At 49.1% G+C, this 70,160-nt stretch overlaps 3 protein-coding genes and 1 pseudogene across 3 annotated transcripts; all 4 read right to left on the bottom strand.

Annotated features, from left to right (window-relative positions):
- Positions 1-27,142: 27,142 nt before the first annotated feature.
- Positions 27,143-28,151, bottom strand: LOC124510111 (glyceraldehyde-3-phosphate dehydrogenase-like; annotated as a pseudogene).
- A 13,946-nt stretch (positions 28,152-42,097) lies between these two features.
- Positions 42,098-43,888, bottom strand: GARIN4 (golgi associated RAB2 interactor family member 4). Its single transcript, XM_047076816.1, has one exon. The coding sequence runs from the start codon at positions 43,886-43,888 to the stop codon at positions 42,098-42,100; it is 1,791 nt and encodes a 596-aa protein (XP_046932772.1).
- Positions 43,889-47,653: 3,765 nt separating this feature from the next.
- On the bottom strand, positions 47,654-61,079 carry ATF3 (activating transcription factor 3). The gene is made up of 4 exons (XM_047076817.1): positions 60,902-61,079; positions 54,670-54,913; positions 51,236-51,343; positions 47,654-50,033 (listed from the first exon to the last, which is right to left on the bottom strand). Exons 2-4 carry the CDS (start codon positions 54,907-54,909, stop codon positions 49,836-49,838), a joined length of 546 nt encoding a protein of 181 aa, XP_046932773.1. The 5' UTR covers positions 54,910-54,913; positions 60,902-61,079; the 3' UTR covers positions 47,654-49,835.
- Positions 60,054-61,858, bottom strand: LOC124509845 (translation initiation factor IF-2-like). The gene is made up of 4 exons (XM_047076455.1): positions 61,735-61,858; positions 60,902-61,091; positions 60,567-60,673; positions 60,054-60,508 (listed from the first exon to the last, which is right to left on the bottom strand). The coding sequence occupies exons 1-4, from the start codon at positions 61,856-61,858 to the stop codon at positions 60,054-60,056; spliced, it is 876 nt and encodes a 291-aa protein (XP_046932411.1).
- Between the last annotated feature and the right edge of the window lie 8,302 nt (positions 61,859-70,160).

Raw genomic sequence — 70,160 nt, 5'->3', positions numbered from 1 at the left:
TTCACTGAGCTTGGCTGCTAAGAATGCCCCTATCCACCACCTGGTAATGTCAGGGGCTGTCTCAGCTCCCCAGTTCCTACTCTGAAAGAAGCAAATTCTCTATAAACTTGGAAAACTGTAGTATTATTCCAGGAGGGACAAGGGAAGTAGAGAAGCTGCTGGAAACTGGATTTACTAGGCTGTATTCACACTTCTGCTGTATGCGCTGCCTGGCTGGCGCCTCACATCTGAATTCGGTCTCCAAGTGGCTGTTTGTTGGGCTGGGGGGAAGGGAGGCAGTCTGAGAAAGGCCCCTTCAGCATAGAAAGTGTCGAAGGGAGGAAACCCTTCCTTCACACCCACGCAGCCACACCACTTCCTGTCCGCAATCCCTCCCTGTATTGCACCAGCCCAGCCTTGAAGCTTGGGGTTTCCATCACTGAATCAGGCCCCAATTTTGGCCCCAAACCTTGGTTGAGAATGATGACTCTAACGGACAGGAAAGCGAGAGACCCAAAAGCCCCTCTCTTCTTTCCCATCCAAGTATACTGATGAGGGCTGTGGCCTCTGTCCCAGCAGGAACTAGAGGAAAAAGGGCGGCCCTGAATCTCACTGGCACAGCTTCCCTCCCGTGATATCCAGGAAGTTCTGGCAGGGTCATCAGTGCCACTACAAGAGGACTTGCAGATGAGAGCCAGGGAGCAGAAAGAAGGGAGAACGGAGAGAGGGAAGGAGAAAAAGAGGGAAAAAAAGGAAGGTGGATGGGAAGAGGGGGGGTGGGGATCCTTGAGCTCTGAACCTAAAGCATCCCTGCTCCTGGGGACGGTATGCTGAATCCCCAGGGGGATGGGCTGCTGGAAGCCCCCTAATAATGACAGGTAACTCGAGGGGTGAGAGTGGAACTAGCCACGGCCAGAGTGTCTGCAAACCCTGCTTGGAGTCAAGGGAACTTTCCTGGATTGCCCATTTGGAAACTGACCACCTTGATGAGATTGCCCCCACTTACCTATTTGGGAACAGAGGAGATTAACATATTCACTTCCGCCGCCTTGGGCATCACCACCGTTAGCATGACCCACACTGAAAGTCTGTGTTTAGCAGGTGCCGATGCACTTGGTGCGGCATGCTTGAAGAACTCGTGTCCTAAATCTGGAGTTGTGTGCAGGGCAGACTCTGGCCCTCGAGGCAGCTCACCTGCTCTTTTGGGTGTTCTAGCGTGACCTTTTCTAGTCCCATATTCTTAGGAAGATCAGAAATGTCATCGCAGATAAGACAAAAGGCCACTAGCCCAGAATTCCAACCACGATGCTGAGGGACATGTGAGGGAGAGTCCAGTGTTTACATTCTAAGACACCATGCTAAAAGTCCAGAGATGTACTTGGAACTTCCCTGGTTTCGCTTAATAACCCGCTATGTATCCATCCATTATCAAGACTCTTCTTGAACTGGTTTAAGTTCTCAGTCACCTCGTGCAGGGTGTAAGCTTCCATTCTGCTCTGAAACCACCCTCTGCTCTGTCCAAATCTAGGGCCACTGGCTCATGGACAGAACAGGTGCCTTTGCCCAGGGCCTGGAAAGCAGCACTGTTTCCCAAGCATCCCAGTATTCACAGAACTTCTGCAGTCCTTCCTCTAGGCCAGTAGCAAGGCAAAAAAAGTACCTTCCAAATGTCACAAACCCACAGGAGGCTCAATTTGCCAGGCAGTGGTTTCTGAAATTGACATAGTAAGAGAGTTGGAGAAATAACAGTGGGGGCCAGCGTCCTCAGGTAAAAGGGTGGAAAGAACCAGTGAACGTACCTTGCAGTACTTCTCGAACGATTGCAGTAAATTTGCTAATTATTAATGGTTATTGAACTTTATTAGTAATTCATTACTTATTCTAATAATCAATTTATTGTACTAAACCAATACATTTATTTACAATAGTAGATAATAAAATGACTTAAAAGTAAAACTATCAATGATTACTTGTTGCTAATTTATGAATTAGCTGTTGTTTAAACAATCAGTAGTTAAGTGCCCACTGTGTGTGGGGGTGGGTGGGGGTGGGGGACCAGGACCAGCAAGGGACAGACACCCCCCCCCCAACACACACACATATCTTAGTGGGCCACCTTATCATATAACTTCTGAAATCTCACCTCTAGACCTGCCTCAGTTCGAGGAGGGGAGATCTAATGATGTTCTCCATCTGGTCTGAACAGGGAACACTCTTACTTAGGTTGTAAACAACCACAGGACAGGGATCATGTTATTTAGCCACATATCCCTGGTTGCTTAACTCGGTGCCTAGCACATGGGAAACACTAAGTATATCTGCCTGAGTGATTGATGAAATGAATGGCTACTCCTTCTTTAGTCTTCATTCCATTTAAGCCCTCACCCCCATTCCACACCCCCATCACTTAATATTACTTCATTTGTAATGTGAATTTCTTGGTGTTGTTTCCCCATTTAAGGGCATGGACCTAATCTACTTCCTTTGTTCCTATAATTCCTTATCTGTGTCAATTTGCCTGGTTTAAATTAGGGATTCCTGTAAGTCAGCAGTGAAGTTGCTTCATAAACATCTCGTAAGCATAATGTCGAAAGCACAATAGGTTGATGACGATGAAGGTAGAGGTTTGGGCCAGAAAGCACACAGGAAAAAAGTCTCCAGGTTTTCTTCAATTTTGTGTAAGTGTTGTAAATAGTTAATTATATTTTTATTTGTTCTACAACATTATTATTTAAGTCTTTAATATTTGCTTAGGGGTACTTATCATGTGTACACAGAGGAGTTGGATACACAAATCCAACTGGCCTGGAGGAGAAAAGGAATGAAATGTACTAGATGGTTCTTGTAGGGAGAAAGTTCAAAGGAAAACTATGTATTGTCTAGAGGACACTCCTCAGATTATCTAATTAAGACATTTTCAGTGTCTTTGAGCTATTTTACAACTCTGTACATTATAGTTAATTGGTAGCAATGCAAAATAATTCTCACCTCTAGACGTGCAAATTATGTCTTGTCCGTAGAAGTCAATTTACTTTTCTCCCTCCCTCCTCCTTGAGAAACCAGTTTGCCTCCACTGGCACATTCACTTCAATATTCCAGACCTATAAATATGCCTGTTCTTTGGATTCTCTTTTGAACTGGTGATAACTGCTCAGCTCCCCCATTGGTTAATGACCTTTCATATTTATGATCTTATTTAAACTTTCATGAGTAAAAATTTGTACACCTGTTTTTTCATATCGGAAAAAGAGCCATGACTTTGCCTTTTTTTTGAACTTTATTTTTAATTACTTTTAATGTTTATTTTTGAAGGAGAGAGAGGCAGCGCGTGAGCAGGGGAGGGGCAGAGAGAGAGGGAGACACAGAGTCCGAAGCAGGCTCCAGGCTCTGGGCTGTCAGCACAGAGCCCGACATGGGGCTCGGACCCACAAGCTGTGAGATCATGACCTGAGCTGAAGTCGGATGCCCAACCGACTGAGCCACCCAGGTGCCCCTGAACTTTATTTTTAAACAGGGCCAAATGACCCTAGTGTTGTTGGGCGGTGTTCACCTCATGTGGACAGAGACTCCGAGAAAAGCCAGGCAGTGTGTTGGTATTGAGTGTCATCTCCAAGGACCTGAGTCTCTGGTGAGTGACCTGACTCTCTTCTGTTTTGCTGTCCGGGGCTCTATTATCCTGAGTCAGGTCCTCAGATTTCCTGTTCCTCCTCCTTATTTTTTCCTTTCACTCCAAGCATCCTTTATGTCACATGCTAAATGTCATTTTCTCCAACGGTCTTCTGTGATCCGACAAAGCGCTCCCCTTGACTCTGTCTGTAGGTCACAGCACACACCCCATTCTATTGTTATTGCTTGTTTAAATAAGTGAATACCCAAATGAATGGATCCTGGCGTGAAAGATTCCACAGCATCTTGTATCTGCCTGTTCTGTTGTCTAACTTCAGTGAGAAAACTTCTTGGTCCTAAACCGAATCTTTGTGGAAACATTTTCCTGTCTTCTCTCCCACTGGACTCATCACCTTTTCCCCTTTATTGTGTATTTTCGCATGCTTGGAAACCCTTACTAACACCTGTTCCACCATTTCTTTTTCATATTTCCCTCTTTGTCTTTCTTTTTTTCCCCCTCCTCTATCTTCTTTAATAAACCACAGAGCCCACAAAACTACCACATAACTGAACGTGTATTCTCAAATAAACGCTCAGAAGGCAGCAAGACTCCAATACATCGCACCTCGGGCTGTTCTCCAGCAGCCTGGGATATTTTGTGGTACATCAAAGGAGCGGGCATCTCCCCGAGGCCACTCTTGGAGTGAACCGGCAGCCAGGGTGCACAGATCTTCCCACCTCCAAAAGAAAACGATGAGTCATCTCCTCCCACCACCCCCCCACCCCCCCTCAGCTCCACCGCAGGAAGCTAGGAAAGTAAAAGCATTAGAAGCACACTGGGCCCCAGGTCAGCCTGAGCAAATCTGTGCACTTACCCAGACCATTTCTTTATAGTAATAAGGAGAAAGGTGATGATACATTTCACCAATATGCAGACCTCTTTTCAAAGCCTTCCAATTTCACCCCCCCCCCCCGCCCCGGGGCCCATACACATGTGGTTGGTGGTCACCGAACGTTCTTGGCCTTCCAGCATAGTGGCTGAGAAAATATGGAATCCTGTGTCTTTAAGAACTGAAACTGTGTAGAAACAGGATTTGATACCCTGTAGGAGACAGGAGACTTCCCTTTTGCTGCTCAAGTTTCAACTTCAGTTATCAGGAACTGAGCAGGGGGGAATAGGACCTGGAGCTCAGCAGCACAGGTCTGGGAGGCTGTTGCTTTCTGGAGATGAATACACTCTTCTTTCTTTTTGAATGTACCTCATCACAGTGAAAAATACGTTTAAGAAAGTCCCTGGTTGACCCTGCACGTCCCAAGGGTTCGCTGGAAGAGAGAACACCCTGTCTAGTTCCAGATGCTGGCCGGTCCCAGGATTCCCCGGCGCTTCCCTTGGTCAGGCTGGGTGCCCCGTGGGCATGAGGCGCAACCAGACCCGGGAGCAGGCACCACAGCACCCAGCTCAACGTGCTGGCCAGAGAGCACGCTGGCTGACGGCAGAGTCGAGGGGCCCTACGGTGGAAGGCTTTGAGAGTCACATAGTCCAACCTCACTTTCTTCACAGCTAAGGCTGTCACAGCCCAGGATGCCAGCAGTGTGGCTCTGAGGATAGTCTGTGCATGTCATGGTCAGGCCTGTCAGGAATCCAAGTATCTTGACTTCCTGTGGTGTGGCTTTTCGGCCCCTTCCACAGAGTTACCCAAGCCACTGCCTCACACAGGCTGTGTTGGGGAATGTGGTTGTACTGGTGTATCTCGCTTGTCCCCTAAACCCATTCCCCACTCTTCTCTTCCTCTGTGTCTGCAGGCTGATCCCTCCATCCTTCACCCCGTGCTCCCCTGATGGCTAGTTTCCAACTGGTGTTGACCCATGAGAGGCACCGGGAGGAGACCGGAGAGTGAAAGCAGGGAGAGATTGGCAGGCTATTTCTTCCTTGTCCCTCCTGGTTTGGAGCCTTCATTCTGGCAGTGGATGCTTCCTCTGTGACTATAGCTTCTCCTGCACTGGCAACCCCTCCTGCACAGCTCATTTGCCCTGGGCCTCAGTGGTACCGTCCTCTCCCTCTGCCCCTTCAGGCCTAGATGTGGTAACAGCTTCCCACTGATGAAATCCCTCAGCTGCCTCAACATCCCTTGTTGGTTTCCCCAAGTCCTGCCCACATCCCTGTAAATTATCCCTTCATTAAAGTCTCTTCAGAAGAATCATCAGAGTGGGATCCTGGAACCTGACAGACATGATGATGAAATTCTAAGCCAAGGGGCTAATGAAGTCCATGCTAAATAACGCTACCACCACAGGCAGCAAAACCATGGAGAAAATGGCTTTGTACTTGCTCAGAGCCTAAGACTCAGTGTCCGTCCAACTAATCAACGCCCAGAGAGCACGTTTCTCACCAGCAGGGTCCCCCCCACCCCCGACCCCGGAGCTTAAAGGGTGGCTGGCGTTGGCCCATCTCTGGCACTGCCTCCTGGGCTCTGACTTCCTGGGATCTCTCTGTGGGATGTGCAGAAATTATTCTCTCAACCTCTCTCACCTCCAGTCCCGTGTATACACCCAGTCTGCTCTTTATTTCCCAAAGCCTGGAAAATGAGGCCGTCATCCACACAGCTTCCTCAGCTAAAAATTGCAGTTACCCGGGCTCTGGTTCCATCAAATCCCGTGCTCCCCGAATCCATCCCTGTCTTCCCTCTGTCTTCACTCTGTCCCTATAAAAGCCGCTTTGTCTGGACTAGTAGTTCTCAACCAGGATCAACTGGGGAGGTTTTGCAAATGCAGATGCTTTAACTCTCCTTCCCTCTGCTTCCTAAGGAGATATAAAAAATTTTGACCAGAATAGGATGTATCTTACGACTACCCAGACCCCCACATTTGGAGTTCCATTGGTTTTGAGCTTCATTTTCTCTTACTTGGAATCCCTTCTTCCCTGGCCTCCTGCCTCTGAAAGCCCGTCCGCACACCAGTGGAATTATCCACCAAAAGGCCAAATCTGAGCAGTTCTTTCCCTTGTTTAAGAAGCTTCAGTGGCTATAACGATAAAAACCAACCTGCCTGGCCAAACAAAGCCTTTTGCCATCTGGTTCTAACCTATCCTTTTAACTTCATATCTGGAGGTACAGAGAGAAAAAAGCAGATGATAGAGGAGCCGAGAGGGGATGGACACAGACAGGAGATGACATTAAATATTTAGGGGCTCCAGCTGCTGAGGCCAGGACAGGAGCCTTGGATCCAGGACTGCCCTCCAAGCTGAGAACCCATGAGGTCTTTCTAAGGATTTCCATGAGACTTGATCTTCTGGATAGTTTCACATGCAACTCCTTCATTTAACTAAATGGGATGAATGTTAGTCCCTTATGATCTGGAAAACCTAAGTAAATCAATGCCTTTCATGAATGTCCCCACCTGTTAAGTATTTAGTCACCTTTCAACCCACAGTTCAAATGGTGTCTCCCTTGAGGAGCTCTCCTGAGTTGGAGTGATCCACTGATTGGAGTGATTCTTCCCTTCTCTCTGCTGCCTCCGTTAAAGCATTGGTTTTGTTTTATTCTTTTTTCTTACTTGAAAAAAAAATTTTAACGTATTTGTTTTTGAGAGACAGAGAGACAGAGCATGAGTGAGGAAGGGGCAGAGAGAGAGGGAGACAAAGAATCCAACACAGGCTCCAGGGTCTGAACTGTCAGGTGTCATGACCTGAGCTGAAGTCGGATGCTTAACTGACTGAGCCACCCAGGCACCCCTCTTCTATTTTAGATTCATTGTATTACTTTTAAAATTCCATGTAAATTTACAATCACCTTGTCAATGTCTAAAATCCATAGTTGTGAAAAAATAAATAAAAACCATAGTAGTGTGCAAATATGATTGCACTGAATCCATGGATCCATTTGGAGAGACTAACATCTTGATAATAGTGAGTCTTTCAATCCATGAATGTGGTATATCTATTCATTTATTCAAGCATTCTTTAGTTGCTCTCAGCTTATATATGTTTTTTACATATTCAGTATTTTATAATATTCAATGTAGAAGTCTTACACATCTTTCATTAAATTTACCCCTAAGTATTATATGCTTTCTGATGTTTTTATGAATGGGATTTATAAGATTATAATTTCCCAATTGTTTGTTGCTAGTGTGCTGGTTTTTGTATATTGACCCTGTATCCTTTAACCTTCTTAAGTTCACTTATTAATTCTAGTTGGATTGGGTTATTTTTAAGATTCCTTGGAGTTTTCTATGTAGCCGGTAAATAGAGAAAGTTTTACTTTTTGCTTTCCAAATTTTGTGCCTTTTCATTCTTTTTCTTGTTTTGTACATTGGCTAAGGAATCAGCACAATATTCAATAGGTGTGTTAAAAGCAGTCATGCTTTCATTGTTACGTTAGGGGAAAGCATTCAGTCTTTCACCACGAAGTATCTTGTTAGCTGTAGGTTTTTTTGTGTTTTTTTGTTTTGTTTTGTTTTGTTTTGTTTTTTCAGAATTACCCTTTATCAAGTTGAGAAGTTCACTTCCATTTTTAGTTTGCTGAGAGTTTTTAGTCATGAGGGAATATTGAATTTTTTCAAATGTTTTTGCTGCATCTATCGAGATGATTGTTTGATTTTTAAAATCTTGTATTCTATTAATATGGTCAATTGCATTGATTTATTTCTTTTTTCTAATTTAAATTCAGGTAACTTAACATACACATTGATTTATTTTTATTTTTTTTTTTAATTTTTTTTTTCAACGTTTATTTATTTTTGGGACAGAGAGAGACAGAGCATGAACGGGGGAGGGGCAGAGAGAGAGGGAGACACAGAATCGGAAACAGGCTCCAGGCTCTGAGCCATCAGCCCAGAGCCTGACGCGGGGCTCGAACTCACGGACTGCGAGATCGCGACCTGGCTGAAGTCGGACGCTCAACCGACTGCGCCACCCAGGCGCCCCACATTGATTTATTTTTGAATGCTGAATCAACCTTTCATTCCTGGGATAAACCCCATTTGGTCATGGTACATTCTTCTTTTTGTATATTGCTGGATTCGATTTGCCAACATTTTGTTAAGAATTTTTGCATCCATCTTCATGAGAAATAGTGGTCTGTGGTGTTTTTGTTGAACTTTTTTTGTCAGATTTTGTCATAACGGTTTATTTTTTAATTAAAATTAAATTTTTAATGAAACATGCATAATTTTTTCAAAAATCAACTTGTGCTAAAAGGTTTATGGAACAATTAGAATTAGTTTTAGCTACAAATATAGCAGAAAAGCCCAGGGGCGCCTGGGTGGCTCAGTCGGTTGAGTGTCCGACTTTGGCTCAGGTCATGATCTCACGGTTCATGGGTTTGAGCCCTGCATCAGGCTCTGTGTTGACAGCTCGGAGCCTGGAGCCTGGAGCCTGTTTCTGTGTCTCCCTCTCTCTGCCCCTCCTCCACTCATGCTCTGTCTCTCTCTGCCTCTCAAAAATAAAGAAACGTAATTTTAAAAAATTTTTAAAAAAGCCCCAAATACTTGTTCTTAAACAAGAAACATTTTTTTTCCCATATAAAAGCTGTTTAAGGTGAAAGGAGTCAAGCTGGTATGGCAGCACCATTGTGTCACCAAAGACCCAGGCTCATTTTCTTTTTCTACTTATCCTTAGGGTCACTTCATATTCCAAGATGGCTGCTGGAGCTCCACTCATCAGGTGCAGCTTCCAGGCCAACAGCAAGACAAAGGGGAAGAAAAGAAAAAGGGTATCTGTCTCTCACTTTTACAGAGACTTTCCAAAGACCCTTTTAATTATGTTTCTTTGATCACAATTTTATCATATGGGCACATCTCGTTGCAAGGAGGGTTGGGAGATATAATCTTTTAGCTGGGTATGTTGTTGAGGATTTGGTTACTAAGGAAGAAGGGGAGGGTGGATACAAGCAATATGCTGAGCAAAAGAAAATCCAGGACACAAAAAGACTATATACTATATGATTCCACTTAGATGCAACTGTAGAAAAGCCGAGTCTAACTTACAGTGACAGAAAACACATCACTGATTGTGGTATTGATCCCAGGATTGAATAGGATGGGTACAAGGAAACTTTTTGAGATGATGGAAATGTTCTGTGACTCGACTGTAGTGATGGTTATAAAGGTGTATAAATTGATCAAAATTCATCTAAATGTGCACTTATAAATTATATTTATTATACCGTATATAAAATATACCTCAACTTTATTGTTGATTTTTTGTAAGTACGGAAAATCCCAGCACTACAATAAAACTGCTCTTAAATTTTGTTTATCTCCTTATCTTTATGTGACTGAAATGAGAATGCACATAATGACTTTGAATCGTGCCTTTTTCACTTAACATTATGTCATAAAATTTTCCGTGTTGCTATGTTAATCTTCATAATCACCATTTTAAATGACTCTACAATTCTTTGGGAATTGAAAGTGTTATCTATATATTATATATTCGTATATACACTCAGAAAAAAATACATATACACACACACAAATATTCAGAAATACCAAATAGTGCACAGTAAAAACTAAGTCTTCCCCTCCAGCTCTGACCTTCAAGGCCCCTTACTTAGAAGCAGTGGACAATACAGTTTCTAATACGTACCTCCAGAAATATTCTATGCACATAAAGACCTATATGTGAACACTTCCCCCTCTCCTTTTAGACACAAATAAGACAATACAAGATACTTGCTGTTTCACATAATACATCTTGGATACCATCTCGTGTTCACACATTGAGACAGACCTCATGCTTTTGAACCACTGCATAATATGCCAAGGATGGATGTTCTATAATTTACTAAACTAATATTGATAAACACTTAGGGTGTTCCTAGGGGTTTTCTTTTCCTATTACACATGCCACAAGATGTAATGTTGAGGTTTCAACTCAGCTGCCAAGTTAGAGAATACATTCCAAAGGAATTGCTGGACTGTATGAAAATTTTACCACAGAAGTAACTGGAAGCTGGTGACCTGATCGTTGAAACTTCTCAGCTACCCCAAGGATATAAAAGGGTGGAGAGAGAGGAGATTGTGAAGGGCTTTGTGAAGGCTGCCTCCATGCCCTGAAGACAAGAAAAAGAAATTTAACAGGGTAACTCAAGGAGCTTGATACACGTCCCTGCAGTCTGGGGGACTCAGCAAGCCAGGGCCGCCTTCTGCCTGGAAAGTGCTGAGGGGAAGGAATGCTGCCTTATTAGCGGAGAGAGGGGGTGTGGCTGCAGCCTGGGCTCGTCTCATGGGCTCAGGGTTTGTCCCAAGAAAATTACACACGTTTTCCTGTGCAGCAGTTGGCGTGGGTTGTCTTAAGTCAGTGCCAGCTCTGGTCTGCCCTTGTCTTTCTCTGCTGTCAGCTGCAGGCTCAGAAGCCCAGTCTTAGCTCCTTGCTCACGGAACACAGCCTGTTGCCCTCATATCCTTAGTGCAAGTCAGGGGCAGACACTCCTGGAGCCAGGAAATGGACCTGGACACAGCTCTCAGCCTGGCTCCTGGCCTTTCACCCTTCCTCAGCCCTTAGCGTGGTAGCACACCCTGTGGGCTGGGCTGAAACAGAGACCTCGTGGATCACTGGCTGATCCTGAAGGGGCTTTTCTCTTCCGTTTCTACCACCCACACCAAAGACAGGCGCTTCCCTTTCACAGGGTGCATGCAGACCCCCACCCTCCTGCCACCCACTGTCCTCTGGGAGAATCTGCCTTCTGGGCTCCTTCCCCTCATCGCTCCTCCCCTGCTACAGGCCAGCAGCCAAGGTCGTGGCGCACACACCCCGTCGTGTGATCTGTCCTTCCGTGCCTGGGTTGTTCTCTCCCTGCCGCCCCCATTCTCAGCCAGGCCCAGAGCTGGCTGCCTCCAGAACAGAGTACATGGTTAGTGATGACCAGCCGCTGGTGGCATCATTGGAGCACAGCAAACTCTGCAAGGAAAGTCAGTGCCCATGAAGATAATACCCAACCCAGCACCGCTTTTGTGACTTTAACGTGCGCTGGAAGAAGCTGGGCGTCTTGCTAAACTGCAGCTCCTGACCCGGGAGATGTTGACGGCTGCAGAGTCTGTGTTTCTAACAAGCTCCCAGGTGATGCCATTGCTGCATCTGTGGGCAAAACCGAGTGGCAGGCACGTAATACATTCCAAAGCCACTGTGATTTGTAAAAACGTCATTCTTTAGGATCATGTCATTAATTCAGAATAATTGAGGTAGGGAGCACAGTCTGAGTTTTAGAAAGTAGATTCTTTAAATATTGCAGAGTACCAGGGTTTTTGCTTCTTTCAAAGAGATGTATTTTCACTGGATGGGGTGGCAGAGGGTTAAAAAAAAGAGGGTCCCATGGATCTGCTCCAATGAAGAGGGAAACAGAGTCACAGGTCTGTTTCCCTGCTGAACTACAGGGCCTTGAAACAACTTGGAAATGCCTGATTCTGTCTCATCGGCTAAGATGCTACAACTGGTTACCTTACCCATTGCTTTCTTGGCACCCAGGGCCCTTTTTAGTTTCTTTCCCCCTCGTCCTCATGGAGTGTGCTCTCATATATTCATTGAATACATGAACAATGAACTGAATTTGTTTGCTTAGAAATCAGTTTTCTCATAGATGGTAGAAAAGTAAACTTTGGGGGCACCTGGGTGGCTCAGTTGGTTGGGCAACCTCGGCTCAGGTCACGATCTCACAGTTGCTGGGTAGGAGCCCCGTGTCAGGCTCTGCGTTGACAGCTCAGCGCCTGGGGCCTGCTTAGGATTCTCTGTCTCCTTCTCTCTGCCCCTCCCCCGTTCGCACGCACTCTCTCAAAATAAATAAATAGACATTAAAAAAAAAAGAAAAGAAAAGAGAAGTAAACTTTGGTGCCATCCCTACGTTGTTGCAAGGTCTGTGCACCATCCAGATTAATGACGCTTTCCCAAGACCCTAGCCCAGGGCCTGGCACCCATTTCCTTCCTGTGCCCCTGCATGCCCGGGGATTACTCAGAGGTAGGTGAGTATGTTTTCCCAAGCAAGGCTGAGCAATCGTCTTCACTGCCCAGCAATGATGGCTTGTAACAGCCCATTTATTATCACCACTCCCTGCCTATGTCAGGTACAGGTTGGGGGGGGGCGCGGTGCAGGAGGATTGACAGGCAAGTCAAGAGGCTGCTTTCAGAGGCTGCTCAGTAAATTGTTGCAAGGTTTCTCTCTGAGTCATCAGGGCAGGAAAGAGCTTGGAGGACTGGGATTGTCCTACTAGTGGCTGAGTTCTCTCTGGATGTGAGCAGACACAGATGCCTCTGGCCACCACCCCACCAGCTGCCACCTCATTTGCCTGATGATTTACATGCCTGGGTCTTGGACACTCACCCGGAGGGATGTTTCTGGGCTGTTTGGGTAAAATACATGCTTTATGCCTATCTGTGCAAGTGAGGAATTTTGGGGAGGGATCAAGGATCAGGAAACTCGATTTCTGGCTGTTTCCTTAATTCTGCATTTCTACCAGAGATGCCTGCTGCTGATGCAGGCATAGCCATGAAGTTGGAGCATCTCACTCGAGTCTGCCTTACAAAGAAATTCATGGGGGGTCCTTGGCGTTGGAGAGGGGTGCACAAAGAGAGCTGGTGAGTATAACCCTGGCTTTTGAGGAACCGACAACCTGAGCAGGATCAGAAACAAAGCAAGATCCTAAGAATGCTCACGGAGGAACCTCTGTACAAATGGGCTCAGGGGGCATAAGGGCACAAGGGTGGTGACCACGTAGGGGTCAGAGGTACTGTGGCCTGGTAGAAGGCAGGGGTGTGTTAGCTGGGCCCTCTGGGGAGTTAATCTATCCAAGGTCTCTGTTTCCCCTGTATAGCAAGAATAATAACACCTGCCCGCACAGCTGCTTTAAGGATTAAATGAGATCATGGATGTGAAAGACCTAGACCAGCAACTAGCTCTAAATGGCCTTGGTCACAATCATTATTAGTGTTAGTAAGATAAAACTATGGATTGGCCATGGTGCTGCCTTACATATCCCGCCTGCCTGCCGCCTTTCCCACTGTGAGGAAGGGCTGCCCTGAGTTCCTGCGGTCCCCCGAACCGTGAGTGTTCTTTGGGGTCTATAGTGTCAATGCTGGACAGAGCACAAGGTGCCACCTGCGGCCACCAAACAGGATGGACCAGAATGAGGCTGAGAGGCCCGCTTGAGGGCAACACTTGGGACCTCAGCCTCAGGACCATCCCCAGCCAGCGGGCTGTCACGTGTCGGCGGACCAGGAGGCTGCATGGTGAGTGGGTAAAAGCACAGAGCCAAACGGGATGCCAATCCTGTGCTCTCACCAGTTGTAGCACTTGGCAAGTTCTTGAACCTCTCTGTGCCTCTGTTTCTTGATCTGCCAAATGAGGGTAATAACAGTACCTACCACACAGGGTTGTTGAGAGAATCAAGGAGGCCAATACATAGGAAGTGCTTGGAACAGTGCCCGGCACAGAGTACACACGATGTAAATGGTAGCTATTCCTATTTAGCAGAGGTCCTTGGATGCGCAGACCTGGGTTTTGTCACTCTCTGATCATTTTGAGGGGGTGACTGGCATGTGTAGGGTAGTATTAGGAGGGGGTGTGGCCAGAGGACTGAGGACAGCCAGGTGGGCGGGCAGAGCCCTCCGACAGGTCTGTGGCTCTGCAGGGAAGGAGAGGATAAGGTTGGCAGCGTGGAGAGAGGAGGGCACCAGCCTGTCCAAGGTCAAATACTTCCTCTTACTCGTATTCTAGGAGCAGGGAGCTCAGGGCCGTGCCCAGGATGACATCTCCTTGTTCCGCAGATAGAGAATGGCTGTGTCTACATGACCCTTTGGGGGACCACGTCTGTCAACAGCAGCCTGCACTTCCTAACCCGTGGGGCAGCCCCTCAGTTTCAGGATTGGGGCCTGAACCTTACCGTGGTGACATCTGACTTTTCCTAGAATGATTTTCCTTCTTTCCATTTCCTTCTTTACTTAAAAAAGAAAAAAAAGAAAAAAAAAACCTTGCTGTGTCATATCTATTTTCATAAGTCACCTTGGGGTGTTCTTGGAATAGGCAGAGAATAAACATACTAGTTCCTGGAGTCCTTATTTAGCTTTCTTGAAGTTTTTACAGTATCTATCTATCTATCTATCCATATCTATCTATCTACCTACCTACCTATCTATCTATCTAATATTCAGATTAAAGCCGTGAGAAAGATCCCAAGCCCCCAGTTCCAGGCATATTTACCAAGCTCTAGCTCTGAGGAGCCCTGTTTACAAACCACCAGTCTGCTCCATAGAAACTCTGCAATGCTTAGTATGACAGTTTGACACACAAAAAAAAGGAAGTAAGATGGTTTCTTAGGACCTTTAGGGCAATTTGCTAACTACTGGTGGGCACTAACTGCTAAAGAATGAATATGGGTTAATATCCAATAGGAAAGCACTATGAACAAAAACAAAAGTCCGTTTACCCTTCTATTATACAAGATAATCATCTGTGAGTTTAAGTAACAATTAGGCCTTAAGTGCTACTGATGGAGTTTAATAATTAAATGAGTCCTGGATGTGAAATGTATAAGAAAGCATTTGAAAGTAGTTTTGGAACTGAATTTTAACTGACGATCATCACAACCTATCGGCTGCCTCAGTTTCCCCATACACTGAATTCCCTGTTCCTCCAAATGCTCCCACTTTCCCCTTTCTCTCCTTTCATGTTTAACTCTCGTTCCTCAGAACCCAGCTCCTTCATGAAGCCTCTTCTGATCCATCCCGTGCAAACCCTGTAGCATTTTGTCACTCTTAGGCTTCTGTGTATTCGGATGCGGGCCTGGCTCCCTCCCCCCCGCCACCCCGCCAAAGGAACAAGGTGGTGTCTGAGTCGCTTTGCACACAGTGATCAGCCCACACTAGGGCAGTTCCACCAGTAACAGCTACTGTTCTTTCCTAATTCTGCCCGGTACCTAACTCAGTGTCTGCTTCTCAAATAGTTACAACCTATATGGCGATGTTGGTATAAAGACAAACATAGTAATATAATGTATTAAGACATTTTCTTTAGGGGTGCCTGGCTGGCTTAGTCAGTAGAGCATGTGACTCTCAATCTCAGGGTTGTAAGTTCAAGCCCCACGTTGGGCATGGAACCCACTTTAAAAAAAGAAAAATAAAACATTTTCTTTATACCTAAAAATTCATTTTTTTAATCTGATTAAAAAAAATTAAAACATTTTTGTAAGTGCCCCCTGAAGTATTATGGGCCCTTGGCACTATGCACGTGTATAAGGCCACCATTTCCTGGTTTGGCAGACTTGGGCAATTCACTTAAGTCTTCTGCGTTTAGTTTTCTTATTTGTAGATTGGCAATGATAATAATATGACCCAGTTTACAAGATTAAACGTTAGCTATTACTTATTTAGTATCGCACAGTCAAAAGTAGAGAAACAAAAGGAAAAAAAAATCTAGATTTCTTCTTATGCTCTGAGCCAACCTCAAATCTAGTTTTTCATTTTATTCTTGGCAAAGACGGACTTCCTATTTCAAAGGAAAAGCGCTACAAAAACAAACGAAACCAAACCCAAAGCTCTTTCCGAAACATCCAAGGACTCTCGCCAAACAGCAACTTGATGAGTTCACAGTAATGAATCAGAAACACACGCTTTAGATTTCCTTCTCAAAGTCCCAAGAGGAAAGCAGGAAGGCGAGGACTTCAGAGAGCAGCTGGCCATGCCAGCCTCACTCTGCCAGCTGAGCGGGAGGTGGGGTCGTCTGAGAACCCCCCAGACAGCACCCCCCACTGCCGGGCTCAGCTCGCATTTGTCCTGTGTCCTCCCCCAGAGAGCAGGAGGCCCTGACCAGAAACCAGATTACTATTACCAGGGCACCCCAAACCCAGTATCTGGTTACTGCTTAATCCCTGACCGCTGATCCATTCATTCCTAGCTGCAGGTAGGATTTCTAAGAAAGATTTGGGGGGTAGAGGTGGTACATCTCTGTGGGTGATGTTTTCTAGGAAACTGAGCTAGCTTCCTGAGAGATGTCACACACTGGAACCTTCCCAGTGGCTGGCAGGGGAACTCTGGAATGACTCAAGTGAGGACCTGAACCAGGAAAGGATGGGTTATGGCCTAAAACCACACCCTTTTCTCATTTTGTCAAACAGCATCCGTTTCAATTACAGCTTCAACAGCACCGCCCCCTCCCTGCCGACCAGGAAGCTTTCCTAAATGAACCAGAAGCCCTTTCCACCCCAGGTTACCCCACCCCCCACCTCCCACCTCCAACACTGTTATTTGCATTTGCATATGCAGTTAGCTTTTTTAGTGACAAGCAGTGATCTCTGAACAGCTTCAGCAGGGCCCTCTGATGGAATCTAATGAGCCGGTGGCAGCTTGTTTAAAGATCTTGGCTGAGGTCTCAGAGCCTGTTTGCCAGGTAATCAGTCAACACACGTGGACTGCTTGTGCATCGTCAGTAAAGCCTTTTTTTGCAGGCACTGGTTTGTGCAAGACAGAGAGATGGTGAGGGAGCACCCAGCTCTTAGAAATGGAGAAGTCAGGAAGGACAGAAATAGAAGCCCCAAAGAACTCCAGACGTAAACATCTCTGCACTGGCTTGTTCACCTGTGTGACCATGCACAGCAGAGGCAACAGTTCCACGCTCATCCGGCCGAGGTTCTAGAGCCAGGGTCCTCCCCCTGCCTTAGCAGGCCTTTATATGGAACACATGGTCTCTCCAGTACTGAGTCGAATCAACACGGAGCTTTGCCGCCATCCCCTACCCACCCTAGACATTCCCCCCTGCCCTGGGAAGCAGAAGGGGCTCCCTGGCCTAGAGGTGAGTACAAAGCTCTAGCTCTTATCACTCAGAATTGGACACCACTTGCCCCACGGCAGAGAAGGGGGGTGGTCACTCAGCAATTGTAATGGCAGGTCCACGCAAGCACCCACCACCTGGAGAAGACAAGATGGAGGAAGAACCGTAGCCAGAGGCTGTGGTTTGCGGCGATCCACTATGACCCGCTTTAATTACTGTGTATCAGGCCCGGGGCCAGTGCTGGGCCTTCTGAACACAGAGATACAAGACAGCCCTCTGGCCATCAGATATCCTAGATGAAGTCAGCCCCAAACCCAAGGCTGCCTGGACGAAATGCCAGATGACTGGTGCACGCCAGCAATAAGAACACACCAGTAAGATCAGTGGAAAAGAAATACCAATGGTAAAATTTACTGAGCACTTACTACATGTCAAGCACTATGCTCCCTGGCTTACATATATTTAATTTTTCCAGCAGTCCGTGAGGTGGGTACTAGAATTACTCCCATTTCATCTATGAGAAAAGTGAGGTTCAGGAGATGAAAGAGCTCCGCCTGGCGGCACACAATTTTATATGTCTTCTTTTTTTTTTTTAATGTTTATTTGTTTTTGAGAGACAGAGAGAGGCAGCACGAGAGGGGGAGGGGCAGAGAGAGAGAGAGAGAGAGAGAGAGAGAGAGAGACCCAGACTATGAAGCAGGCTCCAGGCTCTGAGCTGTCATCACAGAGCCCGAGGGGGGGGGGGGGGCTCGAACTCACAAGCCACAACCCACAAGCCGCAAGATCATGACCCGAGCCCAAGTCTGATGCTCAACCGGCTGAGCCACCCAGGCGCCCCTAACAATTTTAATGGCAGATACAGGATTCGAACTCAGAGTTCCGCCTCATCAAGTGCGACTGTGCACAAACGTACCCGTGCATGCTTTTCTTAAGTGATGGGAAAAGACTTTGGGAAAGCAGGCGCCGGGACTCTGACTCCTATTTGTAACTGATTTTTGACATAAAGAAAAAAACTTCGATGGCTGAGTTTTAAAGTCGGAGGGTGCCTTAGGGTGAAGAGATCATGTGAATTGTAATTAACAATTTTTCTTAAGATCGAAGTAGAGTTGGCATACAATGCTGTTTGTATTCGTTTCAGGAGTATAGCCTAGTGAGCGGACAATTTCATACATTACTCAGTGCTCACCATGATTAAGTGGAGTCACCATCTGCTACCATGCAACAGTATTGCAACAGTATTGAGTTGCAAAGAGGTCATTTCTGAGGCTTCGTTTTGCAATATTTAAAATCCTCGCCTTGGGAGCGGGCTGAAATGACGTGTAACGTGGGAGGGCAGTGGGCTGGGCCCGGCCGGCGGCGGGGAGGCGCTGGGGGACAGAGGGAGGGAGCGAGAAGCCGCTCGGCCCGCCCGGGGGCCCTGCCTGGGAGTCCCGGCGGAGTCCCTGCCCCGAGGGGTCTAGCTTCCCGAACGCGGCCGGCAGCGGGAGGGAGCGGGAAGTCTCCTCCACGACCGTTTTCCGCGACCTGGGGGTCGCTCTCTTGGGGCCGGCCTGATCCGGTGGGTGCTGGTCTCCGGTCCTCGGAGCTGGTGTCCGGCCAGCCCCGGAGTCTCCTGAACCACAGCGCCATCTTGTGGCCGCGGACGGGGCGCGCCTGGGCTCCTCTGGCTCGGGTACCCGGAGCTCTCCGCCCCTGCGCTGGTGGGCCCCCACTGGCTTCCTCCTGGTGCAGGGAGCCCACGGGGGAAGTGGGCCTGGGTGCCAAGATCTGCCTGGCTCGGAGAACTGCCTTCTCATAATGGAAGCATAATGGAAGGAATGATCCTTAGATCCGGGCAGGCCAGACCCCTGCCCCCTTGATTGTGAGCTTTTGTCCCCAAGCCTCTCTTGACCTCCATTTTCTCACCTGGAAGAGGGTGTAGTAACACTGGGTGGAGATTAAATTACAAATCCCTTAGAGCAGTGTCTTCAGCAGGAGCTCAATACGTCATCGATGGTGTCGTTGTCCTCCGTCACTGCAACAGGTCTCAATGCTGCGGACACTCATGATTGGCAGATGGCAGGTGCTCTGGGTGCACTGCAAACTAGCAGTGATGCCTTCTGAATGCCAGCTCGATAGTAGGACAGGCGTAGCACTAAACATTTGCCTCTTTTCATAAAAGGTAACAGTCTGGTTGGTCTTGCACACCATGTAAAAGTATCTGGCTGTCCTATTCTTCAGCCCAGAAGAACGTTCCATCGTCACAGTCACTCCCGCCTCCCACACCTGCCCGTAGGAGGCCCTCTTGGAACAAAACTGTCCCACTCCTCGTAGGCATCGCCGTAGCGAGGAATAAAGGGAAATAGTGTGGACCTGGGGCAAGGTACTAACTTCACCAAACCTTGTTTCTCGTCTGCAAATCGGAGATATTAATTCCTACCTCCGAAGGCTTTTTTTTTGGAATTAATTGAGGTACTCATGTAAAACATGTAGAACAGTGGATTTAGCATGCATTAGCATCAGCAGAGAACTTACTGAAATACTAGTCATTGGGCCTCACCCAGAGTTTCTGAATCCGTTTTTCTGGGGTGAGGCTCAAGAATTTGCATTTCTAATTTGCATCTCTGGAGATGTTGGTACAATCTGTCCAGGAACCGAACTCGGAGAAAGGCTAATCTAGCACATAGTAGACCCTCAATTAACGTTCACTGCCATTCCCCAATCACCCAGGTATGCATTAAAAGGAAGAATGAGGAAATATGGGGGAGTATTAACCCGAATCCAACTAAGTGAAAGTTGCAAACCCTGCACCCGGCTAGTAATAGGAACAGCTCCATGTAACAAAGGTTAATTGAATGTCTTCTTCTGTTCATTTCTTTCACGTGCTTTGCTGGGCGGTGCTTCACTCGCGCTCAGCATCTCATCTGAGGCTCCTCGCCGTCATCTGAAGGGCATCTCACAGAGGCGAGGTGACTTACTCGGGGGTCCAGAGCTCTGGGAGGCGAGGCACAGACTCGGCTGGGGTTGGACTATGCCCGGGGCCCTTCCCAGCTGCCCTCAGACACACGAGCATGCTTGTAGAGGCTGGGTCCGCCGGCCCATGTGCTCACCCGGTTTGGGGTCAAGGGCCGAATGGTCTCCCCTAGCCAGTTTCTTTGACTCTCTCTCTCTCTTCTCACCCATGGGATGCTGGGTACTTCCAGAGCATGAGTTGTGTCCTGACCTCTGGCTGCTTGCTCTGGGCCCCCAGGCCCCAGCAAGAGGAGGAGGCCTATGGGGTTTGGGGTAGAGTCAGCAGTTCTCCCCACCCCCCCCCACTTGGCATCCAGATCCTACCCAGACCCTGTGGGTCTCAGAAGGAGTCCCCTTTCCCCATCCCGGCATCCGAGAGGCCACAGAGACCCGGTCTGAGCAACACGTGAGCGAGCCACCTTGAGGTCTAAAAGGAGCTGCTGCCCTTCCCGACTCAGCCTGGAGGGGGGAGGGGTGGAGCACTAATTGCCTGGACTCCAGGACACCAGGGTTCCCAGATTGAGTTCCTATGGTTGGTAGAAAGAACAAGGCCTTTAGAACAAAAGAGCTGGTTTGAACAAACCCCAGGTTTCTGCTGTCAAAATAGCTAGGCAGGCTTTAAAAAATCTCTCAATTTCTTTGCCTGTGCTTATTTCCTTTTCTGCAAAAACGGGCTGAGGAGGACCTGCCTCCCAGAATTGCTGTGTGGCCTGAATGCCAGCTGTGTGTTCAAGATGCTGGCACCTAATGAGCCATTCTTCCCCTTTGACATCCATCCCCGTCCCTACGGTCTGCCTGTCCCCGGGGGTACACAGGTGGTGAGCCCGAGTCCCTGCCTGCTGGCTGGGAGCTTCTACCCCACAGCCTCGCCCAAATAGGACTATAGCAGAAGGTCTGAGACTGGATCTGACTGGGGGTGTTGGGTACCGGAGGCGAGGCCGCTGGTCCAAGGGACGGGCACCCAGCGTGTGAACCCTGCAGCCGGGGCACGAAAGCTGGGCTGGAGTCAGAGCAGGTGGCTTGCTAATGGTTTTCAGGGCTTTGCCTTGGAGGTGTGGAGAGCCATGTGACTCACCGCTGTGCCAGCCAGGGAGACTGGAGGCTCCTCCATCCGGCAGCCTCTGCCCTTGGCACCTTCCATTTCATGTTTGTTCGTTCGTTCATCTGTCCCACAAATCCTTGTCAGAAACCCCGAGTGTGCTGGGCCCTGGGAACACAGGCCTGGGTGAGGAAGACGGACTCCACTCGGGAAGGACTGAGGTGGGTTACCTCCCATTCGTCCCCGCTTCTCCTCGCCGAGCCATGAATGAGGGTGAAGGTAGGCAAGTAGGAGCTTTCCTTCAGGTCCCCAGGATTCACCCCTTTTCTCATGGGGTCACAGGGAAGGCCTGATGGAGAAGTTTCTGAAGCTGACTGGTCTGCTCTGGACTCCTGCAGAGATGTGGATGAGAAAGGAAGAGGCATTGAAGGTTATGCCTGGGGGACGCGGCTATGGGATGGGCTTTAAGGGAAAAGGGGTCAGTTTGGTTCCAGTTCCAGTGTTTTCTTAAGTTTCTTTTCTTTTAGAAGATGAAAAGGGAGTCCAGAAGCCCAGAGTGGGGATGTTGGTGGATGAGAGGGAGGATGGAGAGAGGGCAAACGCTTCTGTGGCCCCAGCTGCCTCGAGTCTTCCTTCCCCGTTTCTCTGTCTCTGTCTCCCCTTCTTCTCTGGCCGTCACCTCTGCTCTCTTGTCTCCTCAAAGCCTCCCCCTCCCAGACTATCTCTGAAGCCCCGAGGAATCACTGAAAACTACAACGACCCTCAAACCTGCTCCCCACCTCTGCATCTGCTATCCAGATTTTGCTTCAAAGTTTTGTCCCTGACTCACAACTAGAAAAGAACTCCTGATGAGAAAAGGGAGAGAGAGAGAGAATCTGGGGATTTCAGTTGGAGAGTGGAAGGAGCCTCCTTCGTGCTCAGGTGATGGTGACTTTTCACTGTGGCTAATGAGCTGTCAGTGGGATATCACCACCGACCCCAGACCCCACACCAATCCTGCTAAGTGTGGAAATTGGCTCTTTGAGGTCTGATTAAAGGCTAAGTGACACAGGGTGATAGTTAAGTGACTTGTCTACGGGTATTAAATAAAGATTAGTTCTCCTGTCCATTTCCTCCTCCAACTTTCCTTGGAGGTGCCAGATATTACTAAGACCCCTCTTGTCGTCTCTGTGGCCATGGACCACCTTCTGGCCTCTTGCCCAAGTGACAGAGCTTAGAGGTGGCTAGAAGTTTTGGCGTAAGAAACCTGGGTTCTTATTAGCTGTGGGAACTTGGCCAGGGCTTAACTTCTCAGAGAGTTAGTTTTCTCATCTGTAAAATGGGGATAATAATAACATTTCCCATTGGGAGGCTGTGAGGAATAAATGAGATAATGAATGTGAAGGGCTTAACATGTTGCCTGGTAGACAGTACGTTCTCAGTGTATGTTGGCCAATAATAATGGCAATAATATTTCCACTTGGATGGCCTGCAAGCACCTTGTACTCGGTAGTTCTTCCCTACAAACCAGCTCGCTGGCCTCGCTTTTTAGTTTCCTTCCATGGAGTCAGCATCCCTCCATCGTGTCCTTGGGAACTTGGCCACTTGGATTCTACTTTGTTCCTTCCTCATGATCGGTCTACCATCGCCCCCATGCCCAGGCTCAGCCCTTCACGGGTCTTCCCTGGGACTCCCTGACCTGAGTCCCCTCATTCAATCCCTCCCACAGCCATCAGATTTAGCGTTTGGATTATGCGACTCTCCTCCTCAAGAACCTCTAGGGACTCCTTAGTGGCCACTACTATAGGTGACTGTCCACTCCTCACCCTGATGGCTGTGGTCCTCCACTATGGCCTGAAATACCTACCACCCTCCTCCCTGCCCTCTCCCTCCCCCAACTTTTTCCCTTGGAAGGATGCAACTGTCCCCACTGCCCTCCTGCTCCCCTGTGTGTGCCCTGCGAGCAGGACAGACTCGCAGAGACTATCCTGCATAACAAAAGGAATCTTTTGTTGCTACCCTCAACCCACCAATAAACCTGGTCCACTTATATTCGTCAAGGTCTCCAGAGGAATGGATTTAATAGAATGTGTATATATAATCTATAATCTATAATCTATACACATGCTCCTGTCCAAAGACTGTCTGTGGTAGAACCAGGAAGAGCCAATACTGCAGATGAAGACTGAAGGCAGTTGGCTGGAGAATTCTCTCTAGCTCAGGAGAGGCTGGTCTTTTTATTCTATTTAGGACTTCAACGATTGGATGAGGTCACCCAATAGTACTCAGAGTCCACCGATTTAAATGTCCATCTCATCCCAAAACACCTAGAACAATGTTTGACCAACTATCTGGGCACTGGGCAGTCCCATCAGGTCGACACATGGAATTAACCATCATACCACTTTTATCCCTCTCAATGTCTACCCTCTTGAAAGGGTCATAAAGACACATCCACCTTGATGCGTCTCCCAGGAACATTTACACTGTATCTCTAATGGTGGAACTTTAGCACTGCTTTCCCAGGCAAAGGAAGCATGATTTGGGGTGGCAGCTGCGGGACGGCGGGGGCGGGGGGGGCGGTGTTCTTCCTGAAGCCTCTGAAGAAATCACAGCACAATGGCATCTCTGCCAGCTGGTGGCTTTCTATGACCAATGTCCCCACTAGGTCTGGTTCACTCTTTTGCAGGTTGGCAGAGTACAAGAGTTAATTTCTAGCCTCTCTTCAAGCTGACTTTGGTCCAAGCACAGTGGCAAGAAAAATTGTGAAGTAGACCAAAATACAGGGTATGAGACCAACCAAAACCACAAAAAGAGAACCCTGCTGCCAGGCCAGTGAGGAAACAGGAGATTCCAGAGGCTCAAGAGGCTGGGAAGTGGAACCCAGGGCCAAAGTGTGTACGTGTGTTGTGTGTGTGTGCGTGCACGCGTGAGCCCTGACAGAAAGAGCTGGAAACACATCTCGCCCTTCCTCAGGCTCTGATGTCTCAGGTGTCTCTGGCCACAGACCTGTCCAAGCCCAGCCCGTTCTGCCCTTCTTTTTTGCCCCTTTGCCCACAACTCTCAGATGCCAGGATTCAGGATCTGTCCCCGTGGGGGTTGGCCAGTGCCCCTGACTTAGGTGCTCAGTCTTCAGGGTGTTGGGGAGTCGCCATGGGGTAGGACTAAGGAGGCCCACGTTCTTCTTCTGGTTCTGCCTCCACATCTGCTTCAGCATCTTCTATTAAAAAGTGACTCAAAGCTAGCTGATCTCCCAGGCCTCTTCTAGCTCACACGATGTGTGATTAATTATTTGGGAAAACAGTGAGATTCAGTGAATCAGTATGTGTAAATGTTTCAGTTGCAAATAACACAATACTTGGAATAAAGAACTAAATGACAGGGGCTGACTCATTGGCAAATCCACAGAATATAGGAAGGTGGTTCTGGGATCGGTGTGGTGTCTCCAGGAGGTCATGAAGGGCTCAGGCTCTTTCCATCTTCTCTTTCCATGCCTTCTTTGGGGCTTCTGCTATGTCCCCTCATGGTGGCCAGATGGCTACAGGGGCTCCAAGCTTTCCTTCTCAAGCAGGAAGAAATGGGGGAGGGGCACAGCCTTTCCAGCAGGGAAATCTTTCCCAGAAGCTTCCATCTAGCAGCTTCCTCTTGGGTCTCTTTGGCCAGAACTGGGTCATAGGTCTAGACCAATCACTGGACAGGAGGATGGGATTGACTAGTCATGATCCATCCCCTTGGAACAGGTGGATATATGAGCAAATGAAACCTTGGGGTTCTATTAGCAAGAAAGGGGTGGAGCAGCTGTTGGCTGGGCTACTGATAGTGCCTGCCACAACCGGGGGAATGATTTTAGGAGCAAGAAACAGAAACAGCATCTGGTTGTTACAACCAGAGAGGGAATTTATCGGAAAGAGGTACAGGGTGAGTCTGCAGAAAGAAGCAGGAAGCACAATAAATGCTTTTTAGCCGGCCTGCTCTGGACCCCTCATCACTGTGAAAGAATTGTAGTGCCTCTTCACTTTGTGCCACTCGTTCAACATTGAAGTCTTGGGGCATGTTGTACTGCATCGGGCCGATGACACGGACACCTGGGTGCGTAGAGGGGCACCTGGCCTTTTTGGTCTCCAGCGTAGCCACCTACCAAGACCTTATACACTGGGAGATTCTCCTTCAGTAGGAAAGAAAGTGTGGGATGGTGTCCAGCCAACGCAAAGCCAGACAGCCCAGCTAATATCTAAGAATTGGAAAAGCCTCTATTAAGCCTGCAGTTTGGGAGATGCAGTACATGGGAAGGCAGGGTTGGGCTTGTTTATGTCCACCAGGATTAATTACCAGGAGGCAAAGTAATACCTAGATGTTTCATATCATTTTGCAAGTCTTTTTGACCGTGGGGTAAGTTTAATTTCATTGTAACACTGACACCTGTTTATGTCAGCCAACTTTGCAGCGCGGTTAGCTATTCACACCTTCAGGGAAATAGATATGGTTAAAAACAAACAGCAGACATTGGAAAGGAACAGTATCGGCGAGGAAGCTGGGCTGGGGAGCCGTGTGGTTAGTCAAGTGTTGCTGTCGTTCTTGTTGGGTACAGTATACTTTATTGATGGTACGTGATAAGGTACGGGAGCTGCTTCTCCGCCAGGGTCTTCTCTGATGGGCCACCAAGAGAGGGTAGTGATGGGAGCAGAGGCTCCGTAGGGGCACCAATTACATCTGGTTGAATTGGCTAGACAGAGAGAAGCAAGTGGTCTTGGTTCTGTTGTATTGAGGCACAACTTCTGGTCATCCGCATGACCTCCAGTTGCACTTGGGTGGCTCAGGCCATGAAGCGTCCTGCTCTTGATCTCAGCTCAGGTCTTGATCTTGGGGTTGTGAGTTCAAGCCCCATGTTGGGCTCTGTGCTGGGCATGAAGCTTGCTTAAAAAATAAAAAAATAAAATGAGTCAAACACAAGCTCACACAGCATCAGTCTCAACATCCCTGAACACAAGATTCCAGGTCTGGGATGGATGGAAGGTTGGGGCAAGAGAGCTCCCAGCCAGTGATGTGCATGTGCATAGTCACACATGCGTGTGTGTGCGTACACACACACACACACACACACACACACAGCATAAACGCATGTACATGCTCAATGCCCCCAGCCAGGGCTGACCTCCTGCAATGTGCATTGTGGTGAAATTGAATCCTGATGCCACACCAGTGAGCATTGAGAGCCCCGGGCAGGCTGCTCCTGGATCTGGAGAGGGCAAAGCCACAGGATCTGTTGAGGTAGGTGATGGACTGGATTTTAATTGGTACTAAGTGACCTCTTTGCTGGAGGCTTCAGGGTAGGATTTATCCTTACACTTAGTAAAGGAGGTCATCGTGTAAGGAATATCAAACGTCTTTTCCTGCATCCACTACAATTTAGACTTTTCAAATACTTCAACCCTTCCCCTCGGTGCACACTCAACATGGGCAAAGAAACTCAACAACGGTCATCATTGCAATTATCTAAAAAGAAACATTCTCTTATCAGTTAAACTCTCAACTCGAATATTCAAATCCAATCACTATGCAATTTTAATCAACTGTTGCTGTTGTTCTTGTTGGGGACAGTATACTTTATTGATGGTACATGGTAAGGTACAGCTCCCCAGTTCCCTCCCCTTCTTCAGGGGAGTCTGAGATGGAAACTGTGTAGAGGTTAGGAGATTCTCATTGTGTTTGGGGATGAACTGGGGCAAAGACTCCCCAGGAGCTGAGCACCTTTCTCATCTATTGCTTTTACTGGGGCTGGTGGTCCAGGGGGCTCTTACTCCTTAGAGGCCATGTAGATCATCAGGTCCACCACTCAGTTGCTAGATCCAAATTCACTATCATACCAAGAAACAAGCTTGAAAAAGTGGTCATTGAGGGGAATGCCAGCCCCAGTATCAGAGGTGGAAGAGTCAGTGCCACCGTTAAAGTCGCAGGAGACAACCTGGTCCTTGGTGTGCCCCAGGATGCCCTTGAGGGGGTCCTCTGATGCCTGCGTCACCACCTTCTAGATGTGATTGTATTTGGCAGCTTTCTCCAGGTGGCAGGTCAGATCCACAACATTGGGGTTGGGGACACTGAAGGCCATTCCATGATCTTCCCATTCAACCAACTCAGGGATGACCTTGCCTACAGCATTGGCAGCACCAGTAGAAGCAGAGATGATGTTCTGGGCAGTCCCTCAGCCATCACACGGTTTCCCAGAAGGGCCATCTGTGGTCTTTTGGGTAGCAGTGATGGCATGGACTGTGGTCATGAGTCCCTCCACAATGCCAACGTTGTCATGGATGACCTTGGCCAGACGGGCCAAGCAATTGGTGGTGCAGGAGGTGTTGCTGAAAATCTTGAGTGAGTTGTCATACTTCTCTGGTTCACACCCATCACAAACATGGGGGCATCAGCAGAAGGGGCAGAGATGATGACCCTCTTGGCCTCACCCTTCAAGCGAGCCCCAGCCTTCTTCGTGGAGGTAAAGACCCCAGTGGACTACACAACATCTTCAGCACCAGCGTCACCCCATTTGATGTTGGTGGGATTTCATTCTTGGAAGAAGTGTATGGGCTTTCTATTGATGACAAGTTTGCTGTTCTCAGCCTTGACTGTGCTATTGAAATTGCAGCGGCTGGAATCTACTGGAACATGAAGACCATGTAACTGAGGTCTATTAAGAAGTCACTGATGGTGACAATATCCACTTTGCCAGAGTTAAAAGCAGCCCTTGTGACCAGGTGCCCAATATGGCCAAATCCATTTACTCTGACCTTCACCATCGTGTCTTGGGAACATGGCTGGCACTGCACCAGAAGATGCAGCTGTCTGTCGAACAGAGAGGAGCAGAGAGCCCAATTTTAATCCTCTTTAAAACAACTTCTTCCCTCAGATTATCAGGTCCATTAAATATAAGCCTCCTGAGGGACCATCACAAAGTCTCTTATCAGGAGCTCTGGGGGAGGCGCTCAGATCACCAGGCCTGAGGAAGCTCTGGACCCTGGGCACAGACAAGGAGGATTCAGAGAAGGGGGAGATGGGGAGCCCTCCCTCCTGCCATCTGGATTCCTCTGTGACTCAGTCTCCTTCAGCTGAAACTCCCCCATTGCCCACAAACCTCACGCTCAGCCAATTTGTCTGTGAGCACAGGCTTGCAAGCAACGAGCACTAAATCAAAGCAGTTTTCCTGAATCAGGAAAATGATGAGCACATTCCAAACCTTTACAGGCTTTTCTTTCTTCGTTTCTGGAGAATTTAAAAATAGATCTGGAGATGACTCTTTGCAGCTGAATTCCACAGGCATGATATCCTCTTTCCACAGTAGAGATGTAAGGAAAACAGCTGACTGGAAAGGCCTTTCCTTGATGTCATTAATTGTCCTCCTGGCCCAATGTTAGGATCTCAACTACTAAGTGGCAGGCACCAGTGTTTGGGCAGGGCCAGCCCTGGGCAACAGCACAGAAGACCCTTCCATTCTCTTCTCCCCTCATTTCCTTGGTGTACCCACTCAACTTGCCCTCTGTTCTTTCCCACTGCAAGGTACAGTGGATTGTATCTCCAGTTTGGCTCATCTTCAGCTGCACCTGGGGTGTGTGGAAACACAGATTGCTGAGCCCTGCCCCTGGAGAGTGATTCAGGAATCTGTATTTTAGGACCAAGAATGTGTATTTTTAACTATTCCCTTGGTGATTCCGAAGATCAGCCCAGTTTAAGAAACACTGGCGTAGTGCTATGAGCAAGGACTTTGGAATCAAAGACAAAGTTGAGCTCAAACTTAACTTCTGCCACTGTGGCCAGGGACCATTACAAAGCTTCTCTGAGTCTCAATTTGCCCATCTGTAAAATACGAAACTTGAGTAAAGTAATGTATTTTAAATTTTTTCAGATTGAAAATCGTTGTTCTTCTTCTTCCCAAATATAAAATCAGATTCTCCCCAAACAACTCATTAAGCCAGGGGAGAATCAAGAATAAGAATCATGTTGCTAAAAAGAAAAGGACCATACCTGCCTGCCACCCTACCCTCCATCTCCACCCTATCCCATCTGGGAGAGCACAGGGCAGAGGTCATGACTTCAAGCCTCTCAAGCAGCTAGTGGAGGCCTGATGCTGGAGCCCTAAGTGAGTTGGGGCAATTCTGGGTGGATGAAGCCCTGGTGGGCTGAGCGGGCAGCAGGATTCTGAGGTCTGTCAGTGCTTGTTGGTGGGACACAGGTTGTCACGTACTCCAGGTGTCCCAGGAGTGTTGGACCATGTGAATGCTGGTGGCTAGCACAGCTGTGCCAGGAATGACTGGTCATAGGCAGGTACCTGCTATTCCCTGGTTCACTGCTGCAAGGCACCATGACCATGTTATATAGGAGGTACTCATGATTTTTAAGATCCTGGAACTATAATGGACATATATTAAGGGCTCAATAAATATTGGTTCCCACCAAGTCCTGCACTACAAGGAGATATAGTTGACTAATAAGACAATTGTGAGTTATAATCTCTCTCTAGAGAGTTCATCATTTTATGGGAGAGAGACAGAGTGTGTTAAGACCGAGGGCAAATCCTTGAATGTAGAGAATGTAGAGAGGGAAATGTCAGAGGTGGGTAGCAGGGGAGGTCTTCTAGCCCCCACAAATTATACTTGCAGGATTTCCTATCTCAATAGAAAATTTAAAAACCTTTTTCCCCTTCCTTGCCAATAATCCTTCTTGTCAATAATCCTTTGTCTCCTTCTCTTTTAAGAATCAGATTGTGCTGATTCTATCATGCCCAAACTACTGGTCAGTCTTAACTTATATTTGATAGACTGACTGCCTGTGGAGGAAAGGTTGACTGATTACATACATTTCTTCTTGCCGTGATCAGAGTGTTGTGCTTGTATGATGTTGACTCAACTCTCTTTGACTTGGCATAGGGATGATGGGATGCAGTGGTGAGTGGCAAATCATGATGGCTTTTGCATGCTTTTATGATGGCCATGGCTGTACTCAATGTCCTCCAAATTCATAGCCCCCACACCCATGGAATGGAGCCTCAGGTGAAGGTGGGGAGGACCCTTCTTGGCATGAACGATAAAAGGGTTTCTCCTTGCTCAGCAGGTAGTATGCAGTCAACCAATATTTGTTGATTGCTTCCTTGATTTTGTTCTAAATCTTTAAATTTCTTCTAAAATCTTTAGGATTCTAGATTTTGGTTGTAGGAGAAACATGGATGGGGAAGAAGTGAACTGTGAGGTTAGATAATATTTTATAGTTCAACTTTTATATTTCTGCTGTATTGTGTAGCAAGAAGGCTTAACGAGAAAGAATGGTCTTTGGAGTTTGGTGGACTTGGTTTCAGATCTTGCCTTAACCAGGTAGTTAGTCCAGATAGGCTAAAATCTCAGTAGCTTCAAACAGTGAAGATTTATTCATCCAAGTCGGAGTCCAGTGCAGGTGGCAGAGGGCAGGGTGAAGGGTGCTCTGCTCCACTGAGTCATTCAGGGACCAAGCTCCTCCCATCTTAATCATGTGGCTTTGTGGTGCCTGGGCCATCCAGATAGTGACAGGAAAGGGGATGAAGGACCATCTGCCAGATTTTTATGGGCCAGGCCTGGAAGTGGCAAAAAATCATCTCTGTCCCCATTTCATTGGCCAGAACTCAGTCACTTGGCCAGTCTTTAACAAGAGGGCTGGGAAATGTAGGTGAACATGTGCTTAGAAAGAAAAGGAGAATATGGATATTATTCTGCCACAGGTGTGTGACCTTGGGTAAATGACTTCAATTCTCTTAGCCTTAATCTCCTCATCTGTACAGTGGGAATGTTCTGTATCTAGTGGGGCTGTTATAAGACTTGAAGGATATGATATACATAGCATGCTTGATATACAAGTATGCCCTTCTCTTTTAAGTGTACAAATCAGCACTTTTTTCTTCCTCTGGGTAACCCCAAATACTAACTGGTTGGAAGTTGGGCCTCAGTAAGCTTTCTACCTAGTTAGGAGAACATGGATGAATACTCACTGCTCCTTTTCACCTGGGGGTGAAGGGCTTAGTCTGAATGATTTCCTCTCCAGGAATTGGTGAGTGGTCACTAAATCTTGGGGAAGTTGTCTTCAGGTCTTTTCATGGTGTGTGTTAAGGGTTTGCTGGAGTATTACCTTAATATCTAGGAGCTATTTACTTGGAGGAAAATAACCAGAAAAAAGGTACTTCCACAGTAGCATCAGACATTTATGTTAATATAGGTAAAAACATTCTGATGAGACTGAGTAGACTGTTGGAAGTATTTTGGAAAATTCTTTCCTTCTTTTGAAATCTTTAAGAAAAGGGCAGTGTCTGCCTTTTGAAGTTATTCAGAACATCTCAGTTTAGGGTCAGAAGAATGGACTGTTGCTTCTGGGGCCACTTCCTCTCCCCTGTTCTTTCTCAGAGTGGTCCTTTTCTCTCTCCTCCTGGAAATGAGGTGCCTAAGCCTTTGTGCCTGGGTTGACCTATCCAAGAGATATCCTCTGAGGTCTTCTTTATATGAATATCCAGACTCCCTAACCCTCCAGGTCAGGTTCCAGAACATTCTGTTCAGTTCACCAGTCAGACCCAAGGAGGAACAAGCAGAAGAAGGTCAATGTAGGAGATGTAAGAGGAGAAGAGAATAGTGGGGGATTGTCATGGGAAGCGGGATATAAACAAAATGCCTGTTTCCAAAGATGCCTTAATGTCCTATGTTCTCTGCTCTGCAAGATGTACACTGTAGGGTGGTTGCAGCAGGGCGAGGAGCTGAACGCCAAGCTCAGCTCCAAGAGAGGAGAAAGGGGGAAGTTTTGGTGGCCAGATGCTTTTCCTTCCTCTGACTTTTGCTGGGTCACTTAGAAACGACTAGGAAACCCAGACTGTGTTCCTTTCTCTGAATGCCTTCCAGCTATGTCCCTCCCCAACCCCTAACTGGAGGCCACACTATTTTTACATTTCTCTTGGGAAGTAGATTCCAAAATTTCTGTAAGTCTTCCCGTCAGCGGAGCCTCTGATTTCCAGTAAATTCAGGGTCGCCTAGTTTTCTATATTCATTTGCATTCGTTTGCATAAAATTAGCATGCTTCTGAGTCCCGGACTCTGAGTCAAAGCAACTCAGAGAATTAATGCAAATGGGCTCCAGCTTTCGTGCCCCACAGAGGTGGCAGAGAGAGGCAGCCTCGGCCTCAGAGAGAGCAAGAGTGGTGGCTCTGACTTGTAGGCAAGAGGTTTTGTCATCCACTTGACCTGTAGATCCTCACTCTGGGTCCACTGAGAGCTCTCAGGGGGCCTCTGTTTTCCAGACCCTGAACCTTCACCCTCAATGTGGTAGAGCCTAGCAGAGGGGATTTGAGTCATGAAGCAAGCTTTGGGGGGTTAGTTTTGGTGGGACAGGAGTGGGTGAAGAGGGATCCTCAGATCCGAGTAAAAATCAGAAGGAAGCAGTGAAGTCAGAGGCGGGGATGGAAGGAGGGATGACAGAGAGCCTCACTGGCCATGGAGACAGACCAGGGAGGGGAGCCTTGGGGTAGGAAAAGGAAAGAGGGGAGAGGGAGCAGGAATGGGTGGGGAAGCTCTGTGTGGCTAGTTAGATTGGAGAGTGATCATCAGTTACTAGGAAGTTAGTGGTCACAGTTAGTGGGGGAGTGGCGGGGCAGATTTTCTGGAGCCGTTCCTTTCCTTTCTCTTAGACAAGGGTTTCTTGCTGGGCCCGGAAAGTCATCCCTTGGGTCTGTCCAGGGATGGTCTGAGGTGTCACAGCCTGAAAGTGCCTATGACAGATTTTTTAGCGGTCCCAGGTAAGACAGATGTCGGCAGTGTGGAACTAGAAGGAACAAGCCACTCTGCCCACATATGCACCTCATTCCTCCAGTGGCCAAGACACCCTGGGCCTGAGTGAGAGGCAAGGAGTGGAGGGAGATGGAGGGGCTCCCAGAGCCGGGGGAGAGGGTGGTGCCTGATATGGCGCCCAGTATTCTAAGCCGTGGAGTTTGTTGACTGCCTGCTGGCTAAAGGCTGGCCATTCACCACGGTGCAGGGGCAGATACCTTCTAAGGCCACGTACTTCACAGAGTCAGCCCACCCTGGGGCCTGGGGGGGGGCGGTAAGCCCCAGCGTGGGACGTCTTGGGATTTAATCCTGGCTCCACCACCGGAGGCCTTGGGTAAGTTATTTGAACTTGTCTGTGCCTCAATTCCTTCATCTGTAAAATGGGAATAATAATGCCGACTTCATAGAGCTGTGGAAAAAGAACTAAACACAACTGCCCCTGTAGAGTTTTTAGAACAGCGGCTGCCAGAGAGGAGCACTCAATAGATACTACTGTCATTATACGTGGCAGCCCCATAAGATGAAGGAACAGACTGCAGAACTTGGAAGGAAACACGGGGTGGGCTCCCCGTTTCTTGGCTTTGTGCCCAGTGTGGCAGCTGCTCATCCACTTTCAGCTCAAGTGGATACAGCCACAGCAGCAGGCCGTGTGGACGAGGGCCAGGCGCGGGCTCTGGCCAACCACAGGCTGGGAAATGACACGGGTAGTGATGTGGTTTCCTTTTTTTCCTCTCTTTCCAGGCGGGGAGTATGAAGGGAAAAGAAATTGCTCTTTCGTTTGGCAGGCACAGGAGCTGGAAGGAGGGACCCTACCAGGAAGAAAGGCAGGGAACCCTGCACGACTTATCTGGACCACTCCCAACAAAGGGCCTCTGGGGAGGGTCTTTGGGCATGGCCTCTGTGGGCAAGGAAGGACTAAGCGTCATTAGTGATATCTCTCCCTGTCCTGGGCCTCCTGTCAGTCAGAGCTGCAGAAGGCTGCTGGAAGGGAGGGAAGGAAGGGGCGTAGGGAAGGATAGAAGGCCCCGGACACACTGCGCCTGGATGCACGAGTGACCGGTGGATCCTTTCCTGTCAACAGAGTCCTCAACATATGCCATTTCTCCCCTCTGTCTCTCACACACAGACACCTCCAGGACTCCCTCTTGGCCCAAGGTGACTTCCCTGACAGCATGCCTCAGTCTCAGTCTCAGCTTATCACCGATTTACACAGCTGCTGTCTTGTGGCCTAAAGCACTGAGCTGGTAGATCACAAAAAGTTCTGAGGGGCTTCTTAGCAGGCTGTTCTCCACGTCCTTACTACTGAGATCCCAATGTGCCACCCCCCACCCCCATTTTCTCCAGCCCTTGCTTTTCCCTTGAAGTTCAGCCCCGGATGCTATGCGATGTCTGGTGGCCCAGCCTGGGATTCACCCTCTGGGCCCTCGCCTCCTCCCGAGTGGAGTTATCAGACGAAACAGGTTGTAACGTAACAGAGTCTCTGTCTCTCGGCCTGGACGTAGAGTTGTGACTCCTGGCCCTATGTCACTCCAGATTTATCCTTAGCCCGACTTCTGTCGTCATCAGCTTAAGTTAAATTCACCATCCCTGTTGGATACGCAGAAAAGTCCAAAACCGGTTGCTAGTTGATACTCAAGTTTAGAGGATTCTTGGATTTCAGCAACAGAAAGGAGTAATTGTGTCCGGGTGCAGTCAGTTGGTTGGAGGGGGACCGGTTGAGCTAATCCCGCTTTGCTCTATCCACAAGACCCCCATCCATCTCTGAAGGCCCGGATCCGGGCCAGGACTGGGACAGGCCTCTCTGGGAACAGAGGCCTGCCAGACTGGTTTCTCTCCTTGACCAAGAAGCCAAAAAGAGATTGTAATGTTGAGGCAATGAATGTGAAACAGAAACAAATGGTTCTAGTTCCAGGAAGTCAGAAATGGAAGGAAAAGTCATTGGTATTCTTTGGGACCCACTGTGGGCTAGGTTTTGGGCTGTGCTCACCAGAACTCTGCCACTTACTTGAAGTAGGACCTTGGGAAAGCCCCTGTCCTCTCTAGGCCTCAACTTCCTCATATGTAAACTACATCTGGGATTAGTCAAGACCTTTCCGGGCCTGACATGCTATGTATGGTTCCAGGTGTCCCAGGATTCTATCACCAGAGGGTCAAAGAGCTTGGGGATATGTAGGGAGGGGTGGGGAGAAGAGGACTAAGAAATGCCCAGTGGGATTCCTTGTGAGTTTGGTTCATTGAAAGGGGGAGGAAAAGAAGGGAGTAAGAAAGTAAAGTGAAAAGAGGTAAGAACATAAGAGAGGGAGTTAAGGAGAGGGAAAGTATGAATGATGGAGGTGGCTGCAGTGACCTCAGGCTCCTTAGGTACATCCTGGCCAGGGGGCTTTGTTAGCATGGGGGTGGGGGGGTGGCAAACTGTATTTTCCAAAGAAGGCCACAACAATATTGCCACCCCCCATGCCCTTTCACAATGTGATCTTGCCATTTCCCTCTGAAGAGGTGGACTTGAATTGCTCTCCCTTTAAATCTGGGTTGCTCTTATGACTTGCTTGTAACCAGCAGAATGTGGTAGCAGTTCTGCCGGGTGACTTCTGAGGCTCAGCCAGAAGCAGCTTCCCCTTGGTTATCTTGGGATATTTGCTCTGAGGGAAGCCAGTCTGACTACCTGTGACCATCATGCCAGAAGGCCCCATGGAAGCATGCCTCTTGATAATCGCACCTTATGGCCATTTTCTTCAAGGCACTGGACACAGGGATGGAGCTCTCCTTGACTCTCCGGACCAGACTACTGAACAACCTCACTGGATACCATGAGCAGCAGAAGCCAGTGCTCCCAGGTAAGCCTTGTCCAAAGTCCTGGTGTAGAAGAATCTACGAGATACCATTTTTTGGGGTCACAAAGTTTTTGGGGGTAGTTTGTTATAAAGCAAAAGGTCGCTGGAACGGGATGGTAGGAGAGGCGTATAAAAACATAAGCTTCCTTGAAATGAGAAACCCTTGAAAATGTATGAACAACATTTAAGATCTCAGAGATGTGTGAGATTTCAAAACTAACTTGAAAGCCAACCTCTAACTTTCCCTATTCAGGATATTATAACACAATTACCATTTTCCATGGTCGCCATATATGTTTTTGAAAAGTATGTTTTTAGGGGCGCCAGGGTGGCTCAGTCAGTTAACCATCCGACTCTTGGTTTCAACTCAGGTCATGACCTCACGGTTCATGAGTTTGAGCCCTGCTTCAGGCTCTGCACTGTTAGTGGGATTCCCTCTCTCTCCCTCTCTCTCTGCCCCTCTCCCCCGCGTGTGCGCACACACGTGCTCTCCCTCTCAAAAATAAATAAACTTTTTAAAAAGTGCATTTTTGTGAGAAAGGGAGAAAAGGCACTTCACCCCACCAGGATGGTTTTCAAAGGAAAGAGATGAGCAACATCAAATGTTGGCAAGGATGTGACAACCAGAAGGCTCACGCGTTCCTGGCAGGCGTGTGTAATGGCACAGTCACTTTGGGATATCATCTAAAACTGAACATATGCATATATTCAATTCCATTTCGAAGTATACGCCTGACAGAATTTTATGTATATTTTTACCCAAAGGTCTGCATATAAATGTTCATAGCAGCACGATTCCTAATAGTCAAAAATTGGAAACAACCCAAACACCCTCCAGCAGCTGAATGAATAAATAAATGGGAGAATATTTTTGCGATGAAATACTGTATGGCAATGAGAATGAATGAACTGTTGCCAGAAAAAAAAATCCTGGGCAAATCTCACGAATAGGAGGCTGAGGGAAAGAAACCAGAGTCAAAGAATATATACAGTGTGATTCCGTTGGCATAAAGTTGAAAAACAAAGCAAAATTAATCTATGGTGTTAGAAGTTAGGATAATGGTTACCTTTGGCGGTAGTGACTGAAAGAGAACATGAGGGGGGCTTCTAGAGTTGTGGTGAGGTTCTTTTTTTTTTAATGTTTGTTTATTTTTGAGAGAGAGAGAGCACACACGCGAGCAAGTGGGGGAGGGGCAGACACACACACACACACACACACACACACACACACACACACACACAATCTGAAGCAGGCTCCAGGCTCCGAGCTGTCAGCAACGAGTCCACCGTGGGGCTCGAACCCATGAACCACAGGATCATGCCCTGAGCTAAAGTCGGACGCTCAACCGACTGAGCCACCCAGGCGCCCCTGTGTTGATGTTCTGATTCATCACTGGTGCTAGTTATGTGGGGGTTTTGGGTACATATGTTATACTTCAAACTAAAATGTTAAAAACAGGAGGAAGGACATACTCTCAAAGCAAAGGATAAGTCTTTCAAAAACGAATTTGGCTTCATAAAGCGTTTTTTTAATGAAAAACTTTCCAAAACCAGTGTAAATTGCATTATGGCAAGGTGCTGGGCCTGTGGCGATGTCCGTGGGAGAAGAAAACCAGGGTGACGTGGCCAGCAGCGACTGGAACTGTGGGGAACAGGCCAGCCCACCAAGGAAGGTGCTTCTCAGTGGCTCTTTGCTGCCAACCGCGCTGTGTGCACGTGACGTGCATATCGAGGAGGGTCTTTCCCAGCCTTTTAAAGGCCATGGCACATGTAGAAAATGGCAACACTGGAAGGGCATTCCGGGGTATCAGATGGGGCTATTGGCAGCCAAAACCAACTGGCTAGGTCGTCCAGGTGCCCCAAAGATGATGGGTCTCATCACCCAGCACACCTGTGAGAAGACACCCACTTAGAGAGTGTGGGAAGACATGCACCTCTATAACACATTTTTGGGTCTTGTGCTCTTCTCCAGGAAAATCCAGCTCTATATCCCCCTCACCTTTGCATTACAGGTTCCATCTGCAGTAGTGAAGATCAGGGGGATCAGGGGTTTATGCAGCATTCTGGCCTCGTCTCCCCTTCCAGCCTCATTTCCCACCACGTTCTCACCCCCCACCCCGCACTTCACCCCTCCCCATCCCCTAAGCACATTACATCCTGGGCACACTGCACTCGTCTGTCATCTAGAAACATCTCCCAAGATCCCAAAATGCCCAAGTCTTTTTTTTTCTCCATCATCTCTCTGCTCAGACCTTCCCTTCTCTGTGATGCCTCTCTCTATACACTGCCCAAGGCCACTGCCACACTTTGGCTTGTGGTACTGGCATGTGTGTGTGTGTGTGTGTGTGTGTGTGTGTGTGTGTACATGAACATCTTCATGGGCCCTGATTTCCTATCTTGCCCACAGTAGGTGTTCAACAGTTGTTTCTCGAATGACTTCTAGGTTGCAGAGGGACCCTGACCATAACTCCACCCTACCTCTATTCATTTTTTTAAAATTTTTTAACGTTTATTTATTTTCAAGAGACAGAGACAGAGTACAAGTGGGGGAGGGGCAGAGAGAGAGGGAGACACAGAATCCCAAGCAGGCTCCAGGCTCTGAGCTGTCGGCACAGAGCCCGACACGGGGCTCAAACCCACAGACTGCGAGATCATGACCTGAGCCGAAGTCGGACACTTAACCGACTGAGCCACCCAGGCACCCCAGACCCTACCTCTTTTCTTGATGGTCACTCTGTCCCCTTGAGTCAGAACCCCCAACCTCCCAGGGCACCCATCTTGTGGTCACTCCACATTCTGCCAGAGGCTTGGAGCCCTGCAGCCTGGATGAGGTGCCTCCTCTTGACTCAGACCCCTCCCTCCCAGCTCACACCTCTGGGATTGGTGTTATGCTAACTGTGGTGTGACAAAGGGAAGGCGTGACTGCCACTCAGCCTCAGTCCTGGCTCCTCTCTTTCAAGCAGCAGTCTGCATTACCAGGATGTGGCCACAAGGGGCTCTGCCGGGCGACTCTTGGGCACAGTGAGGAGGGTTCTGTGGGAATACCTCCTGTCCCCATGGGCAAGGAACAGTTCAGGCAGTGTCTCCTCTCCTCTCCAGTTCCCTTTGGCTGCCTTGTCCTGATGTTTTACCCCTTAGCCACCTAGAAGCTGTTTTATATCTTAACACATTCCTCCTTGCTTTCCACAGAGTGAGGAGGGCCTTCCACTTTTGTCATTTCCACCTCCTTTAGCTGAGCCTACACCATGATCTCCCGGTCTTTCAGGATGTGGGGTGGAAAATTGTCCTGTTCCATCATTTCACACCTCTGGACCCCACCTCCCTTCTGTTTCCCCCACTGCCACCCAGGATCAGGATTCCCCATCTCTGGGCAGGATTAATGGAATGGCTTCCTGGAGGATCCCCTGTCTCCAGACAGCCCCCTGTCCATCAGCTGTCCACTCTGGAGCCAGAGAGAACTTACTCCCGCCAGACGCTGGCCTTCAATGGCTCCCCACATCCTGGACATTCACGCAGCACCCCAGGTGCCCGAAGATCCAGCTGCCTGATTCTCCGGGCTCGTGTTCCTCTTCTCCCCTTGTGCTCCAACCAGCAATACTGAAATCCTGTAGTTGCTCAACACATCGTAATATTTCAAGGCTTCGTACTTTGCACGCATCCTTTTCTGTGACCTGCACCTCCTCCAGCTTTGCCCTTACTCCCCATACCTCCTCCACCTGGCAGAGACCTAGTCGTTCTTAAAATTGCCAGTTCCCCTGTGAACCCTTCCCTGACCCAAGACTCCTTCCCATGCCCCAGAACCCCTCCTCTGAATAGATCCTGTTCCCCGAACATGCATCTCTCATTGTATCTGTCACTGGGCATTGTGATGATGACCCAAGCCTGCCCTATTTTCTCCATTGTCCCTGTCCCTCCCTGTGGGATGTGGAGCTGGCACCCAGTAGGTGATACATGAAAGGAGTTGCATCGTCCCCTCTCTGCACCATCACCTCCACCTTGAGCAAGTCTTTCAGATGCTCTGAACCCCCATTTGCCCATCTGCAAAGTGGAGACATGTGAGAAGCAGAAGGAGGCACGTACATTAAAGAACCTGCGTGCCATTAAACGACTAAGTTCTATGCAGATGTCTTTATTGCATTTTCTTCTTCCAGACCAGTGTTTACCTGCACTTGCCTGGGTGGAATCACGGGATGAAAAGAATGTGATGCGGTCTTTTTGTAATTTCCCCACCTTGAATCCAGGGGAAAGCTGGTTAAGAGTAAACCATTAATTCTGTCCCCCTGCAGCTCCCAGTCTTCTCCGAGGCTCTGGGTTAATGATTCTAGGTTGTTTTCCTCACCGGGCATGTTCCATTCTTTAAGAATGACTTGACTCACTCCAGTAATTCTCCAGCCTGGGGTTGTGAACCTTGTTTCGCTGGAGGAAACGGTGGATGTGTGTAGGTCTCTGGCTGTCTTCCTTCCTCACCCGTGCCCCAGGCCCCGCCCCATGGCCACCATTCCCTTTACCAACAGAAGAGACCCCTCCCCTCCCCCCAAGGAGGGCTGCAAAAGTCAGAGCATCTGTGTTGCTTGGACCTAACAAATAACCTCCCTCACGTGAGGTTTAAGGATTTGTGTTCTGAACCCCAGAAGGAGAGATTTGGCAAGGAGAAACGCTTTTAAACTTTTGAAAACCGAGCTCAGGGTGGTTTCTCCATACCAACATTTAATTAGTGGCTGCCAGAGGAATGGGTCGTAGGGAGAGGCAGCCCCAGCAGGGACTGGTCCCCGGAATCCCAGGCAGGAGGTCATGCAGAGGTTGGGGACACAGCTCGAAGGTGGTCTTCACACTCTGGAGATAAGGCCAGCTGAGGACTGTGAGCTCACGGAAATCCCAAAACCGGGTCACAGTCAGGAGTCTCCCCAGCTCTCATCCCTCCCTCCCCTTAATCCAGTCCGTTTGGTGCGGAGTGTTTTGGAACATAGCGTCGAGAATGCTTTGCATAGAGAAGTGGGGTCGGGGGTGGGCTGATGGATCACTGTTCTACAAAAGTTCCAACTTTTCTGAGCCTCAGTGCTTCTATCTGTAAAATAGAGAGATTATTCCTTTTTAATAGCGATATTCCTTTTTAATAACCAAACGAGGATTAAATTGTCTCCTTAAACGGGATCTTGTAATATGGTCATAGCACTACCTAAGAGTGAACACATAAGGGATAAGGCATTGGTTAGGGACGTCCAAGGCAAGAACTTCATCACTATTGCCATGGTGATTCTAGGACCATTCTGACTGCAGAGAGAGTAATGTGAAAAATACAGCTGTGTGCCCATGTACCCACCCCACCGCCTTGCTTAGGAGATCGATCAACACCACTGAAAGCCCTGTGTTCACCTCGTGATCCCGTCTTGGCTTCCCCCATGAATTTTGTATCTACGGTTTCAAACACGTACTTTTGATCTTAGTTTTTGATCTTGGTTTTGAACTGTTCTGTAAGTGGTGTAGGCTATAGTCACAGAATAGGTTTTTCCCTCTGCCAACGCGTGGAGCCAATGTGTGTAGCTGCCCTTCATTTTCACTGCTGTATGTCTATCTCTGTACCTATCCTACTGTACTCTCAATTGTGTTGATGGGAATTTGGGCTGTGGGCACAGTGTCTTGCTAACATTCTCACCGTCTTAGAACCAATTCCTCCCTTGGAATTGGAATAGACCCTGGAGACTGTTTGCGGCTCTACCCTGTTCCCTCCACTGACTGGCCTGAGGGTAGGGGAGTCCTGTTCTTGCTGGGTCTATGGACCTGCAAGGGGGAAGGGCTGTTTATAGAGAAAGGGTGGAAGAAAAGGAAGAGCTTTCCAGGCCATAGTTTGACTTTCAGCCGTGGCCCTCAGGAACAAGCCAGATGGGCCTTGAGGCAAGATGAAGCACTCCTTTGGCTCTGAGCAGCAGTGTAAGGTGGGGGCTGCCCTTGACCCCACCCCAGGGTCTCAGACCCGACCCCTGCTGACCTCACAGCAGTGTGAGGTCACTACTGGGCTGCGGGACCTAGAAATTCAGACAGAACACAGCATGCCATTCTCAGATTATTATGGTTCTTTATTTAAACTGCTGTGAGGAAAGCCCTACTAAGGGGCTTCGAAGGTCACTGTCTCCATAATGTCAGATGTCCCTCTCCCCGCGCTCTCCAGGCCCTGGCAGTTCTCTGAGGCCTCGATGGCCTCCAGCCCGCTCCTGTCCACCGCCTTAGGCAGCACGCCCACGTCTCTGCCGCGTAGGGAGCCCGTGGTCCTGGTAGTAAGGTTGGCTTTGACGCTCCTCAGGAACAACCCGATCCTGCCCAGCCTCTTGGTGGCTAACCCCGAGCTGGTGGTGGATAAGCTCCGCCCCGATTTGTGGGAGGCCCTGGACTCCTTGGGGATGGGCGCGTGGCCGATGCCTTTGTGGGGGGCTCGCCTCCCGCCCCCCGGGCTGCCGCAGGCCTTGTCCTTGTCCTCCCTCGCGGTTCTGTGGCCGGCTAAGGACCGCCCGGAGGCTTTCCGGTTGGTCTTGTCCCCCCCGGCCTTGTGGCGCGTGTCGGCTGCCCTGGGGCGACGGGAGCCCCGAAAGGTTCGCTCCTTGTCCCTGTGCTCCCTCTGGCCCTGGCGCAGCTGCCTTCCCGCCTGCTCACCCTCCGCGCCTCCGCTCTGCGCGTCGGAGAGGAGCGCTCTCTCCACGTTTCCCGCCACAGTCTTGCGGGCGCCCTCTGTCCCTGCGAAGGTCGGGGTCCTGCGGGCCCGCTGGGAGAGGCTGGTCGACGAGCCGGAAGTAAACCCGGGGATCTTCGCGGCACCTGCCAAGGCCAGGTTCCTGCTCTCCGGGGAGAGGTTGGCGGTGCCCGCAATGGCTAGGTTGGTCCTGCTTCCCCCCGGCCCCGCGGTGGCTGCACCTGCTACGGCCGCGCCTAGCCGATCCGGGGCGGCTGACTTGGTGAAGGCCACGCTCAAAGCGCCTGCCGCGGTGTCCGCTGCAATCCCTGCTGCGAACCCCGCGGCCGTCCCTCCGGTCACCACCGCTGCCGCCCCCGCCGCCTCCCGCGCTGCCACGGCCGCCGCCAGCTCTACGTGTGGCTCTGCCGCCGACTCCCTGTGGAGCTCTGCAGGTTTTGGGGTGGCGGCGGCTGCATCGGGTTTGTGGGAGGCCTGACTGGTCCCCTCCCCACCTGAAAAAGCTGCAGAGGTGGCCCCGGCCACCTCGGAGACCACGTGGAGGCTCCTGATGCTGACCTGATCCTGATGGCCCTTTCCTTGGAAATCCGCCCCTGCTGGGCTCCTCTTGTCCTCTTCCTCAAACACAGGCATGCAAAGCATGTCCGCTGGGAGGGCGTAGGTACTGCTGTTGCTGTCCACTGGTGGTCGCAGGAGGTACACGAGCTTTTCCCAGTAGGTGAAGAGGTCTTCCCGTGTGTCCAGAGCGGGGCACAGCTGCAGGTAGCACGAGCGGCCGGTGGCGAACTTGAGGCGCAGCTGTTGTTTCTCGCGGTTGTGAATGGAGAGCCTCACGAACTTCAAGGGAAGGAGCCTGGTGAGCTCTAAGGTCTTGGTAGCCTTGCGGCCTTTTCCCTTGGTGGCCTGGCCACGCCCGCCATGCTCTTCACAGCCGGTGGCCGGTCGGGCCAGCAGCATGACGTCCGGTAGCGGGAGGATGGGGCTGGTGGACGCGATGCCCACGGTCACCATTCTGACCCGGTTGTGCACGTCGATTACTTCTCCCCTTTTGGTGATCTGGATAAAGTCGCTCTCAAATATAGGCGCGTACTTGAAGATGTCGTACTCCCCCTTGTGCAGGTGTCTCTGTAGTTTCCCCATGGCCGTGTTGAACATGCCCACTGCAGAGCGGCTGTGGGCTGTGTGATAGGGGAGCAGAGACTCGGGGTTCATGACTCTCTCCTATCACAAGAGGCAGTGCGGGCAAGGCGGGTCCCTGGATCTCCTCTCCCTTGGCCTGGCTGGCAGAGGGTATATAGCCGAGCTCCTGTGTCACACAGGTGGCTCTATGGCCAGTGTCTCAACCCCACCCCACCCCACCCCACGGGGGCCACCCCCCTTTGCCTCAGAGCCTCCCAGAGACACGAGTGAGGGTGGGAGCTCAGAGGATTACAGAGGGGGTGCTGTAGGGTGCCTGGACCCCAAGCTGAAATTCTGCAAGGGTGCAGAGATGTATGGTGGATTCCTCCACTTCACCTCCACCCCTGAAATTTTATCTCCCTGAGAGGCCGGGAACTGCAGACCTGGTGACAGAACTAACTCAGCCTAACTAACCCCTGCGCAGCCATATTTATCCTCTGCTGCCCTTTGTGACCTGTCACGGTCACATACCCCTTTGTTGTCATCCATCCCCCAGGCAGCCCCCTCAGGGCAGGGCCACCATCCTCCTCCCCAAACACCCCCACTGTCCCCACAGAGGACAGGCCCATCCTTCCAGGGACTCAGGTGGGCATCAAAATAAAAATTTCTTCAAATGGGAACATTTTGTGTGGGGATCTTTTTTTTTTTTTTTTTAATCCTCCCCCAAATGCAAAAGATTCAGCAACTGGACAAAATCCATAGGAATAGAAGGTGATGGGATACACTTGGAGCCACGTGAGCTCATGGTTTCATTTTATCCAATAACCTTGAACTGGCAGTCTTGGTCCTTAGCTTGCTTTTTCATAAAATCTCAGTAAACATGGAAGATATCAACCATTAATAATAACATTAAAAACTCATCCCCGAGGTGCCCTGCTATGTTCTTCACATATGACCGTTAAGAGTCCATTGAGTTTGGTACTGTCGTTACCGTCCCGTTTTACAGGTGAAGACACTGAGGTATCATTTGCCTAACTTCACAGAAGTAATGGTAGTAGAGGCGGTATTTGAATGCGGGTCTAGCTGATTCCAAAGCCTTTGTTCTGAACCACTCCAGTACTTTGCCTTCACGAAGAAACCTTGCACCAGCCACACGCTTTTCAAACCAGTCTGATTTAACTACCTTCAAGAAGAACCGTTTGATGCACTGTTGGAAGTTGTGTAACTCCATAGGTGTATATATATATATGTCATGGACAGAACCCAAGACGACTACTACAGGCAGTGGCTGGGCTGAAGTGGGGACTAAATTATCCAGGCGGCCATCTTTGTTCCTTCCCTCCATTATGTTTCCATAAACAGCCTGTGTATGGACACCTAGTTATTCTCTCTGAAGACCCCCAGTTTTCTTCCCTTCTTCCCCAGTGAAATGAAGGGGGCGGGGGGCCTGGGATGTAATCTTCAATTCCAAGAGGCTGCCAAACATCCTCCTGTAGCAACCTCCCTACCATGCACAAGTGGTTTGAAAGCAGTGACACCTATGGGGAGTGTGTGCCACCATACTTCCTGCCTTATCGCACCCCCCCCCCCCACAGAGCTAGACGCAGAATGTGTAATTTCTTTTTTTTTTAATTTTATTTATTTATTTATTTTGAGAGAGACAGACACAGTGTGAGTGGGGGAGGGGCAAAAGGAGAGGGAGAGAGAGAATCCCAAGCAAGCTCCACACTGCCAGCGCAGAGCCTGACATGGGGCCTGAACCCACCAAACCGTGAGATCATGACCTGAGTTGAAACTAAGAGCTGGACGCTTAACCAGCTGAGCCACTCAGACGCCCCAGAGTGTGTCAGTTCTAAAGATTTTTTTTTTAAAGTCCATTTATTTGAGAGAGACAGGGTGGGGGAGTGGGTGGGAGGAAAGACAGAGAGAAAGGGAGACAGAGAATCCTAAGTAGCCTCTGCACTGCCAGAGCCGTGCCTGATGTGGGACTTGAATCCATGAAGCCGCGAGATCATGACCTGAGCCAATATCAAGAGTCAGATGCCTAACCGACTGAGCCACCCAGACGCCCCCGTAATTTCTAAATTGTTACTTGAAAGTTCTGAGAAACACACCTGCTCCCAACTCTCATCCTCCAGGTTGATGAAATCTTTCCTGAAATTCTACCTTAGAGATTCAGTCCTTGAAAACAAAGGCAATCTTTCCATTAAAATACACACACCTGTTCAGTAGGGTGAAAGGATAAACAAAATGTGGTCTATCCATACAGTGGAATGTTACTCAGCCATAAAAAGGAATGCAATGTTGATACCTGCTACAACGTGGGTGAATCCTGAAAACATTAGGTTAAGTGAAAGAAGCCAGACACAAAAGGCCACATACCGTGTGAATCTATTTATATGAAACATCCAGAAGAGGTGAATCCATGGAGACAGAGTTTAGATTAGTGGTTGCCTGTGGCTGGAGGGAGGGGAGAAAGGGGAGTGACTGCTTAATAGGTCCAGGATTTACTTTGTGGGGGATGTAAATTCTGGAAGTAGGTAGTGGTGATAGTTACCCAGTATTGTGAATATACTGAGTTGTACACTCTAAATAGGTACAATGGCAGATTTTATGTTGGGTGTATTTTCTCTCTTTCTCTCTCTCTCTCTCCCTCTCTCTCTCTCTCTCTCACACACACACACACACACACACACACACACACAAATATACACTCCTGCTTGGAACCCTTTAGAGAAAGGTCAATTGTGTGATCCAGAGCGAGCTACTCAGTTTTCCATTTCATCTGTAAAATGGGGACAAGTCACTGAGGATGAAATGAGATACTGCATGTAAAGGTTGCACATATTGTCTAAATAAATGGTAGCTCTCATTAACATTCATCCTCAACTGGCCCTTTAAGTCTCGGGTGAATTTCTTCTCGAGAGCAGCTTTTGAGACGACAAAAAAGATGCTTCTGGGGTTAGAGCCACTATGAGAACACAGAAGGATGATCCATGGGCAAAATTGGCCTCCTTTTTAGTTTTACCTCAGGCGGATCCATGAAAACACTGTCCACTCCACAGAGAAACTGAACGCAACCAAAGAGTATGGGATGGGAAGAGAGAAAAGGCTTGATTGGGGTTTGGGTTTCAAGGGTTTATTCAAAGCCCGTGGGGAGAAATCAGGATAAAGATGGGAAATAACAGTTTTGCTCTTGGCAGAAAGTGAGTTTTAATTCCGGAATCCCTCTGGGCCAGAACCCTTTAAAACTCTTTATCCCGAAAGAGGTGTCAGGCCAGATCTCCGGGAAAGGCAAGGGGACAGGGATGAGGTCAGGAGGGAGGCCGGGCCCTCCAGGCCCTGCCAGTGTGACGTCACCACCATGGCAGGGGGCAGCCCCATGGAAAGGCATCGTAGCCCAGGTGCCTGACTCTGGCGGAGGTCCCTTTCAAGTTTATTCTCAGACCCTCCCAACCTTCCCTCTCCATCGAGTGTGAAACAAGAGGAACTAAACGACTTGATGGTAAATACATAGTCATCTTTTTGTCTTTTATTAAAGTATCAAAACATAATCTTGGCTGCAGAAAGCAAAACTTTTTTAGTGAATTTGGTAAAAGAGCTGTCAGTTCCAGTAACCATATAACCATATCCAGTAACCGTATTTTTCAGATCCATTTTTCTGGCCATAGCCACCACCCACTTCCTTCCTCTCCAATCCATTGTTGTCCCTGGCAGCTTCAAAACCGGTCTTGAGTTTCCTAACAGCTGATCGGGGGCACCTGTATCTACAACCAGAGGGTAAATTCGAGGAATTCCCCGCCCCCCTCCCCGCTCCCCTCCTGTCCCCCTATCTTAAAGAAAATAGATGATCTCCTAAAAGAAGTGGTGAATGGTACTTCAACCAGAGGGCTCCTTGCAGACTGGGAACTATCCCTGATGTGCGAACAAAGCAGCAAAATCAGGACACCTGTGTCACAGGTGAGAGTTTAGAGGAAACACATGAGTTCAGAGAGGCAGGCTCCCCATTCGTGTGCATCAATCTTAACATTTAATGAAGCTACTATCTCTCTGAAGAACGGCGTTAGCAGCAGAGCAGCCAGTGTTTATTTCTCGCCTGTGAGGGATACCAATTTGCACAGGCCAAGAGCAAGGGAGCCCCATTCTGTTCCAGACCTAAGGAATCATATGCCCTGGAGATTCCAGAAAGTTAGGTGGAATACCTTTCTTTGAACTATCACACCTGTCCGGTCAAAAATTATTGTCTCCCTCTCTTCCCCCCTCCATTCTTTCCTCACATTCGAAATACGTATTTGCAACAATAAGACACATATTTGACACGATAGCTGTAATCAAGTAAATACTTTAAGAGGTGTTCTGTGGCAGAATGTACAGTGTCCAGGGCTCAAGCTGGAAAACAGGTGTATGTTTTAGGCATCCGTACATTCAGAGGAACTGGCGGAGGTATTTAGCAATTCAGGTTGTATATCCAAACTCTAAACAGCAAACAGTTGGTCTAAAGGATACACCCGGTTGGCGCTGTGTTCTAGGGTCTGCTAATGAGAAATTGAGTATCAGATGCTATAGACCGAGGAACAAGATTGAAAGTCAACTGTCCCACCTAAGTGGCACGCCAAAAAGCAAAGGATGACACTTGGAGAATTTTTAAACTCAATGCCCCTTGCCCTCAATGGAGAGGGAGGGCATGGGAAATGAGTAAATCTCAACAACCAACCCATTTAAAAGAACAGAAACCAGCACAACACTTAAGTTTACCGTGTCTTGGTTCCAATATTTATTATATCAACAGGTTAGGAATACTAGGATAAATAAGTAATATTTCCTCTTACAGAAAAATTGTAATGATACTACTGAGTAGGATTAAACACTCTGAGGATTTCACAGAAACATCAGAATTTAAACAGACAGTAGCCAGAGTCCTGTGGCCAGTGTGAATGACCTCTCACAGTTATAAATGCTCTGGGCCAGATTTCTGCCAACATCTGCATGACAAACAATGCCACTAACATCCAATAATGCTAAAACCCAGGCATCACCTGGCTTCAAACTTGTCTCCACTGGATGTGGTTTTCAACTGCAAGAAAAGGAAAATGGAATATTCTTTGGCTCTTCTGGCCTAGAAAGAACTCCTGACCTAAGTCACCGAGGGGAGAGTCCTAACCCTTTGGAAGTTGGACTTTCTTTCTGCTTTCTTCCTGTGACATTGTAACTGAGTTTGCAACAGAGGGCCTACAGTCATGCCCACAAATTCTGCGTTAATGCCTGGGCGCCAAGGGAAAGGCAGCTTTCTCTGTTGGCACAAAACTACGCTGCTCGCCAGCAGAATTCTGTTCTCCCGGGGCTGATGAGCTCTTGCGGCCACCTCAGCATTTTGTAAGACACTGCATACAGTGGTAGCCGCCTCCCCCACCAAACCCTCAGAAACCAGATCTGAGGAAAATCACACCAGTGTTGTGCAAAACAAACATCAGAAGAACACAATGCCTAGCTTTGAAACAAATGCCTTGCACACAGTAATTCCTGTACATAACAGCATGTTTGCTAGAAAGCACAACCCTGGCCATTGTACAACTTTGCTAAATGCCGTTCTCACTCTGTGTCCCAATAAGTGATGGTGGCAGTGGCAGTGGCAGCTCAGGAGGTGGCCCCACTCCACCCACCCAATGTGCAGACACTTCTTCAGCATGAGTCCTATGGTGAGAGTCCTGGCTTTTTTTGTTTGTTTGTTTGTTTTTGTAGAATCCAGGCAAAAGATGAGCAGGACCCTAACCAGGGGCCATCTGCAGCATCCAAGAATAGCCAGGATGGTTAAGGCCTAAATCCTGGAGTTAAGACAAAAGATGCCCTTGCCCCGGTCCAAAGTCCACTCTGGTGCAGAGAGGAAAGGCCCAGCTGAGTCACCAAGGGCTCTTCTGCCTCGATGGTGCTTCACTGCTGGGATGCGAGAGGTGCACAGGAAGTCAGATCTCCAATGGCTTCAGGGTTTGGGATGTAGAAGGTTTCAATGAGGACTCCCCAATTGCCCCCATACCATGACTGCTTAGCTTTGCAATGTTCCTTCTTTAATCTGTTGGATAAAAAGGTTTCTCTCATCTTCTGGAGTCCGCCCATTCTGAGCCCGGACAATACACGTGGGCCGATGAAGGTTGAGCATGTATATCAAATGCTGCTTCTCATTCTTGAGCTCCTCGATCTGGGCCTTCAGTTCGGCATTCACGCTCTCCAGCTTCTCTGACTCCTGGGGGGCAAGTAAGAGAATTATTAGGAGTGCGGCCAAGGTTCCAGTGAAGAGGAGGGTGGCTTGGGGTGGCGGTGGTCACAGTCATCGGGGTTCATCGAGGTGGAAATGGTCTGCAGAGGGAGTGCCGTGGGCTCCCTGGTACAGCGTCCCCACAAAGCTGGGACAGCAGCATTAGGTCTGGGAGAATCCAGCCCCCGAGAAGCCTTTGAACTTGGAGGCTTCTTCAGAGATGCCCTTGAGTTTCCACTCAAGGTTGAGGGAGGGCTGTGGCTCCCGTGGTAATGACACTGCAGTAGAGCCAATGGCTCAGAGATCTCCTTTGTATGAGTCCAACAGCCCATGTGTAGCTCTCCTGGACCCACATGGGCCTTGAGGGCCGGGAAGAAATGCAGACCCATTTCTGAGGCTTTTGTGAGTCACTGGTTTCATTGAGAAAAATGTACATGGCAACACATACAGTGTCTCGATTTTCATCGCCTCCCCGAAGCAATCAACAGACTCCTTGGGGGCCTGTGAGACCTGGGCGAAGACTCTGCCCTGGCCTGTCCACACTCGGGGGACAGGACACTGCCTGGAAGGACAGGGCCGTGGCCCACCCCTCCTGCCCTGAGATGCCATTCCCTCTCATGCTTTTCCCTTCAGGAAGGGGAGCCAACTGAACACAGCCAGGAGCTCAGACTATTGGATGAGCCAAGAAGGGCAGCAGAGTTAAGAACACACAAGAACTCAAAAAAAAAAAAAAAAAAAAAAAAAAAGCATAACCACTGCTTTCGGATTAAGGAAATAACTTGTTTGAAGAGATTAATTAAAGGCTTTTCATTCTCAGCCAGTTGAGAGCTGGCAGCTTCCTTTTCTCGTTAAAACGGGTGAGTGAAGCTTCTTTAACTGGGCTGATGTATCCTGCAGCCTGGAAGCTGCTGGACGTGTATGGACGGGCCAGGGCTGCTGGGAACCTGGGCACCAGACAGCCTGCGGCTTCCAGTGCACACACCTGCTTCTCATACATCGAGCGTCACCTTCGTTGTGCTGATAGTTTGTTACCTCCTCATCTAGCAAGTGGCCTTTCTGCTACGGCTACACGTCCTTCTCCAGAAAACACTCCTGGGTAGGGGGCTTTTTGACTCCCTTTGTGACAGCAGCATGAGGCTGGTGGGGGGCAGGCATGAGCAAGAGGAGGGGGCGAGGTGGGGAGGACTCACTTTCTGCAGGCACTCTGTCTTCTCCTTCTTCTTGTTGCGGCACTTGGCAGCTGCAATCTTATTTCTTTCCCGCCGCCTCTTTTTCCTTTCGTCTTCTTCCGGGGCTACCTATACGAGTGAAGGGACCACACACGTCATGGGAGGCAAGAGATCAAGACGTGCAACCCACCTTGAATACACCGCCTTTCACTGCCGGCACAGAGTGGCAAACCAGGGCAGCCCCAGCACTAAGGGCCTCGGCATGAAACCTCTCCACACGCACACGCTTGCGAACAGATAATGAAAACCAAGGAACCGTTCGTTCAAGTTACGCGGGCAATAAGAAATTAAAACTCAGCCTGTTCAAAAATGCATTTGGATTTTGAAATGAGTTGTATATTCAAACTGATAGCTACTGGATGAAAACTGTAATCATTTAGAGCAGGAAATAGATTCTGTTTGGTCAATACGTCCTTTCCGCTAGATCCAGGCATGGCTTCGGGAATATCACCTGGCCACCCTCTCCCTCCTGCCTTTTCTTTGACTTGACCCCCATTCACCTCTATCTTCACCCAGGGCATTAAAGCACCTCCTTCATGAATTCACAAGAAGCGCATGGAGCTCCCGGAAAACAGGAACCCAGGAGCATCGCCCAAACAAAGCAGCATTATCAGCCCATGGCTTGGTACCACCTGTGGGTGGTAAACATGAACCAACCATTGATTCATCCAGCAAATAAATACTGACCTCTTCCTCTGTGCCCCACTCGGAGTCTGCCGTGAGGGGCCCTCAAAGAATAAAACCCTGTCCTGCTTCAGGATCTGGTCCTCTATGGAAGTTGGCTCTGACCCTGACTTTGTCTCAGGACTGATGGGAAGCCCACAAAGTCGGCCACTGGGCTTTGCTTAGAGGCTGGAGACCGACTAGGATGAAGCACCCACGGTGGGCTAAGCAGGTGATGGCCTAGGCTGCTAATGTCAGACCTTGTCTTGTCACTTGTCACAGCTCCCGACAGCAGGAGAGGGCGTGGGAGCCACACCTCAAACCGAAGAAATCCTGGGACCCAATGATCACCACAGATCCGTCTTATTAGAAGTCCTTTGGATTAGACGACACGGCCTTGGCTCTGCACTGAAGGCCAGAGATTTAGAGAAACAAAGCCCCAGGGGAAAGCAAGGCAAGAAGCAGTTTCGCCTTTTACATCCTGGATCCCAGAGCCATACCGGCAGACATTTGGGTTGAAACAAAACTGGGTTGAATCCCAGCTTCACCACCTATTAGCTGTGAGACTTTGGGCATATTGCAATACTCTTGTGACCCTCAGTTTCCTCACTTGTAAGATGGGATCAATAATCTTAGCTACCTAATAGGGTGGTGAGGAGGGTCAAATCAGTTAGATTAGTTATATACACATAATATTAATTAGGGGAGCCTGGGTGGCTCAGTTGGTTGCGCGTCCAACTTCTGCTCAGGTCATGACCTCACGGTTCGTAGTTTCGAGCCCTGAGTCAGGCTCTGTGCTGGCAGCTCAGAGCCTGGGGGACTGCTTCGAATTCTGTGTCTCCCTCTCTCTGCCCCTCCCCAGCTCATGCTCTTTCTCAAAAATAAATAAACTTTATTTTTTTTTTTAATTTTTTTTTTCAACATTTATTTATTTTTGGGACAGAGAAAGAGCATGAACGGGGGAGGGGCAGAGAGAGAGGGAGACACAGAATCGGAAACAGGCTCCAGGCTCTGAGCCCTCAGCCCAGAGCCCGACGTGGACCGCGAGATCGTGACCTGGCTGAAGTCGGACGCTTAACCGACTGCGCCACCCAGGCGCCCCAAAAATAAATAAACTTTAAAACAATTTTTTTTCATTAAAATTAAAATGCTTTGCATAATGTTTAGTCAGTGCTGTGTAAGCTTCAGTTACTGTCATTATTAACCTCACCATCAATATCTTCATCTAGAACTCAGCAACTGTCGTATTTCCTATGCAACCCTACGGACATTTTTGGAGAAGTGGGAGAGGATTCAGGGTTTTCTCAAATAAGGAAGTATTTGAAAGTAGAGCAAATCTCAGAGTCATACACTGTCAGAGATGGAAAAGGCTTTCAGGAACGATTTAGTTCAATTCTCTCACTGTATTGATGTGGAAATGAGGCACAGAGTGGCCGGCAGCAATGTGTCCAGAGAAGCCCAGGAATCACTAGCTCGTGGCTACCAGACTGATAGGCTACAAAGCCCGGGTGTAAACCCAGGCTTTTGGCTCCTCATACTGTGTCCTCTCCTGGACATACGGGCTCATTCCATCTTGTTGCCTCCCCAGAGGTGACTGGGATCTGGGGGAGGCTCACGCTGCCTACGTACAACAGGATGCTTATGGGTTTCACAGGCTCGGCATCTATTTTAAGAGGAGAATTATAGCAACCAACGGGACCTGAATATTCAACTAGGTCAGCTGGTGCATTCTCTTCCCAGTAGGAAAACCTACTTGTTAAATTGACCTAAGATCAGAAGGTGACTTGGTAAACACAGAATCAGTGGATGAGTTGGGTGGCTTTAAGGGAACATTTCCACGGAGCAGGAAATATTCTGTCACCAGATGTCCTCTGCACTGGACATCTCCTGCTTCTTCCTCTGAAGAACCCTCCAAATAGCCTTCCAAAATGCTTTTTTTTCTTCTGTGGGGATCTTACTACTTTCCATTACATCCTGTTATCTCAAGATATTTAATTACAGAATTAAAAAAAGTTCCTCGTGTGTCTCAGGGCTCCCCTTGTGCTGCCCAGGATTGAACAAGGCAATGATGGCCTCCAGAGGTTAACTGAGGCACAACAATGCCTCTAATGATGCCTTGTGGATACAGCATCATATGGTAGCCCCCGCTGCCCGTCACGGAATGCTGACTAACAGCCAGACTCTTAACAAACGCGGTCTCATTTAACCCTTATGTCAATCTTATGCAAGAGTCATTATTACCCCCACCTCCTTTTGTAGAATCATGAAGATTCATAACAATTTTCCTTTTAAACTCAGTTCCTTTTTGGCCATGTTCCACTACCCCTTGACCAAAGACAGTGACCAGGCCGATTAAGTAAGCTTGATACACTCCCATCTTTTATCCCTGAGGGAAAGCCTGCAAAATAGCCAAGACCTCAGGTCCTTGGGCCACCACAGCATCGCCAGCAGCCACCTGTTAGACTCCTCGCCATGTCTGTTACTCCAGGTGTCTTCTAAAAGGTTGCTCAAGGGAATTCAGAGACAGAGGTGGCCTTGGAGCCGGGCTGTGAGCATCAACACAGCGCAGGGCATGGCTGACCAGTCCTGGCTCCACAGTCTGGCCAGCTGGGTCCTGGTGGTGATGAGCACAGTCACTGCCCTCTGTGCAGTCCCCAGCCTGGAGCATGCCTGGCACAGTGGGGGTATGACAAATAAGCATCGAAAGCAGAGGCACCTCGAGAAGAACCTACCTCAGTTTTCATGACTGCCATCTCCAGGGGTCTGCCGCTGACAGTGACCGACTCCAGTGCAGAGGACATCCGGTGACAGAGGTGCTTGTTCTGGATGGCGAACCTCAGCTCTTCCTTGACAAAGGGTGTCAGGTTAGCAAAATCCTCAAACACCAGTGACCCAGGAGGGGACAGGCAGGGGACGATGGCAGAGGCACTGACTTCCGAGGCAGAGACCTGGCCTGGGTGTTGAAGCATCATTTTGCTGAAAGAAATATTGAAACCCAAGCTACTTCAGGGATTTAGGGGCATGGGATCAAGTCTCCCCACACCTGCGGCCTCCAACACCAGGGCCGCACCCCCAGAGGAAAGTCCCGTAAGCCCTCGGGCTTCTGTTTTGTTTTCATTTCATGCCATCCTCGTCTTGAGTAAAACAGGTTCTTAAAATACACAGCTCAGTGATGTGGATAAATGCCTAATTGAAATTTATAAGGGGTGGCATTTCAGACTATTCTGAATTCACAAAGATATTAGTTTTGGCTGGTGTGCATATATGCAAATGCAGCCTCAAACAGTCCTGAAAGAGGAAGAGCATTGAAAGAAAAAAAAAAAAATCAGTGAGACTTTTATGTAACCCCATTTTCAGTCTCTGTTTCGAAAAGAAACTTGGAAGGTATCTGAAATCAAGTTGAATCAATCAATGAATAGAAGCGAAAGCAAAGACTAGGGGACCCTTGCATTTAGCAAATTAATCTCTGAAGCTTCTCCCTCCGGAAGTTGGATCCAAGTCAATGAGAATGACGATGGTAACTATAGCTAGCAGGTGTGTTACTTCAGCCCAGTTTGGCAGGAGCTGAGGTTGGTGGGGGGGGGGGGGAGGGGGACAGGATTCACGCCTCAAGGGACCAGTGGCCCCTTCTTAAGGTAAAGGCTGCTGAAGCAAAAGACCTCAGAGAAAAGAAAAGCAAGGATCTAAGAATTTGGACCTCTCCTGGGGGGTGTTGTTGAGCCCTGTGGCGGCTGGGAAAGCTGGGGCTGGGTGCCCAGGGGAACCTGGGACTGGCTCTGGCACTGAGGGACAGTGTGACCTAGGTTCTCTGAGCCTCAGTCTTCATCAGGCCAATGGCTGAGAGCTCCTACAGTGTGGGGCCTGAGTCTCCACTGTTCCTGTCCCCAGAGCCTCACCCAGTTCTGGGCACCAGCTGCTCCCAACGGCCACTGACCACCTCAGACTGCCCCACTGAGTACAAGAAATGGGGAAGGAGCGGTCTAATCAAAGGGTCTCTGAGGTCTCATCTACCTCTCTCATTCTATAGCCCAGGGAACCCAAAGGGACAGTGCAAGGAAAGTGAAGGGTAGAAACAGTAATAGTTCCATGGTTCCAATTTGGAATGGTCCCCCATAAATCTCTTCCTGCCATATACTCCCTCCAGCAGCGGCCGCCCCCCCTCCCATCCTTGCAGTCGGTTCTTCAGGTATAATGAATGTGTATAATGAATGACAGTCTAGGCAGACTATCCCCTGGAGCATTCTTCTCAATCTGGGGACCTGCTGTCATTAGCCAGGTCTAGCAGACAGGAAGCCCTTTGGCAAGTTGCTAACATTTAATGAGTGCCACCCTCACACCAGAACCCTTCTGTGCATTATCTCCCTTAACCCTCATGAGAATCCAGTGAGCTGGGTCCCAGCCCTATTTCACAGATGAGGTAACTGAGGTTTAGACTAGCTAAATAACTTCCCCAAAGCCACAGAGTTAGTATGAGGCAGCATCAGGACTCGGAACTAAGTTTGACTCCAGAACTTATGCCCTGAATTTATAGAATATAAAATATTATTCTACACTGAAAAAAAACAAACAAAACCCACAAAGAAAAAACAGTGCAAATCCTTCTTGGGGAGTGGGGGCAGGCATGGGGTGGTTGGGGGTCCTAGACCTGAAACAGTGGGGAGGAGACTAAGCAAAGAACCATGGGGAAAATATGAACTCTGTGCAACGAACTGCTGATCTTTCTGTGCCAGCGTGCACACTCTGGCTGCTGCCTGCATTTCAGGAGTCGTAGTACGTGGGTCTTTTATCCACAAAACTCCTAGACTGGGGACTGATGATCAAGATCTGAGGTCCACTTACTCAGGTATCATTACACCTCCCAGTGCCTGCTTTCTCCTCTGTAAAAGAAGGCTAGTAACAATCACCTTGTTTTTCCAGAGTTGTGCAAGGAGTTTGAGGAAATAATACACGAACACGTCCTGGAAAGCATAAAGGCAGCTGGGAGGTATATTCTTACTGGGCCTCCCAGGGATCCCTCCAACCCAGGCCTGGCTCTGTGACAGACGCTCTGTGGGGTCTCAGTGGGAGGGTGGCTGGTCACTCTCTGTGATCTCAGACACTTCTGAATAGATCACGCTGACCTATAACTAACTCCCCCTTAAGATCTTAAGTACACGGATGGAAACAAGAATTCCAGGCCGACGAATGCCACTGCTGACTATTCAAAGAAATCCAGGAAATGTATGTAATTCTCTTCCCAAAGCCCCGGGTCATAAGCCAGAACTGATGTTCCTCTATCACTGTAATCGAATAATCTTAGGACACTGGGAGGATACTTCTCTGGCAGGTGATAAACTCTGAAAAACTGGCCTCCTAAAGCCAGAGGCTTAAGATTCTCCCAGGCATTCATGTTTTCCCTCCCTTAACCAACTTTATTAAAAACCCAGTAGTTCAGGGATGGAATTCAGAGCTACCACTGGGCTGGCCTTTGTTTGGAGGACTGGATGGTTCTCCTCTAAACGGGCAGTTTGAATTCCACTGAGGTTGAGTGTAGTTCTGTCTCACCACCCGGCTAAGTTTATTAATGGGCTCTCAGGGCTCGGGGTCTGCTGTTTGGGACTGTTTTTTCCTCCTTAGTGTAAAGTCAGCAGTCCCGATGAAAGAAACTGAAGAATGTCTGTGGTATGGAATGTTTTTATGAAAAGCATTAGATGGGCTTACTTGGGGATGGAAACAGGCTGTAAAAATGCTAAAAAGCCTTTCTGAAAGTAAAGCAGTTGTATCTGTAGAGATTTGAACTTTCTCTGCATTCTGCTAAAGCTTAATTTCTGGAGATACTTTCTGGTGACTCCTTTCCTCCTTCTCTTAAGGTCTGATTCAGCCCAGACTCAGGCTTGTGTCCCTACAAGGAAAATGAAGTGAAATCTTCAGACAATTTTTCTGAAAGTCGAGACCTGCCAACACTCCCCCCTCACTGAAGACAAAAAAATATGTTTGGGGATTTTCTGAGTTGACTTTCTACGCGGATGTTAAAATTGTCCACACTTGCTACAAAGAACCTGCATTTTGCTTTTGCTTCATTATCTCCAATCAGAAGCCATGTCATATCTTTGGTAGTGTCATCATTTTCAAGAAAGTGAAACTTTACTCATGTGTTTCTTTAACTGGAAATTTAACTCTCAGATTATATTTCCTAGTAGCTACAACTACATTGAATTTCACTTTTAATTTTCATCTCTTCACACTAAATGCTGCTCTGAAGACATCTTACTTACAGTATAGGAAGCCGATGCTGGTCTTTCACTAACTTTCTATCTTGGTCTTTCTCCCAGCCTCCCTAAAAATCATCGATGTAAGGCTGGAGCTTCAGGAACAGGCCTATCACTACCATTCACAAGCTGAGCACCCACTGACAAGCCACTCAAGGTTTCTGGGCCTCAGTCTCCTTATCCGTAAAATGAGACCAAAACCCCCTGCCCCCACTCCCTCACAGGGCAGTTAAGACGATTACATAAATGGCACGAAAGTGGATTTATACCCGAACTGAGGAGCCATTGTTACTGTGATTCCACTTTCCCCATTTCAGAGGGAACTCAAAATGTTGTTGTCAGTGCAAGTTAGCCCTATTGATCAGGAATGCACTAGAACCCTAATGAAATTTAGGTCATTTGTGAATGACCTTCTTTTGCACCTTGATTGACCCAGGGCTCCCAACACACCAGGTCAGTTCTACCCCACTATTTATTTGCTGGCAAAACCTTGTCTCCACTGCTCTTACACACTTGAGAAATAACCAGTTCTCAAGTATGGAACCATCTCTGGTTTCTGTGGTGTCCTGCCTATGCACTTCCTCCTCCCCGAGCCGGGTAACACTTGGAGCCATTGACCCTGTTCCATGCCCAGCCAATCTGCAACGAGAGGAACTCACGGGCTCTAGATAATGGGATAAAACGCCCAATATTAGAGTCACCTAGGTCACATCTTCATTTTGCAATTGAGTAAAAGGAGACCCTGGAAGGTAGTGACTTGCACAAGGGCCGTAAAGCTGGTGAGTGGCCCACCCGTGGCCAAACTGTTGGCCACTCACCCACTGCTCATTTTCCTTTATCACCAACAGAGATTCAACCCCAAAAGGACCAACCAGTAGGGCAAATGGAGAATAGAGTCATCGGCCAGGTAGATGAAGGGTCAGTGGTCTTAGTAACCTGGTATCCACCACAGAAGAGGCTTTGACAGGACTGAGGCAGGGAGGGAGTACAAAAGAAAGAGAACAATGGAGAGACAGGGCCAAAAGAGAGACAGAGAGGGGTGGGGTTCAGACAGGAAGAATGGGAAGGCTCCAACAGTTGCCACAGGTGCTGTGGGCTACATCTTATCCACACTGTCAGCCTGGAGAGCGACCTGTCACATTGTCTCTGAAGCCATGCAGACAATACAATTACAAACCCCTCTGCCACTTCAAGCTTTGTCCAGAACATCCTCAAGGCAAGAGTCTGTATGTTGCAGCGTTATTCTACGCTAAATACTAAACATAAAACGAAAGGACAGTAAGAACAATTTCTCCTTCATTTCAAGTCCGGGAAGCCCCCAACAGAGGGGACTGTCACCCACACTGAAATACGTGCATTGGGAGGCCACCCAGATTTTCTAGCACTCATTTTCTTTTTTCTGGCTCCATCAGGGGTTTGGCCATGCCTTTATTTGTAAGGAAGCGTATGTGATCTAGGTAATAAAATTAGGGAAAAGAAAATGGTTAGGAGGAAAGAAAGTAGGTGAAATGAAAATGGAGAGGAGAACCATTTCAATGGAAAGAAAGTTAGGAAGGGAAGACATGCCCATGGATAAGTCCCCTCCCCCTCACTGCCACCGAAGCTGGTCTCAGAGACCCCCCCCCCCCCCCGCAAATCATCCAGGTCTCCTCACCGGCCCCCTTTCTTTCAGTTATACCACTGGAATCTGAAGAAGTTCTGCCAGAGGGAACAGAACCTCAGTGGTTATCTGGTCAACCACCACTTGGTGCTTGCAAACAGAGGGAGGGGCCCACTTCTCCCAGCTGGGTATACTGAGGCTCAAAGACACGAGGCGCAGTGTAAGCGCTCAGAGTCCTGACCACCAGGCTACAAAGGCGTGCTCTCAATTATCTGACGGGGCTCCGCACCCTCGCTTCCTCCGAGGTGGGTCTCCACGGGCGAAAAGCAGAGAAATCCGCGGGCCCGCCGGAGGAAGAGTCACAGATAGGGAAAGCGTGTGAGAGAGCTTTGGGACAGGAAGTCTCAGGCCCAGGGGCTGGACGTTCGCTCGTGCCAGGAGCCCTCTCCGCCTTCCGCCCCGGGACAGCAACCCGAGCGCTCGCCACCTCCAAACTTGTCGCAACTAACTTTCGCTCCCGGCTCCGGCGCGGTCCCGCGGCCCGTCGCTCCAGGGAGCGCAGGGCGACCCCCAGCGGCCGCGCCCGGCACCCAGGCTCGCCGGTCCCTTTCCCATTCATTCGCTCCGGCCCCTGGGGCAGCCCTTCCGCCGGCACCCGGCCTCGGTGCCTCTCGGCGGGCCCCGGGAAGGCTGCACTCGGGAGCGGCGGTGCCCGGCTCGGAGCTTAGGATGAGCGGGGGCCAGCGAGGCGGAGAGCCTTGGCCACCCCCCGCGCACCCACCTCCCCACGCCCGCTCCGGGAGAGGTAAGCAAGCGCCGAGCGCCAAGAGGAGCAGTGCCCCGGAGCCGGTGGAGGCACCGGAGCCCGACGTCTCCGTCGCCGGGAACCTTTGGCGCCCCAAGTCAAAAGAGAAAGTTCTTTGCGAGAAACTTTCCGAAGCGCTGTGGAGCAGCCTCGGCTGGCAGAAGTTCGGCCAGAGTTCCTTCGCAGCCGGAGGCTGGGCGCGCGGGTCGGGGGGCGGGCGCAGGGGTCGCGGGACTGGTCACTAGAGGGGCGCCGAGGGAATGAAAGCAAGCCACCCTCGCCGCGCTCACTCACTCGGCTCCAGCGCTCACCTCCGGTCTCCACTCGGGGCGGCCAGGGTCCAGAGGGGGGGCAGGGTCGGGGCGGGGTCGGGCTGTCTGTCTGCGGGGCGGGCGGGCGAGCCCCGAGGACTCACGGCCGGCGCGCGGGCTGGCGGGTCGGCTCGGGTTCGGGCGGCGGCGCCGGGAGAGCGCTGTGCACTGCGCGCCTCGCTGCGTGCGACTGTGGCTCGGAGAGCGTTGCATCACCCCTTTTATAGCCCTCCAGCTGGCGGTGTGCCCGTTTACTCCGGGTTACCAGTCCCAGGCTGACGTAATGCTATTAATAGCTTCCCCCGAGAACCAGCCGAACTAGGCTGGGCAGGGAGAGGGATGGAGGAGGGGCCAAAGCGGGGAGGGAAGGGGGGCACTGGTGATGCAAGCTCGGGGAGGAGCCCGCAGGGCCGCGCTCTCCCGGCCTCGCGCGCTCGGACACACACCCGCCCGCCCTCTCTCTCCATATCAGGACCGGAGCCGTCCGGGCTGGCCGCCAGATGTGCGTACTCGCCGCTGCGTGTTCCAGGCATGAGCCAATGGTGCCCAAGCCAGCGGCATGACTCCACTGCGCTGGCATCTCTCCCTCCGCTAAGTTGGGGGATGGGGGGAGATGGAGGGGCGGGGCCTGGCCGCAGCCCAGACTAGGTGAGGCTGGGAAGCGGGCACGACCTTTCTCTAAAATGCGTGGTCATTTTCTGGAGGCTCTGGAAAATACCCCTTCCCCCGCCAAAAGATCCTTCTCAAATGGAGGGCAGGGTAGGGTCAGAAGTGGTAGTCGCCGCTGTGGGAGAGGTGCCCAAGGGACCCCTACCGTGAGCCCCCACCGTTACCCGCCGGGGGGTGACCGCCACGGCAGGGCCCGCGAGAAGTCCGTCCGTTAACCCAGTCGCGGAGGGCAGCGCTCAGCGGGCACTGTGCGCCCGCAGCCCCGGCGCACCCCGCACGAGCGCACATGTGGAACCGCCTCCCGGCCGGTGGAGAACCCGTCTCCCGGGCCAGGGCCAGGACGGAGCGGAGTGGGTTTTAGTGTTTTTTTTTTTAAACAACCACAAAGAGTTTGAAATTGACAGTTTCTCAGCGAAACGAACACAGCATGGAAAGATAAGAGAGCTGTAAAATCAGAGGCAACAGGCGCTAAGAGTGGGGCTGAAACCGCGCGGCCAGGGCTAGGAGGAAAGAGAAGGTGCTTTGATCTACGCGAGCCGGGGTGGGGGGGGGTCGCCTCCCTCTTAGGCTACGTTTAGGGAAAACCCATCTTCGTCTTTCACGTGTTTTTCTGTGCCGAGAGCGGAATTGGCTGGGACAGGGCCGCCGGGACTGGGGACGCACTGACCGTGGCCGAAACGAGGTCTTAAAAGAAATCCCTTCTACCCTCAAGCCCAGTTGTCGGGAAAGGGTGGGTCCTATGGCCTCAGATTAGAGCTGGGGCTTCAGCAGAAGTGGACGTGAACCTTAAAAACAATTTCCGCCTTCCGATTCCCCGACCCCAACTGTCTCGGCTTCGAGAGTGGCAGAACCAGAGACCTTCTCAACTGCCCAAGGACGAATATATGTGGACGCGCATGTGGCCGGCGAAGTTTCGAACTTGCCTGGCAGGGGGGACCCGCGTACGCGCGTGGAGGGTGGGGGCACGGTCGGGGGCAGAAGCCTTCGCTTCCACCTGCCTCTTGGGAGAGAGGTGATCAAAGATCATGCTTTGGTAACTTGAGGTAAGAATTTGAAGGGTCTTGGAACCTGGGCCTCGCCGTCAGCCCCACCCCCGCACCTGCTCCCCTAAAGCCGTTACAGTTGGCAGTGATGGAGGGGTCTCCCCCACCTCCCCCACGCCCCCACTCCCGCTTACACACACACAGTCCTGCACCCCCGGAGAATATCTGTCCGTCTCCGCAGACCCTCTGATTGCCCAGCCGCCTGAGGCAGAGACCCTCAGAGCTGCAGGTCAAACTGCAGGTCCCCCCACACCCGGGTTCCTCTCCCCCCAAGCCCAAACCTCAGCCAACACACCCTCGCCAAAATTCCGGGCAGCCAAGACAACGCCCGAGGCCAGCCTCGGAAGTTCCCCCCGCCCCCAGCGGGTCTGAGAGCCCAGGGGTTCCACGCAGGATCCTGGAGGATGTAGCCCTGTACCTGACCGGGTTTCCAGCTACGTCGCGCGGGAAGCACGGGGCGGTTGTTTTTGCTTTACTTTTCGCCCAGGTAACGGCTCTCCCGGCCCCACCCTCCACCCCCACGCCCACACTCCCTCACCGCCAGCCCCACACCCCCACACTCCACCCTCCTGCAGGTAAACCCCGGGCGTGTCGGCACAACCCCTAGAACGCTGCAAGACCAGAAGGAAGAACGCTTGTAAATTTAAATGAAAATTATTTGGGATTTTCTACGTATCTATATACTACTTACCTATTGCCCTGGAATAAATTGCACCATTATAAAGTGAAACAGGAAAATGGAGGGTGTCAGGTGAAACTCCCCCCCCCTTTTTTTTCTCTTCGTGAGATGCCTACAGAAATCTTTAACCAGTTTGCATTTTAATGCACCCCAGCCAGATTTGTGCTTTAATCCTGTCCTTGCGGGGACATTCAATTTAGGGCGTAGGGTAAACACAGCCAGCCCAGCTTCTTGGTCCTTGCGAGAGAAGGGTAATTATGACTGAGAAGTCCACAGCTCCTCGTCATTTATTTTTATTTTTATTATCATCGTGCCTTCCGTTCCTTTTATTGGTCTTGTTTCATTCAAATAATTCTTGGTTTTGAATCTCCAAGTCACCCTGGATAGAAAATGCTGTCAGCTGGTCACCGGAGCTTGAGCCTGGCGTTCTCTGCCTCGCTCTCCCACTGAAACTCTAAAAGTGATAAGAATCTTGATAGAGGAGTAAATCCACCCCGTGAATGAAACGCTTATCCAAGGAAAACAAAAACTACTTCTGCCTGGCTCCCAGCCCCCAGCCCCCAGGAGAACTGTGAAATGCCTGCCGTTGGAGGGGGACTGGGAAAGAGCCGGGCAAGGGAAGAGCCCCAAGGTGTGTGCCCCTGGAGGAGTGATCAATATCTCAGTCCTGTGTGTCCTCACCATACCCTGACTTCAGTTAACTCCACCGATTTCTAGCGTGTACAGCCTGTACCATCCAGAAGAGGAACAAGAAAAGCTCCCCGGACCAAAACGCTTCTCTACACAAAGGCAAAGAATGCCTCTCCCCCTGAGAAGGAAGCCCGACTGGGGTTATCTGGTGGGGGGGAGGGTGTTACTCCTCCATGGAAGGGGGTTAAGCAGAGACTTGACTATTGCTGAACTTCCCCCCTGGAGAACAGTGGAGGGAATCCACATTCAGACCAGCTTTAGTATGTTTTGCTGAGTGAGATAAGAATTGGAAACTTCATGCTGGGGCATGTGCAAAAGGAAGGGGAAAAAGTTAAAACGGGAGGGGACGGAACTAGGCAGCTAAAAACAGCCCACACGTGGCAACAGAATCTAAACACCCAAACATCGCAGGGAGCCAAAAGAAAAAAAAAAAAGTTCAAGGGATATTTAAAGGTTTTAGTGGTTTCTTAATCCAGGGAACAGTCCCTTCCCACTCCCCTCCCCACATTATTCTTTTTCAACCCCCAAGATTGTATCTGCTTACAGAGCTCTGGGTAAGTTAAGCACAAAATCAGCCAAGCAGCAAGGCACGTGCGCTTCTTTGCCACAGAAAGGGAGTGGAATGGATTTTCTTCTTCTCTACTCTGCTTTCCAAAGCCCACACTTCCTATAAAGTCCGTTAGAATGTGGGGGTTACTATTTAAGGTTCTCCAAAATGGGCCTCCTCAGGAAAGACGGGGAAACACCGCATCATCGTGGGCTCTGAAGCGTGGAAGGTGAGACTTGGATGCTGTAGTTGGCACTCAGCAACTGTGTTACCTTGGAGGAGTCATTTCCCTCTCTGGGCTGAGCTGGAAAATGGCAGCAGTAACAGCAGCTAACACGTAAACTTGTTGGGAGGCTTCACTGAGGAGGGGGCACACAGCCAGTCCTCAGTAGTGGTCTCATTACTTATGAATCAAGAAGGGCTTTCTGGGGGAAACCCCTGAATCTCCGCCAGAGCCCATCTGTCCCTTTAGTCGGTAGCAACAGTGGTGGACAAAGTGGAGCTATATCCAGAAATGATCATCTTCAAGGGAGCAGGGATAAGACTCCATACAGAAAACGAGAGGGGATCCCCGTTCCCCACACACCCAACTCTGGTACATACCTCCACTTGCCTCAGCACCGTGTGGACCAGTGCTTTAAGCTTCCAGTGAGTGGTCCAGTGCTAAGTGCCCCAGGCTGGGAGTGGGAGGTTTGGGTTTTGGTCTCTTTCTGCCTTTGGTCTTCTTTTTTTTTTTTTTTTTTTTTTAAACATATATTCATTTTTGTGAGACAGAGACAGAGCGCGAATGGGGGAGGAGCAGAGAGAGCGGGAGGCACAGAATTCAAAGCAGGCTCCAGGTTCTGAGCTGTCAGCACAGAGCCCGACGCGGCGTGGAACCCACGAACTGTGAGATCATGACCTGAGCCGAAGGCGGACGCTTAACCGACTGAGCCACCCAGGCGCCCCTGCCTTTGGTATTCTTGACCAAGGTACTCCCTCTCTCTAAGGCCCCATCTTCTCTGAAGTGAAGGGCCCCGGGCTGAGCTCTGAGGGTCTTGAATGGACACCTGCAAAGCCACCCTGCAAGCCCTGACAACCCACCCTAAGAGCTGGAGGGAGAGAAGCAAGAAGAAGGCATTGAGTAGCACAAGGACAGACGCATTTCACTAATCACGGTTCCCTCTAAAAACTAGAGTTGAGAAATGTTGCCCAACTTGATTCTCAAACACAGCCTGTGGTCCTGACAACTGATCTTTCTCTTTCTCAACATTTCCAAGGAGTTTTACTGATGGACTTCGTGCCTTGCTAGAAAGGAGGGAGTATGAGGGCACCCTAGGTGGGGATTGCATCTTTGGGGACCTTCTTGTAAGTAGTCTGTCTTCTACTGCCATAGACACCCGCCTTGGACCTTGTGACCAAAGCCCAGGTAGTAACTATTCCCATTCAGGAGTGGGGACCCTAGAGCCCTGGGTGTCCAAAATGAAGTCCCAGCTTCTAGGTGCTAGCAGGACTCAGGAGACCTGGGACCCACTCAGAGGTTTCCTTCCAGCCAACTGAGTGACTCAGTGCAGGTCCTGAACACTTCACCTGTGTTGCAGTCTATAAAACAGGACTATTTAACATGGACTCCCCCAAAGGTTTGCTGTAAGAATCAATGAGGTCACAGATGTGAGAGTGACTTGAAAATGATGAAAAGATTCATACTTTTAAAGACTCCTTGGGGGAGCTCTTATACATTATATATGCACATACATACATATGTATGTATATACATAGATATAGATATATATATATAGAGAGAGAGAGAGAGAGACGTATATAGACATATGGGAAATGGGCAAGAGAAAAAAAGCACCCGTAGTCTCAAACACTATTTTGACGTTTCCCTCTAGTTTTTCCTCACACATGATTTTTAAGAGCATAGTTGTGACTGAGATTGCATGCAACTTTGAAATTTGTTCTTTTACGTATTACTGTAAATTGTATGTGTCATTTATTACAATAATTTTTTCTTCGCAAAAATAAGATGTTCATTCTATTGTGAAATGTAGCATACATACAGGTGATTATATAGAACGTGTATGCCCATTTTAATAATAAAACAAACATCAAGAACCTACCACACAAGAGGCACTTGGCTGGGTGAGTCGGTAGAGCGTGCAACTCTTGATCTCAGGGGTGTAAGTTCGAGCCCCATGTTGGGTGTAGACATTACTTAAAAATAAAATCTTAAAAAGCCACACAAGTCAGGAAGTAGACCACCACCTCAAGTACTGAGAAGCCCCCATGTGACCACTCCAGATCACATCTGCCTCTCTCTACTGCCCAGAGGGAAAGACTATCCTGACTTTTATTACCATAATTTTCCATGGCCATGGACGTAGAATGTTTTACTTCGTCATTTTCCTACTTTTAGCCTCTAGGGTGTTGCCAATAGTTTTGCTAGAGTGCTATTCCAGATTTAAATCTTTATTATGGGGAAGGGGGCATCAAATTCCATCACTGCCCCTGTTGCTTAAATGGAGTTCAGGAAGGGGTCTTGATTTCTACCCTCAGGGGCTACACAGGGCATGGTGCAAGCTGGAAGGACCCCCGGTGATTATGACTGCCTGCGCAGTTTCCTTGCTGCTGAACATCCAAACAAATCCTGCAGGTACTTTATCCCATGGAAGCATCTGCTTTAATCCTCCTGCTCTTTACCTACCCATCCCCCTTTATTTTCTGTTTGTCTCTCTTAGAACAGAAAAGCCAGTCTGCAGCCCGGGTGGGTGGTACAGAGGCAGACCGGCAGGAACGATGCTTCTGCCTGTGCCTTCTGGGAGAGATCTTGCTGGAGTGTCTGTCTTAATAAGTGCTTTATTATTTTATATTAAACAAATATGCATATGTTGAATTTAAATAAAAGTCACACAAGAATTTTTAAGGAAGGGAGAAGATATCAAATACATTTGGGGCTTGGGATGGCCCATGGAAAGTTATATTCCATAAGACTGGGGGTGGGGGGAGAGATTAGTACCCTCTAATCAGCCTTTTTAAAGAGAGAGAGTGTGAGTAAGTGAGGGGCAGAGAGAGAGACAGAGAGAATCCCAAGACGGGCAAGAGAGAGAGGGAGAGAGAGTGCGGAGCCTGGTGAGGGGCTTCAGCTTGTCCGATGTGGGGCTCGAAGTCACGAACCATGAGATCATGACCTGAGCTGAAGTCAGATGCTTAACCAACTGAGCCACCCACAGCCACCCACTTGACTTAAAAAAAAAAAAAAAAAAAAGATTATTTATTTAGAGAGCGAGAGAGAGAGAGAGAGCACAAGCGGGGCAGGGGCAGGGGCAGAAGGAGAGAGAGAATCCCAAGCAGGCTCCACACTGTCCGTGCAGAGCCGGATGTGGGCTCAAACTCACCAACCGTGAGATTATGCCCTGAGCTGAAATCAAGAGTCAGATGCTTAATCAACGGAGCCACCCAGGCACCCCTCTCTTCTGCCTTGAAGTATAAAATAACATCAGCAAATGCTGTTATGTAGCACTCAATGTGTTCCAGACCGCAGGCTCAGCCCTTTACATATACTTACTGCTTTTAATCCTCGTAGCAGCCCTATAATGTAAGTACTGTGAACCGCTCCATATTATAGATGAGGAAACTGAGGCACAGAGAGGATAAATAATTGCTCAAGTCTGGTTGCTTACCCTCAACACCTACTGCCTCTCAACAAGTGTTCATGGGAAATCTTGGGAAACTCTGATGTGCTTGAGTGTTCTCATTTAATGGTGGGGAAATGGAGCTAAAAGAGGAAAAGTGGCTCTACATGGTCTCAGGATCATAAATTCTTACACTGCGGGGCTCCTGGGTGGCTCAGTCAGTTAAGCCTCTGACTTCAGCTCAGGTCATGATCTCACGGTCCGTGAGTTCGAGCCCGGCGTCGGGCTCTGTGCTGACAGCTCAGAGCCTGGAGTCTGCTTCGGATTCTGGGTCTCCCTCTCTCTCTGCCCCTCCCCTGCTCACATGCTCTCTCTCTCTCTCTCTCTCAAAAATAAAAACATTTTAAAAATTTTTAATAAAATAAATTCTTACACTGAAAGGAACCTTAGCAGACAGACTTCTGAGCTCCGTTCATGCCCTATTTGCCAAGATTGGGGCCAAGATGAAGAGTGCGGATTTTAGAGCAGTAGACGCCATTTCAGGGGCATCCCGTGTTAGTGGGGGCCATGCATAGCATCCCTGAAGCTGAAGAGGTGAGCAGCAGAGAGGCAGGAACCACAGATGGCAGAGAAGAACCATGGACAGGCACTCAGAACTGGGTTCAAATCTCTATACTCTGCCATCTCCTATTTGGCTTTGGGCGGGTCCTGAATCCTCAGTTTCTCCTGTGAAATGAGGATAATATCAACTTTACAAAGTGATACTGAGGATTAAAGAACAATGCACCGTCCAGGCTTCCATGGAGTGGGTATCCAATAAATGTTACTTTTTTTCCTTTTTCTTGCCTTACCCCTGACACTAACAAGTCACAAAGAACTCTGATGCATAGGAAATGTCTAGACTCCAAAGGAAATTTCTATCTCTCAGGTGACTTACTGACTGATTTTAAAACAGATTAAAAAAAAATCAGCTTGGGGCACCTACGTGGCTCAGTCGGTTATACATCTGACTTTGACAGGTCATGATCTCGTGGCTCATGGGTTCAAGACCCACGTCGGGCTCTGTGCTGACAGCTCAGAGCCTGGAGCCTGCTTCAGATTCTGTCTCCCTCTCTCTCTGCCCCTTCCCCACGCTCTCTCTGTCTCTCTCAAAAATAAATAAACATTAAAACAATTTTTTTAATCAGTCTGAGGCCAGGTCATATTTTGTAATTACTATTTACTGAGCACATACTACATGCCAGACACAATGGTAAGCACTTTAAAAAATACCTAGTATCTTATTTCACCCTTATAATAAATAACCCCATGAGGTAGGTGTTATTATTTCAGTTTTACAGATGAGGAAACCAAAGCTCAGAAATGTTAAGAAAGTTGCTCATAGGCACTTGATTCAAACACTAACTTATTTGAAAACTTCTATTAAGCTGTACTGTACCGTCCTCCAAATCTTTTTTTAAATTGTTTTAAATGTTTATTTTTCAGAGAGAGAGAGACAGAGCATGAGCGGGGGAGGGGCAGAGAGAGAGGGAGACACAGAATGAGAAGCAGGCTCCAGGCTCTGAGCTGTCAGCACAGAGCCCAACTCGGGGCTCGAACTCACAAACTGTGAGATCATGATCTGAGCTGAAGTCGGTTGCTCAACCGACTGAGCCACCCAAGTGCCCCTGGTCCTCCAAATCTTGAGAGCTTTACACATGTGCTTATTTTTTTTATTTTTTATTTTTATTTTTAACTTTGCCTCCCTTGTTGAAAATGGGCAAACTTCCTTTATCAAAGTCTTGGTGAATTCATGGAACCTTCTAGAGTTGACCTTACCCAAAGTCCCAGAAGATCTCACTTGACAAATTCCACATCCCTGTGCCCTCTGTGATACTATCCCGTCTGCCAAATTTGCAATTATTCCATAATTTGCTTTAACCACAAACATAAGCCCTGCTATTGACTGAGTAAACTGAGTAGGGCTTTTTGGACTTTTATTCTGTTTCCCAAAATATGATGAACTGAAATCATCTGA

This window comes from Lynx rufus, unplaced genomic scaffold (genome assembly GCF_022079265.1).
Source record: "Lynx rufus isolate CCGP_SWC_20201006 ecotype Redwood Valley unplaced genomic scaffold, mLynRuf1.p SCAF_15, whole genome shotgun sequence".
Classification (NCBI taxonomy): domain Eukaryota; kingdom Metazoa; phylum Chordata; class Mammalia; order Carnivora; family Felidae; genus Lynx; species Lynx rufus.
This window is presented reverse-complemented; position numbering and strand designations above follow the sequence as displayed.

What these genes read in the sequence shown, in the direction of transcription:
- GARIN4 (XM_047076816.1), bottom strand. Translation starts at nt 43,888, where the DNA reads ATGAACCCCGAGTCTCTGCTCCCCTATCACACAGCCCACAGCCGCTCT.
- ATF3 (XM_047076817.1), bottom strand. Translation starts at nt 54,909, where the DNA reads ATGATGCTTCAACACCCAGGCCAGGTCTCTGCCTCGGAAGTCAGTGCC. An exon ending in TGGCAGTCATGAAAACTGAG is followed by an intron (nt 51,344 to 54,669) that starts GTAGGTTCTTCT and finishes TCACTCGTATAG; the next exon opens with GTAGCCCCGGAAGAAGACGA. An exon ending in AGACAGAGTGCCTGCAGAAA is followed by an intron (nt 50,034 to 51,235) that starts GTGAGTCCTCCC and finishes CTTGCCCCCCAG; the next exon opens with GAGTCAGAGAAGCTGGAGAG.
- LOC124509845 (XM_047076455.1), bottom strand. Translation starts at nt 61,858, where the DNA reads ATGTGCGCTCGTGCGGGGTGCGCCGGGGCTGCGGGCGCACAGTGCCCG. An exon ending in TGGCGGTCACCCCCCGGCGG is followed by an intron (nt 61,092 to 61,734) that starts GTAACGGTGGGG and finishes TCCGAGCCACAG; the next exon opens with TCGCACGCAGCGAGGCGCGC. An exon ending in GCCCCGAGTGGAGACCGGAG is followed by an intron (nt 60,674 to 60,901) that starts GTGAGCGCTGGA and finishes GGGGCGCCAAAG; the next exon opens with GTTCCCGGCGACGGAGACGT.